Here is a 58764-nt window from a genome sequence, read left to right on the forward strand (position 1 = left end):
CTAGCCAATTTAGCTTCCACTTCCACCATTTGACTGCTCTCCGGGTTTTATAGGTAGAAAGGTAGAAGCCTGGGGATGCTAGTGTTAAAAAAAAATTAATTTAAGCAGTCATAGATCTCCAGAATATATATGAAGAAGAGTTGAAGAGCTATGAGGGTCCTTTAAAAGTAGTTCTTGTTTATTTGGATTTTATTGGACAGCAGATTTACAGGTGAGTCACAGGTGGACAAAAAGGTGAACACATATATTTTGCAACCACATTAGAGTCCCATGACCTCCACAAAGCAAGGGCATTAGAGAACAAATACATGATATGACACATTTAAAAAAGGCATGATATCCAGCTCAAATGCATAATAAATGACATTTTGCTGTCTCTCCCATAATCTCAATTCAAGATTGTTTGAGTGTTATATCGCCTCCTTGTGAAATGTCTCTTCCTACACTGCCAACCAAAAATAATGTAGCACCATCTAGTGGTTTAATTTTAGTTTGGACCGTTGTAATCAGTGGAAGTGATGACACCTGTGGAGACAGTAACATGTCTATATCAGAGAGACAACACCTGTTACAGCTTTTCTCTTTGCCAAAAGATGTCTTGCTGCATTATGTGGCTGCTGGCCGCCTTCTGCCTGTCAACAGGTACAGCCTAAAAACATATGTACTGCAAAGTATGGATTTTTAGCTTAATAGTGATAATGTTTTTGTGTGTATGTAGTTGGCAGTGTTCCCATCAGTCCCGCCGGTCCTTTCGCAGGTTGGTGCTCATTAAATTCATTTGCATGTTTGATTTGCATATGCTGCAACATATCAAATCTGAGGATTCTACATTTTTGTAGGTAATGTTTCTTTAAATGCCACTACCACGGGTGGGTATGAGAGCACCACTGCAGCGACTCCAAGAGGTAAGCTCCAGAGTTTGTTTGTTTTTTAATTCATAATCAATAACATTTCCAAATGTAGTTAAGATATTGAAAGTGTCACTTTCAGTTAGTGCCTATTTTTGTGTGGGTGTGGGGGTGTGTGTGGATTTCAGGGTGGATGCAGTGTGAGATGTGCAGCAGTTCCCCTTACTTGTGACATGATAGATTTTTGATGTGATGTTTTTTTTAATTACGCCCACAATGCCACCAGCTCTGCTCCAGACTTGTGATCAGTTTATGCACTTGCACTGTTTTTTAGATTTGCTAGAATACAATGATGACTTAAAGATTTTCTAACACTTGATACAATAGAAGTTTCTACAGACAGAATATTTTTTGCTTCATGGGTCCCCGGTATTTGTGTCATATGCTGAAAGTTCTTTACACCCTTAAAATAAGTGGAAACATCATTGATATTAGCTGTATTTTTATTTCAGATTATGCCTTTTCTCTAAATCCCACCATGAATACCACCAGCTCTGCTCCAGGTTGGTGCTCACTGAATCACTCAGAATATTTTTCATTTGCTAGATCATGAATCCAGTCCACTTAACTGTCTCCAGGGTGGTTGTTGTGCATCTGGTATTATTTAGTGTGGACCACTGCATACAATGGCTGTCCAGTAACCCAGAATATTTGATTCTGGTATCGTTACGGTCATTTATATGAAATATATGTACTGGATTTTCATTTCAGTGGGTGCAACTCCTTTAAATGATGCTCTGAATGCCAGCAGTCTTGCTGAAGGTTGGTTCGGAATTATTTTAGAGTTATGTCTTTGGAAAGCCATTATTGTCCAATATATTTTGTACATGCTTAAAAGTGGAAATTGTCAATACTGGTCTTTGCCTTTCAGATCATATTTTTTTAGAAAACACTCTGAACGCTACGAGCTCTGTTCCAGGTTGGCATCTGGTTAATTCACTAGCACCCTTATACATTTGTTACTTTCTCTAATTAAGGAAATTGTTTTGGGAATTGTACCATTTCTATGGTTATGTATAACCAAAGAACAGATTTAGTATTTTGTTTCGTGCGCTTTATAAACACTGCTTCCATTTCGGTTGGCACAGCTCCTTTAAATGATGCCCTGAATGCAAGCAGTCTTGCTGAACGTTTGTGCTAATGTGTTTCTGTGGGTTATGTCATTGGAAAGTCATCAGTGTTAATATAACTCTGCCTGTTCAAAAAGCGAAACTTGATGTTTGTTTCAGACAATGCCATCACCTTCAATACCATCAGCTCTGCTCCAGGTTGGTGGTCACTGAGTGACTCAGATTATTTTCCATTGGTAGAATATGAATTCCATCATTATTCTTAACTCCCTTGTAAATCCCAGGATGGTTGGTGTGTGAAATTCTTTGATTATTATTATTTTTTTTGTATTGTTACGGTCATTTATATGGAATCTGTACTGCACAATGTAAACCCTGGATGTGCTTTATATTTCAGGTGGTGCAACTCCTTTAAATTATGCTCTGAATATCACCAGTCTTGCTGAAGGTTGGTGCAAATAATTGCTTTGTCATTGGAAGGCCATTAGTGTTAGTTTACTGTGTACATGCTTAAAAATTGGAAAGATGGTCAATATTGGATGTTTGTTTCAGATTATCCCTTAAATTTGAATGACACCCACAATAATACAGACTCTGCTACAGTTTTGTGTTGGCTTGACTCACTTGCACTAGTCTACTGTTCTAAGATTAGACATTGACAGACAGCTCCTGCAGATTAATTGTATCCTTGATTTAAAAACATTGTGCGTACTTGTAGTTGGTTTAGTTGGTCCACGATTTTTAACTGATGCCCTGAATGCCACCAGTCCTGCTGCAGGTTGGTCATTATTTTTGTGGTTTACATCTTCACAATTAGTTTTTAGATTAGTATTTTGTACATGCTTAAAAGTGTAAACATGATGGACGTTGAATGCGTTTCTGTTTCAGACTACGCCACATCTTTCAATGACACCCACATTACTTCAAATACAACTGGCTCTGCTCCAGGTCTGTTTTCACAAGACTTCAGACTGTCAGGTTTTATGTTTGAGGTGTTCTAAATATGTGGCTGTCTGCAGGTGCTGCAGCTCCAGAACCTGAATCTTCAAAGAACAAGAGTGCAGAAACTTTGAAAGGTAAAACTTGAGCATAGCATGAGATTAGACTGGCCACAATCCTGGCAGATTAGCTAGTGTTAGCACTTATACACATCCTATTATAGACAGTATTTAAGATGCTTTAGCCAGCCCAGATGAGGTAGTCAGATCCCATCAAGCACTATTTCAGTTAATCGATGTCCAATCAGCTGGCTCTGTTGTGGGATCTTTCTTATCTCGCTGCCTCTTGCCTTGCACATATGGCCATGGAACAGCCAATCACAAAATTGAGCCTTACTCCAGATGGAAAAACCAGCCTCTTGATTAGTGGACCACACTAAACCACTTAATTTTCATGTCCAATGACTACTTTTTCTGATTTTTAAATCCTGCACTTTGTCAGAGTTTGATCAAGACATGCCAGTCCAGGAGGGGGACATTCTAATTCCGGTAAGATGGAGGGGTTTTATATTTATTTATGTTTTGTGTGGTACTGCTGATTGCTGTATGTTTAAACTTGCAGGAGAGCAGAAATGCTGTACACACTCTGTGGCCGGATGCCACCACCTCTTACATCATCACTGATGAACTGGGTAGGTTGTTGTCCCTCAAATAGGACCAGATATTTGATTACTGAATGATAACTGATTTGGTTTTGACTCCAACAGTTTCCCGAGAGGCAGAAATTAAAGCTGCCTTTAAGATGATATCGGATGTCACATGTATTCGTTTTAAGAAACGAGACACCGAGTCGAGCTATTTGAAGCTTGTGACTGGCAATGGGTAAGAAGTCAACTATCTCTGGGTAGGTTCGTTATTTTTGTTAAAGATGAAGCAGTACAGGAAATTGCCATAACAAATTGTTTCCAAGGAAACAATTTGTTATGGCAAAGCAACAGTAAGGAAAATCAGAAACTTCCAGCATTTGCAGGCCTGCCCTTTGCCACTCCTGTTTTTATTACAGGTCTGTCTCTAAAGGCTTCAATCATTCAATCCCATTTTATACTGTGGTGGTTTCACTAGAGACTTGAACACTGGATACTAGAAAGGGATGGGGAAGAAAAGCTTTAATGAAAGATTAATAGATGGGGAAACGACATGCTTGGCAGCAAAAGGGAAAGCCCATAAAGTAGGCACTCATTAAAGCCTACCCAACAATTATTTAATCTTATTACTAGTTTGTGACACAAATTGAGGCCTGTTCCATTCAATTTGGTACATTTTGGCTTCAGCCTCCATTATCCATATATTCAGACATTAAGGGAGAATCTCAGGTCAGAACTGAGTGGTTGAACTCTAACATTTATTTATTTTGCACCTAGCTGTGCCTCATTCGTTGGTTGTCAAGGAGGAGCCCAGCGGCTCTTCTTTGCTTCAGAGTGCACCGTGGGGAACCTTTGCCATGAACTGCTCCATGCTCTGGGACTGTATCATGAACACACTCGTGAAGACCGGGATAAATATGTCACAGTCAACTGGCAGAATATTGTGGCAGGTACACAAGCTTGTTTGCTTTTTGCATTAGTTGTAATGCAGTTAAAAACAAGTTGTATCCAGATTGTTCACTCAGCCCAGTTCCTTTGGATGCAATTGAAGTCTTTGGTCAGTAAAAGTGAGACCTCTTGGTTTGTATAATGGAAAATATGCCCCCAGTGGTGTCGATGGAATGTAAAGTATGACTTTGTGCACATGAATGTTAAGATCCTCTCCTGCCAGCTCAGTCCCTCCTTGTCAAAGCCTTCATCTTCTTGAAACAAGAACTATAACTGTCTCTTGTAATGCACATCAAAAAAGGAACATTAACTTGAGTATGAAAAAATTACTTTGGCTATTATTGTGATACAGTAGGTGCATCATGTTCAACTATGCCATTTTGGATTTCTTTTTCCTTAAAGGTAAAGAAAATAACTTCAAGGTGAAGCATGGAAACACTCAAAACCTACCATATGATCTCGCGTCCATAATGCACTACGGGCGGTAAGTTGACGACTTCCTCATTTTATTTTCTAATTTTAAAGTACTTGAAACAGACTCCAGATAAGTTTACCCTCCCCCTGGTCTTGCAGGGATTTCTTCAGTACAAATGGAAATCCAACTGTGTTGCCTAAGCAGAGTGGTGTGGAGATAGGTCAGAGGAAACATCTGAGCCAGCTGGACATAGAAAGACTGAATAAACTCTACAGCTGTGGTAAATTGTGAAACTAAACAATTGCGTGTTTCATTTTATAACAGTTACATGTTGAATTGACAGTAAATGTGGCACAGACAAAAGCAACCCTGAAATTTCTTTCAGGTCTTATCTTAGGTCTGATACTGCAGTACCTCCTGCCTGACAGGAGTAGTTTGTCTTAACACTGTTGTTATTGTTACCCAGGCAAATCTTTGCATCATGGGAGGAAGTGGAGAGACACCACACAAATATGAAATCCTTCAGCTAGTGTATTCAACCCAACACCTTGCTGTGAGCCAACAGTGTTAATCACTACATCACTACGCTGCACAGCAGTCATTTTAAAATACTTTTCCAGTAATCATTCAAATATTCATTTAAGCAGTCATATCTCCAGAATACATATGAAGAGTTCGAGGTAGTTGTTTATTTGGATTTTACTGGACAGATTCACAGGTGATGGGGGGGGAGAGAGAATACACATCTTTTGCAAGCACATTAGATTCCCATGACTTCCACATAGGAAGGGCATTAGAGAACAAATACATGACATAACATGTTTTCATTAAAAAAATAAAAAGACACTTTCACAAAAAATTCTATACCCAGCGTATTTTATAGATTGGTTCAGAAGGGTAAAGAAAACAAATCAATTATTAATCTCAGGAGTTTCCCCTTCAGCTCAAATGCATAATAAATGACATTTTGCTGTCTCTCCCATAATATCAGTTCAAGATTAAGTGTATGTCGCCTCCCTGTAAAATGTCTCTTCTATCACAGCCAAACAGGAATAATGTAGCGTCATCTTGTGGTTTAATTGTAATTTGCAACGCTGTAATCAGTGGAAGTGATGACACCTGTGGAGATGGTAACATGTATATATCCGAGAGACAAAAGCTTTTACAACTTTTCTTTCTCAAAAGATTCCTTGCTGCCTTCTGCGGCTGCTGGCTGCCTTCTGCATGTCAACAGGTACAGCATAAAAACATACGTTCTACAAAGTGTGGATTTTTAGCTGAATATTAATAATTAGTGATGGCCAAATGAAGCTTTCTGAAGCTTGTATTGAAAAAACGGTTCATTACTCGAAGCTTTTCAGCAGTCCTCTCTGGTGACATCTGCTGGCCAAAAATATGAAGAGCAGCTTGAATCCACAAAAGAGAACCAACTGCTTCATAATGATTGCTCACTCTGCAGAGTGGAATTCTGTCTGATATTGGGCTGCCGTTGTTGCTTTGAACGTGTATTTGTTGGTTTAAAAAAAAAAGTGGTTTATTTGTTTAATAAATAATTTTGACCAGTAAACTCTCCTTTTTTAAACATGCACCATTGTGTGGTCTTTCTTTGCTTATGTCTTCTTGATGTTGGTAAATACAATAATTGAAAAATACCACAGTACATATAATGTACAACACATTATGGAGTATGCTTCTGCTGTGAGGTCCTGCCTCCATGCAATTAACCGCTAGACGGGTGTATTTATAAATAATATATTAGGGACATTTTCCCAGACCTATTTCTGATCTGGGGGTAGAATTGATTGTGAAATGGAAAGGGAAAATGCTTATGAACTTGCAAATTAAAAACATGATGCATTTAAAGTAGCCCTTTCTCATTTTTATTTAAGAGTCTTTGTTCTAGTGTGCGATGGCCAAACCTGCTGATTTAAATTTAGCCATTTAAATCAGCTGTAATGGATCAAGAACACCTCTAAAACCTGCAGGACACCAGCCCTCGAGGCCTGGGTTTGGACACCACTGCTCTAGAGGTTATTTTTATTTATAATCAGTAACATTTAAAGTGTATTTATGTTTAAAGTTTAACTTTCAGTTGGTGTCCTTTTATTTATTTATTTTTTTCTAAAGATACTCATCAGGTTGGATGTTGGTGCAGACTACATGCATGTAGATTTCAGAGTGGATGCAGTGTGAAATGTGCAGCAATTCCCCTTATTGTAAGAGTTCTAATATGATATGATAGATTTTTGGACGTGTCTCTTTCAGATTATGCTTTTATTTTTCTTTTTAAAATTGCACCCACAATGCCACCAGCTCTGCTCCAGACTGGTGATCAGTTAATGCACTTGCACTATTTTTAGATTTGCTAGAACACAATGATGACTTAAAGAATTTCTAACACTTCTATTGTGATACAATAGAACCGTGAATACCACCAGCTCAGCTGCAGGTTGGTGTTCATTGAGTGACTTGGATTACTTTACATTAGTAGAATATGAATTCCTTTACTAATTTAATTTTCTTTACTCCTTTGTAAATCCCAGGATGGTTGGTATTGCAGCTCCTCTAAAACAAACTGCCGGAGCAGGCTAAATATCGGGATACTGACGCGCAGCAATAAACAAAAAAATGCACTTCTGAGCCATTTGTTCTGTTTATTCAACCATTACTGTCTTTTTCCTTAAAGGGAAAGAAAATAACCTCAAGGTGAAGCATGGAAACACTCAAAACCTAAAATATGATCCCAGCTCTATAATGCACTACCCGCTGTAAGTTGAAGTCATCCTTATTTCATGATTTCCAATTTTTTTTTAAGTACTTGAAACAGACTCTGGACCCCCACCCCATCTGTCTTGCAGGTCTCGCTTCAGTACAAATGGAAATCCAACTGTTGCCTAAGCAGAGTAGTCAAATTTATCTGTGTTGCAATAACTTTTGTTGCCACCATGGTCGTCTTCTTATGAACAACAGAAACACTACAGTAGCATCATGCCACATGCAAGAATCAAAAGATGAAATTTGTAAAAGCAGAAGGGGCAAACAAAAAAGTTTAGAGCGATTCAGGCTCAATATTGACATTTGAAAAGCTGTATATGATGATCAGTCATGACTCGACATCGAGTGATGGAGGTATTGTGGGGAAGTTTGTCCAGTCTGAAAAGGAGACTGTGTAATATGAACATAGACATCCAGTGCTGTATTCTAAATGTACTTCATATATCCACAACGATCAACAGTAGCAGGCTGAGAGTCTAGTTTGGTCTGTAGGAGGAGCTAAGAGAACAGGAAGCCTGTCGGTATTAAGCTGTGGGTAACGTGATCAGAGAAGAAAGACTTTTGCATCCTACCTTTCATTTATCTGTCAGGAAACAACGGCTTTTAAAGTCAACTCAGTTTAAAGGTAAGCTCAGTAAATTTGACATTTATATTCAATTTTCATCCATTAGTGCATTTTCTTTAAGCAGTGCAGATGAAGACTTTCTTGCATTTTGTCCTTTGCTGCAAACATTGTGAGGAAATATCCTTGCCACTGTTTTTGTTTTGTGTGAGAAGAAGCAATCATATGTTCAAATGTTTTTAAGAGGTTTTCAAAGTCTGGAATGCAGCATAGTCCCCCTTTTAAATAGGAGCCTATTGGTAAGCTGGCATACTGGAGCTTCAGTCTGATCCCTCTTTCTTGGCAGACGGTGGACAAAGTGTCGGTTTTGTTTGGGCGTCTCAGATTTAGCGTGTAAATGCTTTGGATTACACACAAGGTGCTGAGTGTCCAGCCAAGAGATAAACTGTTAAGTGGCAGCTCAACGTTGTTTGAAACCTTTGAACTGTAGTTGAATTTTGCCTAGAAGATACAAAAAGGATGTGGAAATTTTCCCACTCAAAATCTAGTAATTTTGCTCACAAACTCACTGGTGTGCCTGTGATCAACATGCCAAGCAAATGGATGCTTATATTTTGACGCAGATTTGAGTTGGCACATCTGGCAGCTCTGTGTAATCAAACCTGTTCGATATATATGCTCTTTTTTCCATGGTGCCATTTACTGTGATTAGGGTTCCTGGTCCATCAAAACACCCCCAAAGCATTAAGTTCCCACATGACAGTGGGGATGGTCTCCTTAAGGTGGAAGGCTTCTCATTTTTCACACTAAATGAAGGCAACATCATTGTGGACAAACAATTAAATTTTTGTTTCATCTGACCATAACACAGAAGACCAGAAGTCGTCTTCTTTGTCCAGATGACCCTTTACAAAGGCCAGGCGGGCTTTTGTGTGCCTTATCTGGAGAAGTGGCGTCCTCCTTGGTCTGCATTCATGGAACCAAGCAGTGTCAGAGTCCGTTGGAGTGCCTGCCTAGAGACATTGTCACCAGCAGAGCACAGATTCACCAGGATGGCCTTGGTGGTGATTCATTTTCACCTCTCTCACTATCCTCCTCGCCAACACAGGTGTTATTTTTGGCTTCCAACCACGTCCTCTGCAATTTTCCACAGCGTGGAACACCTTGTATTTTTTAATAATACTTTGCACTGTAGCCACTGGAACTTGAAAACATTTAGATATGGCCTTGTAGCCCCTTCCTGACTTGTGAACAGCCACAATGCAAAGCCGCAGGTCCTCCCTGAGCTTCTTTGTCCCAGCCATGACTGTCCACAAGCCAACTGCAGAGAACTGCTCTTTTTCACCTGTTGAGCTGATTAAAACAGCTATTCCCAATTAATCAGGGTATTTAGGATGCTTTAGAACATCTTGGATTTTTTGGAATAATATAGAACTTTGGATTTTCCCAGAGACTGTGAAAGTTTGTAAAGGGTATGAATAATTTTGGACATGACACCTTTTGATCAAATGTAAATAAAACTTTCTGGAAAGCTTAAACTGTTAGTGTTTTAGGAAAACAGCTCTATTTTTTTTTAGGTTCTCTTATGTTTTTGCGATGCATTTGGATGTTGGTTTTTTTTGGATGATATCCGTGCACGTTTTATGGTCTGCCAATATTTGATAAAGTGATGACTATTTCTCCTATATGGCACTTTATCATGCTAAATTTCCTTTTATATCACACCACATCCTCCAATTTTATAAATGCTAAAATGCTAATGTAAGGTTATTAAATTAAGTTACAATAAAATTCTGACGTTATTCTGTTGTATCTATAGTGGGTGATGCTGCATGGCTGCATCCTTGGTGTTCAGACTGCACGACAGAGGCCCCGAGCTGGTGAGGGAGGTGCTTCTGGAGCGAGGCTGGGAGGAGTATAATGAAGGAGAGCGTGAGGAGGAAGACTGGAACCTTTACTGGAGAGGCTCTTTATTTCAGACCTCACAATATCACAACCTGCTGCCGTGGCAACGCCTCAACCACCATCCTAAAACTGTTGGCATCACACGCAAGGTGCACGTCTACATAGATTTTTTTTTTTTTTAACTTCATGTCATGACAGACGTATTACCAGAAAAAGAAACTGTTCATTTGAATCTCATTCCTACGTCGAGAAATGTAAACGACTCTCGTACAACAAAACTCAGCTCTTGAGCTGTTTAAAATTTTTTGTGTCAGTGCTTGAAATGTTGGAAAAGCACAAAGCAGAACTTCTGGGATTCACACATCTGCAACCAGTTCAACTAACAAGCATGATTTTGGGCCAGGAAATTCAAACCTAGAACCTTCCTGCAGTGAGGGTCCGTGGTAATTACTCTACCACTGTGCCATCTGGGCAGGAATGCAAAATATTAAAGAAAAAAAATTGTAAATGGATGATTAGTAGACTCTGACTACTTGTACATACGCTCACTTCATCTGAAACTTCAACCAAGTGTAATAGTATGTACATGAGAACAACAAGGAAGAGCATAATAGGTCCGTTTGAAATGTACTTTTTGTCGTTACCCTCTGCTGATTAAACTTTTATCACCAGGGGTCAGCATTATACCAGTGTTTGAGTTTCAGACGTGCTGTTCTCTTTGATATTTCTTATTTTCCCTGCCCTTATATTTCCTGAACAGGCTTCGTCTTTTCTGGTGGAAAATGCAATTAACAACATTCTTAATGACTTTCTTTGTTAAATACAGGTTGTATTGATTCACTTTCTCATGATCCTGTGGTGCAAAGTGGTAATCTACTGCCCTTTGACTTCAACTTCTGAAATATCTTCAGCACACCACATAAATGTTTGTGATATAAAGTCAGTGGTTGTCTCTTCACATTCTGTTGATAGTTTTAGTTAATTTGGGAAGATTTTACATCATTTTCAACAAAGTAATTTTTAAAAAGAAAACCTGAATTTATACCAAATGAATTATTTGCATTTCTTTCGGATTTCTTTAGGATTGCTTGGCACGCAACCTGAGGAGAATGAAAGCAACATTTGGTTCAGCTCTCTATGACTTCAGTCCCACCACTTTCATCCTCCCCAATGACTACACCTGCTTCCTGGCTGAGTACAACAGACTGCGTCTGGCCAGAGGAACATCGGTCTACTGGATAGTTAAGCCTGTGGATCTCTCCAGAGGCCGAGGGATCTTCATCTTCGAGGATATTAAAGACTTGGTTTATGATTGCTCTGTTGTCATTCAGAGGTACATTAGCAGCTCTCTGCTGATCTCCGGCTACAAGTTTGACTTGAGGATTTATGTGTGTGTGAAGAGCTTTCATCCACTGACTGTGTACATTCATCAAGAAGGCCTGGTGCGTTTTGCCACTGAGAAGTTCAACCTGTCATCTCTGCATAACCTGTATGCTCACCTCACTAACACCAGCATCAACAAGTTCGGTCCCTTCTACAAAACTGAAAAAGGAAGAGTGGGCCGGGGATGTAAGTGGACCATGAGCAAATTCAGACATTTTCTCCACAGTCAACAGATCAACGAGCTGCTTCTGTGGCAGAGGATCAACAACATCGTCACTCTGACCCTCCTCGCCATTGCTACATCAGTGCCCTCCTGTCCTAACTGTGTGGAGTTGTTTGGATTTGACATCCTCATAGATGCCAAGTTTAAGCCCTGGCTGCTGGAGGTCAACTACAGCCCTGCACTCACACTGGACTGCCAAGCTGATATTTCAGTGAAGAAAAAGCTAGTCAGTGATGTCATTGATATGATGAACTACACATCAACCGACAGCTTAAGAGACAGAGCTTATCGGAAACATAGGTACAAGCAACCTTGTTTTAAGGCGAACCACCCGTCTGAACCTGTGCTCTCAACGTTAAACCATCAGAAGAAAAAGAGAGGTAACAAGGGCTCGCACACTCAAATTCTCCCTCTGCTAAAAACGTCTCATCAGCCTGAAAAGACAAAACGGGGTAAGCTTAAACAGCGTGACCTTGAAGCCAACTACCAAAGATGCCTTCCGCCTTTTGAATTATCGAAGATACGTGAAGCTAGATGCAGAATAATTAACACCAGTGCTATCAAACTCCACACCAACCAGACCCAAAACCCGATACTGGGCCAGGATTCAAGGACAAATGAGTCAGCGTTGAACAGACAGTCTCGTCAGCCTCTTGTATCGTACCTCATGAACAACGGGTCTCTTTACAGGTCTGATGTTACAAACCATGACAACTCTGAAACTGAAGCTGAGAGGCAGCGCTCAGGAGAGACAGACATTTCCTCTTTGACACCTGACACCCAGGAGAGTGAGGAAGCGTTCACACGGCCTGCTGCGTCCTGGAAGCTCCCAAACATTTACAGGTACTGTAAATTTGCAAAATGTCAAACGAAGGCCAAATCGTTGGTTTTAAAAGTGGAAAGTTTGACCTATTACTATTACTTAAATTACTTCTGACTTGGAATATTTTATAATTTTGGTGAAAATTGCATTTTTATGCCTTGAAATTCATAAAACTGAAGCCAGTTTGAGAACCTTTAAAATTTTTTAAAAAGGGATGACAATTGACTCTTTTCAAACGTTCACAGCACAAAGCCAGTTCGGATCACTGCGGAGAAAACCACAGGGAATGGACAAAATATTCCACCAGTGAAGGTTGGAGACTTCATAAGGACGTTTCCATTTAACAGGGCTACTCTGAAAGCCTCGCAGCACGAACTGGACATAAGGACAGTCCTACAGGAGATTCAGAGCCTAACTGGACAGTTGGTTTCAGGCAAAGGACACAAGATGAAGAGCAGGAGAGAAGAGAAGGTGACAGCAGATAAGGATGCTGATACTGACTTTGATTCGCTGTTGTGGGGACCAAAAGATCCTCCATTGATCAGCCAATTCTTCAAATCAACTTAACCTGTGGCATACTCTAGCTGGTGTAAATGAATACTCACTTATACTGCATGGTGCTTTTCTACTGTTTTCTTTAGGGTTGGAGGCTCTGATAGGCTGTTTTTTTCTGGGTTGGTTTGTTTATTTGACCTAACACATCATTAGTGAGGATCCTACAGCCCTTTGTGTAGCTTGCATCAGAACATATTTCATTTATATGTTAAATATGATCAAATTTGCTGGTAAATTGAGTTTCTTTATATGCTGTAGTCACGGGAACAAGATTAGCTTTTATGTTAGAACACACGACCCACACGAAAACCTGTGGTTGTTAAAGAAACTTTTAGACAAACGTATCTGTGATTGATTGTTTTTATGATTATAAAAAAGCGTTATTGGTTAGTAGTGGACTTTGACAGACTCACACGTGAACACATATTTTAATGGGCTGTGAGACAGTGACTCTTTTCTAATTAAAGTAGTTAATGTACACATTTTTGTCGTGTGGCTCTGAAATGTACTGTGGCTCTTTAAGTTGTTTGAAACTTTGAAAACATCTATTAGAAAGAGGGGATTTGCCATGAACTCTGCTGCTCTCACGCATCTGATCTGGTTCTGCACAAAACTGGTGAAAATGTGGACTTCAAAGTTGCCTGAAGGACAGGTATATAGCATTAAAGCTGAGTGGAACAGTGGTTAGCACTATTGCCTCACAGCAAGAAGGACCTGAGTTTGACTCTACCATAGGGCTGGGCCATGTCATACTGTTCACGATAATACCGGTATAATTTCATGCAACGATAAGAAAATGAAATATCACGATAGAATATGGGTAAAACGTGCATGCGCAGTGCCTTTGTTTTCATATGCACATGGCGAAAAAGGCACGGCGGCGTATTGTGTGTGTATAACCTCTTTTTAAGTTTTGTGGATATTATACATGGTTATGCTGAGGATATGTCGGCCAATTTCCACCGGAAATGCCTTTTGGTTAACTGTCAGCAAGGAATTTGCATTTGCACTGTTAAATTTTTATATAACTTTAATGCAAAAAACAGCTGCTTGTTTAAGTGAAAATACATTGATGGGTTCTTTTTTTTTTTTTTGCACTAATAAAATTGTGGAGTTGTGAAGTATTTTGTGTCAATTATATCGTCAGTTATATCGTTATCGCAAACTTTCAAATGTATATCGTGATAAATATTTTTGGTCATATCGCCCTGCTCTACTCAACCATCTGGCTGGGAACTTTCTGTGTAGAGTTTGCTTGTTGTCATAATAATGAGTTACAACTCAGTGCAAAGCTTCAAATATCAGAAGGAAACTGTATGTGTAGGTGATATTTCTCTGGTTTACGCTATAAAGCAGAAAACAATAAATGTTAAGGCCCAGATATGACCCACATCTGCCTTGACTCGCCACGTGACTAACAGTGTGTCTGGTTGCCACAGCTCCACCTTACATATGCTAGCTGTTACATGTGTGTCATGATCAGCTCTACACACAGACTGTATATAAAAGACAGATGCAGCCATCGTGAGGTCAATCACTGGGTTAGTTAAACCCCATTTATGAAGCCTTCGGCTGGGTTTTTCACAATCAACTAGGTTTGATTTTTGAATGCAAACATAATGGACACGGGAGGGGAGGATCTGATGTATTAGTTTGAAACGTTAGCTTAAATGTTAGTCAACTGACTTATTTACACTATGCTGCTGCAATTTAAAAAAATTTTTAAATCATGTTTTTATGCTCCATGTGAGGAACTAATGCACTTTGGGAAGTAAAAATCAAGTTTGTGCAGCGACTGAACTGACACAGGGAACATATCAGTTTGCACCACATGAACTTATAATGAGGTCAGTCAGTGCTTTGACATCATCTTTTGTCCTTTCACATAAATTATTGCTGGGGTGCTTAATAACCACTTAACAGTCCTTTATATACCTGGATAATTTGATACTGACAAGATTTGCACTGCAGACACAAAGGTGGACTCTAGAATTTCTGTACAATAGAAACAAGTTGTAAAGGGGGGGAAAAAACATTAAAACAAGCATATTCAGCAACGTGATACACACTTGGAATCTATTATTGCGTATCTCAGTCCATTTCCTGTCTTCCATGGCATGTTAGGCATACTTACTCAAATAATAAATGCTTAATATATTTCTGAGATGTAAAATTGTCTTTCCAGTAAATCTCTCTTTATCAGAGAAAGTGGCATCAGCAGAGGGCAGCGTGGAGAATAGTCATAACAACACAAGTGAGTCCTTCTCTGTCTCTGTAGAGTACATGAATGTCTGAAAGGCACCAGGAAAACAGTACCACAGAAGCCACAATGTCATTTGTTCAGTTAATAGCTGGTTAAGAAAAAAGTGACCTCAAAGCACAGCTTGTCTGAGTGGCTATCTACTGTTTTGGTGTTGAGTTTTAGGGTTTGCAATGCCAGGAATAAAAACCACTTGTATGAACTTTCATTTCTTATCTGACATTTAAATATGATTAATACTATGAATTCTTAAATTGTTCCATTTGTTGTTGGGAACACATGTAAAATGCCTCAGTATGCATGAATTTTACACAAGACACAGACATCAACAAAGATATCTGAACTACAGTCATTTCTCTCTGAAAAAGCACTTGGCGAAGGTGAGAACAGGCACAAAAGCACAATATATAAGCAGAGAGATGTTACAGCACTGATAATCCCATCATCCTTTTGCTTGCTGAGATCAGAAACTATTTAAAGCCCTGTAGTGTGAGATTCTTTTTAATCTCCTTTTTTGTGAGATGAACGCCTCACAAACGGAGCAGAAAGGTCGGCCTTATATGAGTTTGTTGCGGTGCTGATTGTGCAAATGAGTGAATGTGCATGAGCTTTTGATCAGGTGGCTCTAATCAGGTTCAACAATCTGAAGAGGTGAATCTAAAGGTGATTATTGCGTGTGGCCGCTTGTCCATGAAATTCTTTCAGCTCTATGGATAATTCTGACATGCTGCAGATTGTTGCAAATGGTGCTGTTGCACTCGTGCACGTGCACAGTAGATTCAGACCAGTTTAAACTGTGTGGTAACATAAATATCTGTGGTCCAGCAGCCTGCTACGTACTACTCTGCTAATTACTTGTGGTTGTCTGTATATAGTTTCTCTTTCCTGCTTGCTCGACATTCACAATGTGCTGTAATGGGCTCAACCAGATATGTTGATCATGCTGCTGAAGCCTTAATGTGGAATTTTGCCATCCAAAGGAAATCTTTTGAGGCTAATTTATCAAACTTTGAGTGGTTTTTAAAAATTATTTTTTCAAACTGATGCTCTCCGGTCAGCAAGGCATGCTTTTAGAAGGACTTTTGGTTAAATTCATAGTGAGCAGTGAGGATGAGACACAGTTGACAGGTGAAAAATTAAAGAAAGAAACTGAACTTTTGGCCTGTATACTGAGCTTTGTATTGCTATAGTTTATGACACTATTTTGTCAGAAAATATTTTATTTCAGATAAGCAACAATAGTTCACAGTTCTGGATACTCAAAAACGGTTTCGAATGTGATACATTTACATCAGACAAAGTCACAGACTGTATTTTACTTCACAGTCTGCTGTATGCCAGTCTGCATTCAGTAGTTGATGGGGCAGTACATAATCTGACCACTAGTCAGCAGTGTGGCATAACAGAGTTTTCTAATTAGGGCAGTTTTCACTCAGCAGCTGCCATTTGATTACAAACTGTCTCTCTGTTTAAACTGCTGCTGAAGAGCCTCCACCTGCTGCCTGTGGACCTGCGCACCCACACACGCACACACACACACACACACACACACACACACACACACACACAGAAATACATGCACAGTCACAAGACAAACATACAGTGTAAACTTGTTAAAACATGTACAGGAGCACTGTGTGTGACTCATATGTGGACTTCAAGAAGTACAAGCGTATTTGTAAATGTTTGTGCAGATTTACGCCATGCTGTGTCTAACTGCCGCTTTACGTCACACCGTGAGTACCAGTTTGAATTGCTACAAGGCTGCTGCATCATTTCTTCACTCAGATTTTTGGTGGGTTTTTGAGGTCAGGCCTCTGCAGGCTGCTAATTTTTATTTTCAATCAATAAATGAAATGAAAATTTTATCAAACAATTTTTATCAAACAATCAAATTGTTTTCTTCTTTTTGTTTCTAAAACCTTACCCATTTCATATCAGTATGGACACCCAACATGATTTTATTTTTCTCATTTAGATCTCATGTGTTTTCAGAGTGTTCCTTTAATTTCTTTGGGGAAGTATGTATTGAGCCAAGATTTAAACCTGTGCCTCCAGCTGTTTAGGGTGGATACCAAACCATATCCAAGCCAAACGTCGATCTGTCCAACGTGTTCAGTATCCTGCCTGATGTCTCCTCTCAGTAGGAGGAACACTTGTCAGAAAACTGAATCAGACTGGCTGGCTCTTTTTAACAAAAAGGGTAGTGGTTTTATGCTGAGCCCCTCCTCAATATTACCATTTGGCCAGTGAGTGGTGTCACTTGATGAGTCATGAGAGCGACTCCTTTACAAAAATCAAGACCGTCATTTTTTTAAACTCTCCAACAAGGGAAATGACTGCACAAGAACCAAAACTGTGGTTGTCTTCATGCATGCTCAGTCATCCAACTAAATAAATCCTAAAAGGTTGATTCTGTTCATCTGGACGTAGCGTTTTCAATGGGAGAAAATTTTCATCAGTCTTTTCATCAGGACTTCTTCAGCCTCAGCTGACTGCAGGTTTCCTCAACCTCATAAACAGTAAATTGCACAATAACTGAAACTAGCTCAGTGAATGAACAGTGGGCTGGGAGGTCAGTTCCTTGATCATTAATATGCAAATTGTTATGACCATTGATCAACAGTCACTGATAAAAGCCCATCAATCAATGGCCATTGATCAAGGACCACTGATCAAGGGCCATGAGTACCATTCACAGAGAGTTGGGGAATAGCTGCTATCACAGCATTGTAAGATGGCAAAAGATGTACCCTTAGGCCCCCCTTGATTCAGAGATGGTCTTTCCCTTTTCACGTAAATGGCCTTCTTGACTTAAATCAGTGTTCCTCCCTGTCCAGGATGTCTACAATTCAATTGGCCTGTAAGTGTAAATAGACTGCAGAGTCCTGGCCTGACGAGGTAGCTCTTCTGTGTTGTGCCATAGGCTTCACCAGAGGTTGTTTGGTTTCCCCGATGTATAAATCCTGGCAATCCTCCTGGCACTTAACAGCGTACACTATGTTACTCTGTTTGTGTCGGGGGACCCGATCCTTGGGGTGGACAAATTTTTGACGCAGCGTGTTTTGGGGTTTAAAAGCCACAGAGACCTGGTGTTTAGAAAAAATGTGTCACGACTGTTCCGATACTCCTGACACATACAAGATCACTACAGGTTTTCGCTTAGGCAGCGGTTGTCCTTCTCTCCTGGATCGGCTAGAGCTTTCTTTAGGTGCCTATTTGAAGTTTACACGGTTACTTTCTCGTCTGAAAATATATTTAAAATTTTATTTTGTGACCCAGAAAGATTAATAATAGTAATATTAAAATTAGTAGCGGCCGCCATTGTTAGAAAATGGAATTGGCTGGGCCATGCTATGAATTCTGGGATATGGTGGGCCATCCTTCAAATCTGGGGAAAAGGAGGACGCATGTGTCTACCGGATTCGGAGGAGTCGACGGATTGGGACAGCCTTCGTCGCGTCGCTGTGACGTAATCGGCCTTCAAATGCGGCCACAGGAGGATGCAGCCTACGTTTTGGGACATAGCTAGTCTATCACCCTCTTCCTGTAACCACTTCCTGGGTCTTGTTTCAGGGGCTCATAAGTATTTTTGTCACTGAGCAGTGAAACTTTTTTCTCAATATAGTCTTTTTGGTTTAGCAAAAACCATGTGCCTACCCTTGTCTACCGGAAGGATGATAATGTTATTGTCATTACTAAGTGATGTGAGTGCCTTCCTCTCCTCCATACTTATGTTGGATACTGGGGGCTTTGCATTGGTGAGACAGGCAGAAAACTTTGTCTGTAGTTGCTCTGCTTCCATGTCTGCAATGTTGGTGTTTCAAATTGTTGTTTCTGTAGCTGTGATCAGTTCCAGTTGCATCACAGCAAAGTTCAACCCTTTTGCAAGAATGTTTTCTCTGCTTGGGTGAGCTGTCTGTCAGACATATTTTTCACCCACTGGTCCACATCCTCATTGTGGCATCCTTCTTCTCCTCTGGCCACTGAGGACACTGTGTTTGTATCTTCCTGTGGTTTCTGACGCACAACAAGTAAGTCAAACTTCCTTCGTTGCCTGGTCTTAGACTTCTCATTAGGGATGGGTATCGAAAACCGGTTCTTGTTGAGAACCGGTTCCCACTGTTTCAATTCCTTGGAATCGTTTGCCACTTTTAAAAACGATTCCCTTATCGATTCCAGTCGCCCCGAATGACGTCATCATGTTGAGTAGCGTCTTTTACCCAGTAGGAAACACGGCGCCTGAGCGGCACAAACGCTCAAAAGTTTGGTTACACTTTATGAGAAAGGATGACAACAGGGCAACGTGCAATACTTGCAAAGTAGAGATTTCATCAAAGGGAGGAAACACTACGAATATGCAAAAACATTTGCTCAAAAAACACGCGATTGCTTTCAACGAATGTCGTGTTTTTGATCCGCTCCGGACTAGCGAAGCTCAACCCAGCAGCAGCGGTAGCGTTTCCACGTCCTCTCCCGTTAATACTGCAGGTAACTAATCAATTAGCATTGCATATTATGTTAGCGCGATTTACCTTATTACAAAACCTGCTATTACTGTGCGTTGCATTTAGATAACCATGATGAGAGAGACAGAGTCTGGCTGGCTCAGATGCTGGCAGTTCTCGCTGCAGTCTACCGGTAGCGTCTCCTTTCAGGCCAGGATAGACAAATGTCACCGAGCAGTGACTAAGTTTGTGGTCAAAGGCTTGCACCCATTGGCCACAGCAGATGCCCCCGATTTCACTTTGGTAAGTGAATGTGTTTAATTGTAGGCAGGGACATTACTGGATATTCTTGTGTAATTGCTACAGAATAATTTATGTTATACTTTGTTATTGCTACAGGAGAATATTTATTTTATTATTTTACATATACATTTTTTTTCCTGGGGACCCTGTGACACCCCATTGAAGAGCCGTAGGCTGTGGATCTCTTAAGATCTCACTGTTGGGTTTGTAAGGCCATGTTACTCCTAAATTTCTATCTTGTTCAAAGAGAAGATATAAAACACAGTTCTAAGCTAATCGACTTTAGTGTTCTCCTTTAAAAAAAAAAAGAATCGATAAGGAATCGAATCGTTAAACAGAATCGAAAATGGAATCGGAATCGTTAAAATCTTATCAATACCCATCCCTACTTCTCATGCTGTGCTAGACGAGTCTTCTCAATGAATCCAAACACCTTTTTGAGAATATTCTCATCTAGAAGCATTGCAAGTCTCTGTCGAATCCACTCCACTTTAAATTTTAGCAAGTCAATGGTAAAATCTGAGCAGCTGGTGCTGTGCCTTATGTAGGCTTTTGGTTGCTCGGTGGCCCTTAACTGAAGAGCTCATTTGCAAACTTTTAGGAGTAACCTTGTTTATGTCTGCATCTGAAGGCTGAATCTCAGGTTTTTCCTGTAGTCCGCCATCTTACGTGTTGTTTGCTCATTCTGACGTACAAGCTTTAGCCAGTCCTTGCCAAAGTGGGTTGAAGTGGCTTGATGCATGCTAAGTCATCCAGGTAAGGAAATCCCAAAAGGTTGATTCTGTTTATCTGGACATAGCGTTTTCAGTGGGAGACACGTTTCGTCAGTCATCCAAGTGACTTCATCAGTCACTTTGATCAGTGGTTGTTGATCAATGGTCATGACAATTTGCATATTTATGATCAAGGAACTGACTTCATATCCCATTGTTCATTCAGTGGGCTAGTTTCAGTTATTATGCAAATGTACTCTTTATAAGATTGGGGAAACCTGGAGTCAAGCCATAGCGGCAGATGCACCATTGCCTCGACATCTTTCTTTGTTGACTTTCAGCTGCATTGTTATATCAACACCCCCCCATTGTGCTGGTGATCCACCGACAGGTAGCTGGTGATACGCTGTGCTGGGAGAGTTTGAAGGAGAGAAGTTCAGGCACAGTGGTATTAAATGCCAAACTAAAGTCCACAAACAGGACCCTGGCACAAGTTCCCTGGGCGGTCAAAATGTTGCAGGATGTAATGCAGTCCCATGTTCACCGCATCGTCCACTGACCTGTTTGCCTGGTAGGCAAACTCTTTCAGCTTCTGGGAGTAGATCCTTTTAGCCGCTTTGATTTCCCTGGTCAGTGTGCTCCTGGCTTGCTCTTACAGGGCCCTGTAACTGCTTCTGTAGGCGTCCTCCTTGGCCTTGGTTCCTGCTTTGCTGCGTTAGTCCACTTCTTCACAGTTTTGACTATAGACTTGGCACGTTTTAGTTATTGCCTATAAACTGGAATAAGATGGACCAGGCAGTGATCAGAATGTCCCAAAGCTGCCTGGGGGACAGAGCAATAGGCATCTTTTACAGTTTTTTGCAGTCGCTAACAAGCGTTTGTCCAAACAGTTGTCACATTTGCAAAACTCTAAACACAATTAGCACAACATCGGTCTGTTGTGGCCATACCATTCACACATTTCATGTCGTGTTCACCCAATATGCAGTCAGTGAACACATTTCCACAATGCTTACATTTTCTTAACAGTCAAGCTATACCTCCCAACAAAATTATGGACTGTTTTTGTAGTATCTACAAATGTTAACAAACAACATCCCACAATAGCAAAAACAATATTCTAAACCTTAGATACAGTATAAAAACCTCTGCTTCTGCAATGATATCAGTACAAAAACAATATCAATATCAAAAATATATCTCAGCTGATAATAAACAAACAATTGAATAATTGACACAGCTGATTTATGTTGGGTAAATTGGGCCAACCACAGCTTCTTCCATTCTGGCTTAGACTCAGTGGGGTTTATAAGGCAAGACCTTGAGGAGTGATGTTTTTGGAAACAAAAAAAAGACAAACACTGTAATGTCTGGTCGAGGAAGCGTAAGAGCAAGGGGCCCAGGGAGAAGAGCAGGCCCAAGGAGAGGGCAAGGTAGAGGTGTAAGAATGCGTGGTGGTGGCATTCCAAGGGCTGCAAGAACAGTAGTCAGTGATGAAATTCGTGCCACTATCATTGACCATGTAATCAACCATGGTCTTTCACTAAGAGAGGCTGGTGAAAGAGTGCAGCCCAATTTGAGGCGGTCAACGGTTGCCTCCATTATACGCATCTTTCAACAAACCAACAGGTAAGTATTGCATTTTACATGGATTGTTTCTATTCTCACTTGACATGTCAATATGGTCATACAGTAATGCATATGTTGAATTGTCTGTCTTTCTAAAGAATGCAACGTCTTCCACCCTCTGGGGGAAGAGGAAAGCTCCACAGTAATGATCAGGAGCTTGCCATTGTAGAAATGGTTACTGCAAATAATGCAATAAAACTGCGTGAAATTCAAACTAGAATTGTGGCGGACCATGAGATATTTGACAATATCGATAGAATCAGCCTCACAACCATTACGCGGACATTGTCCAAACACAGAGTGCGGATGAAGCAGCTCTACACTGTTCCCTTTGAGAGGAACAGTGAGAGGGTCAAGGAGCTACGACGACAATATGTCCAGGTACAGTGTATATTCAATCCAATGTCCAGTTCTATAAGCTTTGCACTTTGCAAGTAGGTAACCTACACAATACTAGGTTACAGTACAGTATGGTATACAGTAATAACATGACTTACATAAACTTTGTTTCAGAGAGTTATGGAATTGGAGGCCAACCAGGCCCCTCATGAATTCATATACATCGATGAGGCAGGATTCAATCTGGCCAAAAGGCGTCGACGTGGACGGAATGTAATTGGAAAAAGGGCCACAGTTGATGTGCCAGGACAGAGAGGGGCAAACATTACCATGTGTGCAGCAATTGCAAATGCAGGATTACTCCTTCACAAATGTCAGGTTGGACCCTATAATACAGAGCGCTTGCTTGCCTTTCTCAATGATCTCCACCAGCGCCTGGTTCCAGAGCAGGGTCAGGAGGGTGAAAACATGAGGACCTTTGTAATTACCTGGGACAATGTGGCTTTCCATCACTCGCAAGCAATAACAACATGGTTTGAAGTCCACCCAAGACTGGTGAGTCTCTTCCTTCCACCCTATTCACCTTTCCTCAACCCCATAGAGGAGTTTTTTTCTGCATGGAGGTGGAAGGTTTATGACCATCAGCCACATGACCAGATGTCCCTCCTTGAAGCCATGGATGCTGGCTCCAGGGACATCACAATTGACGATTGCCAAGGGTGGATCCGACATACCAGGCGGTTTTATCCCAGGTGCATCGACTTGGATAACATCAGATGTGATGTTGATGAAAACATGTGGCCTAACCCTGAAGATCGCAGAGATTAGATGCAAATTTTTTGCCTTTTTTTTAGCCCCCCTCCCCCCTTTTTATCTTGGCTTTTTGCTGTTGTTTTTTTGTTCAGAATGCTCTTGTGTGTTTCATGGATATTTTGTTCACTGTAAGCAATACTGTAAAACTTTCTCTGTCCTATCATACTGTGTTTCTACTGTACCTCCTGTAGTAAACAGTAAAGAAACAAAAACTTGTTTGCTTTTTACTGGAATGCTTTTGAATGTGAACATTACTGTACATGTGGACATACAGTTACCAACCAAGACATTTCTGGTGTCAAAATGGTGGATTGCATGTTTCGCATGCAAATACCTGTAAAACTGAAACATAAAAGTCTATGCAGTTTTTGTAATGTCAATAATAGCCAGTATTTTGAAACAAGGTGTACTTTGATTGACTGCATGTACCTTGTGAGGTGAAAACAAGTGTTATTCTTTGACAGACTAATTTCATTTTGAGTCAGATTTATAGTGTTTTTGTACAGTTAGTGTGTGCAGAGAAAGATGTGTTCTATTTTGAAATGAAGAGTTAATATATATTTAACAAAATGTATTTTTGAGAAGAAAATTATCCATTTGGCCAATTGTGTTTTGTAGGTGTGAGTCTGTGTTAAGAGTTTAGAAAAAGTATCTGAAGTATGGGTAGGCGCTTGTTAGCGATTGAAAAAAACTGTAATGTAGTGTAACAGTGGTCCAGTGTCATGTTGTCCCTGGTGGGGCAGTCTATATGCTGTCTATATTTAGGAAGTTCGTGGTTTAGATTTGCTCTGTTAAAATCCCCAAGGACAATTGTAAAGGAATTGGGGGATTTTCTTTCCAGGGTGGTAATCTGGTCAGCCAGCTCGCACAGTGCGTTGTTCGGGTTGGCCTGAGGAGGGATGTAAACTCCAACAAGCATGAAGGAAGAAAACTCCTACGGTGAATAAAGTGGTTTGCAGTTGATGAAAAAAGTTTTCAGGTTTGGGCCGGAGTATTTCTGTAACACTGTGACAGCAGTACACCAACCTTCGTTAATCTAGAAGCAGACTTCACCACCCCTTGTTTTCCCTGAGAGCTCAGTTTTGCGGTCTGCCCGGTGAAGTTGGAAGCCTGGCACATTTGAGACAGCGTCTGGGATTCGTTCATTGAGCCAGGTTTCAGTAAAGCACAGGGCAGCAGAGCGTGCAAAGTCCTTGTTAGCCCGGTTTAAAAGCAGTAATTCCTCCACTTTGTTTGGAAGAGAGCAGAGATTCGCAAGATGAATGGAGGGGAGTGCCGTGCGGAATGCCAACGTGATTTCACCAGTGCACCAGCGCGGGTCCTCCGTCTGCGTCTCCTTCGAGCGCCACAGAGAGCTGCTGTGCCTTGACTAAAATCTCCAAAAAACTTTCCAGGTTTATGAAAAAAGGATAAAAACTATTTTGAGATGACTGTCTGATGTTTAGCAGTTGATCTCTGGAAAAAAAAGTGATGTGGTCTGAGTGACCAAATGTACGGAATATAAACAAAACGAAGGAAAGTGCAAGAGAGCGCACTTTCCAAGGCTGCCATCTGTGGTGCCACTTTGATTCAGACCATGTTGTTTTTAGCAATGTGAGATATGAACTTATTAACAGTCTTGAATTTTTTATTATATTTGGAAAATGTTGTGGTTTGAGGAAAGATAAATAATATTTCAGATTTTAAAACCTCTCTCTGACGACTTCCTGATGAGTCAAGAGTTAAAGCTCACTTTGTGTTCTCCCAGGATCCTGTGATAGAAAATACATGAACAGTCAATTACCAGCAGCTGTTGCTTTGTAATACTTTAAGGCTGACAAAGCTTTGAGGCTTTAGAAGCGACAGCACCTCCAGACATAATATTTTGAGTGTTTAGGGATAAGTTCACCTGCAATCTGCAATCTTTCAAATCTCTATTAAAATCACTGACAGCTACAATTTTATTATACCAAGAGGCTGTTTGCTTGGACTAAATCTTTGCCTGTCACATAAGGATTGCTGTTACCACGCCTACTTACACTAAATTTCAAAGCTGCTATGTTAATTATCTCCAGTCTGACAGGCAGCAACTTGTCCAGCTAAGTACCAACAGCTGAAAACGCACAAAGTAATCATCAGTAGATGAGACTGCAGACTAATGCCAGAATGTAATTTAATCTCAATACTCAATTATTTCAAATAAATACAGAAAACCAATTACAAACAGATGGTCTTTGACAGGTAAAATGAGGATTAGTCATCAGTGGTAATTTCCCAAATGAAAGGAAGTGAACTATCAGCTTCCACATTATTGTCATATTTTTAACTCTTGCACTGAAAAACTAAATTTAATGTGAAAGAACTGTTGAGGTACAGAGATCCTTAATGCAATCGACCATGTAACATCAGTGGTACCAATTCTCCAACCCACACACTGAAGGAGTGAGCAGGGTTCACTGCTCAAAGAATACTAAAATTAGCTTTTCATCAATGCAGGATAGTAAATAATTATTGAAGTATGCCTCAGATATACTGCAGTTTCACAAGGTTCCCCTCTGTTATGCATCAAAAGGCCATACAAGGTGTTTCAAAAGCCAAGCGGGAGAGTTGGTGTTGTGAAACATGTTTCTTTAACCAATGTGAAGCAGTTTGTTAAGCAATGCTGCAGAATAGCTGTCAAATCAATAGTTTGTGGCGTAAAGAATGTACAGGTGTGGTTTCATTCATTTAACCAAGAATTTTACATGCCAATAAAAACTAATAATTGCAGCATTGTTAAAAGCTACTTAAGTGTATAACAATGTTTTTTATGTTTATATATATATATATATATATATATAACACCCAGCACGCCCCTGTTTATCCTTCAAGCTCGGGTCCTCTACCAGAGGCCTGGGAGCTTGAGGGTCCTGCGCAGTATCTTAGCTGTTCCCAGGACTGCGCTCTTCTGGACAGAGATCTCCGATGTTATTCCCGGGATCTGCTGGAGCCACTCGCCCAGCTTGGGAGTCACCGCACCTAGTGCTCCGATTACCACGGGGACCACCGTTACCTTCACCCTCCACATCCTCTCGAGCTCTTCTCTGAGCCCTTGGTATTTCTCCAGCTTCTCGTGTTCCTTCTTCCTGATATTGCTGTCATTCGGAACCGCTACATCGATCACTACGGCCGTCTACTGCAACCGTAGTGCTGCATTAACATCATCTAGCAGACCTTCTGAGGGTACTTCACGTAATCTTGGTAACCGGCTACGGGGGATCCAGGTTTCAAGCTTGGCCATGATCCTATTTTTCAGGTCAGTTCCCCTCGCACTCAACGATCCTTCTCCTATCGCACTTGGGGCTATGTACCCAATCTACACAATATTTTCACGGACCGGCCTTTAAGGTGTCGCGGATAAATACAACAAAATAAAATGATACGACCAAGACAAAAAGTGTGGTATTTTGTAAATATAATAATAAATGCAAATTTACTGTGTTATTGTGTAACTTTATTAGCAGCGTCCTCCTGAAATGCACCAACAACATTGACAGTAACATCCTCCTCTCTGCCCCTTAATGCTCTCTGGACGCTATGGTAATGCATAAATATTTCTTTCAAAATAAGATACACAACTACAACACGGGAAAAGACCCAGGGAAACCAAGTTAACGATAAAAACCTTGGAAACCAGTACCCCGGTACCGCTGCTCTATTGAACTTGACTGCATGCTGAGGTGGCAATTCAGCCATTTGATTCATGTTACAGCAGCTCATGAGTAAATGAAAATGGTGCAATAAAAGTACTTTTAGAAGTAAATTTTTCCAAGCATTAACATTTACTTAAATTTACTGGAGTAGAGTTAGGGGTTGCCACTTCAGCATGCAGGGTTAACTCTGGTTTTACTGTTCTGAAAAAGGCCTTTTTCAGGGAACACAAAATGGTTAACAAATTAAAGCTGTTCTGCAGCAATTGTGGTTGACCAAGCCTTAAAAGCTGGTGCTACTAATTCCTACAGGTGTTTCAAATTGCCTGGATTACTCTGCCTGGATAAAAGTAGTGTTGGAACACACCTTGGTACCATATGTTCGTGAGCACCAGTAGAACAGTATTGTACTGCAGAAAGTAGTGTGATGCTACAAAAATGGTGAGAAAAAGGCAATTAACAATGGAAGAAAGAAAGACCCTCATAACATTAAAAAATTTAGGTATTTCTTCCACAGAAATTGCAAAGAAAGTCAAGGTGTCACTGAGTAGAGTTTCCTTCACAATCAAAAGCACTCAGAAACTGGGGCAAACTGTGACAGGAACAGGTTTGGCAGACCCAAAGCCACAGTTGAATCAGAGGACAGGTTTCTGAGAGTTAACGGCTTACGTGATAGGCGACGCACAGGACAACCATTTCAAGCACAGCCTTGATAGTGGTCGTGGTAAGCAAGTCTCAGTTTCAACTGTGAGGAGAAGACTTTGAGCTGCAGGTTTGACAGGACGAGTTGCAGCAAGAAAGCCATTGCTAAGATGTCAGAATAAGACAAAGAGGCTTGCCTGGGCCATGAAACACTGTCATTGGACTACTGAAGACTAGAAGAAGGTATTCTGGACCGATGAATCATAATTTGAAATCTTCGGTTCACCACACAGGATCTTTGAATGCCATCGAGTATCAAAGGGATGGTTCCACAGTGTTGGCATCAACTGTCAAACATGGAGGAAGAAGTTTTATGGTCTGGGGCTGTTTTGCTAAATCCAAGGTCGGTGACTTGTACAGTGTGAGAGGCACCCTGAATCCTACCTTAGTTATGTTGTAATAGGTGTAGGCTGCTGGGGGATTCCCATCATGCACTGAGTATTTCTTCTTTAGTCACCTTTCTCACTATCTATGTGTTAATAGACCTTTCTGCATTGAATCATACTTGCTATTAATCTCTGACTCTCTTCCACAGCTCATCTTTTGTCCTCTCTTCCTTCTCTCACACCAACTGGTTGCAGCAGATGGCCCCGCCCCTCCCTGAGCCTGGTTTTGCCGGAGGTTTCTTCCTGTTAAAAGGAAGTTTTTCCTTCCCACTGTCGCCAAAGTGCTTACTCATAGGGGGTCATATGATTGTTGGGGTTTTCTCAATATATATTATTGTAGGGTTTACCTTACAATATAAAGTACCCTGAGGCGACTGTTGTTGTAATTTGGCGCTGTATAAATAAAATTCAATTGAATTGAATATAATCAAACTAATCAACGTTAGTTAGTTTAAGTACAACGTTACAACTGAATGCTAGTGGACTCAAAAGTGGGCTTGAAAATCTGGAAACAGCAGGTTAACGTCTGACAGGCTACAAATATTGATTAAAAAACATTGATCACGTGGTTTTACAGTATTGCTCTTAATATTTTATAAAAGCAGAAGCATCTACATCTAAGTTCTCTATTGACAGTGTTCTCTCTTTCAAGATACTTTTATCATAAGAACATTATGCCTTAATTTTTTATATGTTTTTAAACAAAAAGAAAAATTAAAGATAGCAAAAGAAAGTTAAAAGACTATTTAAAACTGTCTTTCAGCCAGTCTTGTTAAAATCATGAATAGTATTGTTTTCACAATGACCCTGGAGGGAGAATCTAACTCTTTAGAGATGCTTGGACTTGCTGAAGCAGTGAAGGCATGCAGAGCAAAGTGAGGCCTAAGGCCAATACACCCCCCACCCACCCCCACCCCGTGTTTTTCCCCAAACATCCCCAAGCAGCATTTTTAGCATCTGCATAAGAGGCCTGCACTTTTAAAAGTGATACAAACGCAAAAATCTCTGAGCTGAGATGCTTGACAGCTGTCATTCTAGATAAACTAAGTGACACAGTAGCTTAGCAAAGGCAAGATGGTTAATTCTTTCTCAAAAACCTGAAATGTTCCCACAATGTTTCCCCATACCGCTGTCACGCTGTCAAAAGTCAAGCTGGTGCTATCAGTGCTTGTTTTAACTTGGTTACACAGACCTTGTCAGGGCTTAACGAGGCTACACAGAAAGTTTGTTTACATGCCATGATTAAAAAACAAAGGTGCTTTTGCTTCGTAGTTAGATGTTTGAATTGTTTGTATTCTATATTCTATATCTATTTTACAAGTGAGTTTTGGTCTATGTAAGTCCCGTTGGTCTAACAGTGCAATAACAGCTGGTGACTCACCCCCTCATGCAATAAGGAGGAGCTACAAACTGGGGGCAGAGCAGCAGTACAAAAGAGATGCCTACTGTACCTGCACACTGACTTACTTCCAGATTTAACTGGAACTGGTACTGACTTTCGCCTGAAAGGACATAAAGTAGCAATGACTCAAGGACTGAAAGAAGAAACCTAAAGTTTTAAAAAGGACCAAAACTAAAGACACCGAGGAAACCTGTTTGACAGGATTTCTTCTGTTTTGATTGCAGGATGGAACTCGATCTTTGAAGTGATTTCCTCTTCACTTTAGAGACAATGCTTTGCTCTATGCTTCCAGGGTAGAATCTGTTTCTGTTTTCAAGCTTGGAATTAATATTTGCTGACCCCCAGGCAATTTGTTTTTTGACTGCTAAAATGGAAAGCACCAATGGAACTGAACAACCTCTTGAAGACGATGAAGCTGCCGAGATACAAGTGTACAAGTTCTATGCAGCCGCAATAATTGTGATTTTTATCTTGGCTTTGCCTCTGAATGCATCTGTCATCCACCTCTTTATTTTCAAGCTAAGGTTTTGGAAATCCAGCACAAATAATATCTTCCTCTTCAACCTGGTTTTGGCTGACATCCTCCTGCTGATCTGCTTGCCCATAAAGGCCTATACCTTCATCCAGGGAGTTAGAAATAGTAACAATGACGCTGTCTGCAAAGCCATGCTTTTCATGTTGTTTTTAAACCGTGGAGCTAGCATCGCCTTCCTAACAGCGACTTCCATCCATCGGTATTTTCATGTGGTGCACCCTGGTCGAAAAAGTCCCCTAAAAGCGCTTAAGAAGTCTCCACAGATCTCTGTCCTCATCTGGGTGCTGCTTCTGCCTCTCACCATCCCCACCATGCTCAAAAACTTTGACTGCTCTTACAGCCTCATTAAAGAAAATGCTACCGTGATCAAGGTAATGCTTACTTGTTTCATGCCTTATTCTCTCTTACTGTAGACAACACGTGCATAAATTAAGGTCATTGTGTCTTAATACTTATAACAGTTTAATAAGAGTTTAATTTTGTTTTAAATCTAGGAATCCTCCACAGCAGTCATGCAAAGTGATTTTTAAACAGAGGTTAGACTGCTGACATTCCCTTTTATTTTTATCCCCCTATCTAAGGATGTGGTGGATGGCATCAGAGAGACTGTAATCTTTACTCAGATCCTGATCCCGTTTGTCATCCTGCTCTACTGCACTGTGCGCATCGTCAACCGACTCAGGAAAAAAACAGTCGGGGATAGGACCAAGCTGAAGAGAGCGGTATTTCTGGTCACTGCTGTCATGGTGCTCTTTTCATTCTGTTTCCTCCCCTGCACCATAGCCAGGATGGTTCTGCTTACCATTCGGGTCAAAGATATGCCTGATTACATCGAGCACAAAGCTGTAGTGGCCTTTGATGGCCTCGTGGTCCTCTCCTACATAGACTGTCTGCTCGACCCACTTGTCTACTGCTTCTCTAGCACCAAGTTCAAAGCACTTTATCTATCCAATTACTTCCCATTTTTAGTAAAAGAAACTCCACAGGTCAGCTCAACAGGAAAGTCAAACAGAACTACAAATGCTACTGTCATTTCATGTTTATGAAAACAAAGAAGGGAGAGTTCCCATACAGAGTGTGGTTTCACTCTATAGTAGCCGCAGGTTGAAAAAAAATGGTTCAATGGTTAAAATGTGTTATGAGGACAAGGCATATATATATTTGAATTCCTACTTTCTTAAGATTTTCAAATATACAGAAGTAAAAAATGAAAAAATATATTAGTTTATCAGCCCTATGGATATAGCACAGGGGTCAAAGTTTGAAATTTCTCTAAGAGAATGCCTCCCAGCCAAAGTATGCACATCTGTTCTTCTGTCAAATTATACCAACACAGCTTTTATCTAAGCCACAACAGTGAAACAAGTTTTTGTTTTTCACACCATCTGTTAGATAACATTTAGGGGATCCTCAGTCTGCAGGTGATTAATACGTCATTTTAAAAGTACATACAGGGAAATTATCATGACATGATCATTTCCAGCTCATAACAGTTCAATATAATAATTATTTTTTATATTCATATTTATTTTGTCTTATAAGGGGCCATTTAGCACACATTCAGGTTATCCACAGTCAGAAGTAAGTCTCGCTCTCAGTCATGTGTCTTCTGATTGGCTTCACATCATCAAATGGTGGAATGGGAAGGATCTACACAATTTTAGGCAGGTGGCTTTAACATTGTGGCTGGTCGGTACTGAACTGTTTGTGATGTGTGAATAGAGATATGTATATATATTCATCCTGAGATTATTTCTAGTAAATGGATTACGGTATGTTGGGAACACCTTGATGATACCACCTTGAAAGCTCTGCTCACAAAGTGCCACGCCCACAAACGACTCTTACAATGTAACACGTGAGTCATACACTCAACCTGAACTAATCTTCACCCTGACTTAGTCCCAGAAATCCCAGCATTTCTATATAAGTCACATGGGTGAAAATACTCACCTTAATGACACCATCAGTAGATGTAGCGCGCCGAGTGAGGGTATGTCTGGTGTAACTGTCTGTCAGTAAATAGACACCTCCCTGATTTAAGTAGTCAATAAGCTGGAATCTGGTGAGTCTATGCTCCCTGCTTTCATCTACAATTTAAATCGTCTGTGGGTTAACAATGAGTCACTGCAAGGTACAAACACTTATGCACTTATTTGGAATAGCAGTATTTGTTATAGTTCTTTGTCGTAAGAAAATAATGAATAACTACAAGTGTAATAACTGAGTTAAATAATTCTTTTGAGTTATGGGTAAAAAACAAACTGAGGACATTGATACATAAGCTAAGGCAAAAATGTAAATAATAAGGAGACAGAGTTAGAAGCAATAAATATTAGCACCCTGCAGTGATTACTTTGTTTACTTGTCTGAAAGTTGTGTAAATGTGACATTTTGAAAATATTATTTGTTTATCTGTGACCCTAATGAATTCAGCTGCAAAGTCAATATGCTTCATTCTTGTGTTACCATATCATTCAATCTGCATTTTACATTTAAAAAGTACATTTAGAAATCCACACTAAAAAAATGGCCTTTTGATGGATGACTACACACTCTGGACATAAAGAAAAGAGAGTAAAAGAGTAGGAGGGAGTCCTTACCTTCCTTGAAAGGAATCTTTGCAGAGTCCTTATTATTTATTTCTGGCCTTTTGAACCAGATGGTTAAAAAACATTATTACCACCCTGCTAGCTTTCCTTTTGGGGCTGCCAATATTTGGGTTTTTTGGTATGCAGGAAAAAACAACAACATAATTCTCCCCATCAGCACAAATATGAATACAACCGTGCCTTTTTTGTGGATAAGAATTACATTATATTATTCAGACTTAAATCACTTCACAAAAAGTGACACTTATTGTTTTCTTAGAAATTCCGAATGTTTTCATACCCTAGATATATTGTAGCAGTAAATTAAGTTGTGAAAAAGACTAACACAAGTTGGCATTTTATATTTTTGTTTGCATGAGGCATTTTGTAAATATTTTGTGTATTTTTACTTCTGCACCAACATGTTAATCTTCATTTTCTGCTGATGGCACATCAGAAATTTTGGTGTACATGTATATGTGGATATATGTTAATATATTTGCATACAACAGCTAATTAAATTAACAAAAAGAAAACATTTCCATGATGTTCAGATGTGGGTGAAAACACATTCAGGCCAAAATACAGCTCCTCTATGGGGTTATGAGTGAATGTCACTGTTGTGACAAGTGGCTCTATTAATTAATTAATGAGGTAAAAAGTGTCAAAAAATTGCTGGTTCCACTCTTAACGGAGAGCTAAAAGCCTTTCAGTGTATATTTGTGACTGAAAATGATGGCACGGATGGAAAACTTCTGGAAGGCTTTAGGAACCACAAAAGACGACTGTAATGTATCTAATGGTGAACTTTAAACTCAATCTGCCAAAATGATTCATAATTATTACCATTAAAACTTTTTCTTGGCCGTTTTGTCTCTTCTTGCACAAATACGTTTGAATTTAGACTCAAGAAAAGAAGAGAGACAGATCAAGGGTTGCTGGGATACAAGCAGTCAAACATGTGGTTATGGCGTGTTGACACATGTAAAAAGACCAGTTCTGACAAGTTTTGGCAGACATCAAATTAGAACACATTACGTAGCTTTTACTGACAGAGATGACACTGGGATTTCTAAAGAATGTGAGACCATGTAAAGAAATAAGATAAGAAGAGACTGTATCTGAGGGAAAAACATGACATTGAGATTTTAGACAGAAAAGGGAGAAATATGCCATTTACTGTTTACTGTATATAACTACATACATTAATATTTTTTCAAATATAAATTTTGTTTTAAAAAAATAGTTCATTTTTTCCTTTCATGTGACATGAAAACACTTTTTTTTATTTTTGCGGCCAACATGTTGTCAAACTAATGACTGAGAGGGAAAAGAAGTTGTCTCATTTTAACTGTTAGCAGTAGTTTGCACACCACGGCAGGTACTCCTAAATGTAAGTAGCCTCTCAGTAGGTCAGTGCACTCAGCTTAGCCACAAAAAATGCTCGTTATTGATTCATGGAACATGATTAAAATCTAACCCAACAAGGTTTCTTCCCAGTCCCAAAATCTACTGAAAGAAGCTCGACCCACAGTGACATCGTTCAACATCCCACACAAGCCACAGAATTGCTGCCAACGCCTTGGTGCCAAAGAACAGAGAAAACCCTCTGGGATCCCACATGCATGTCCATACCCAGATCTGTTACAGTTGTTTTGGCAGTAGGATAGGGACCTAAAAAGTGTCAGGCTGCTGGTATTAACATTGTGTTTGATTTATAATTTAGATGTTGCCTGGTTAAGTAATACTGTTTGTTGCATTATCTGTACTCTATGAGATTTATAAAACTAAATCTTTTTTTTTTTTTTAATTAGCTTAAAATACAGACAGACTGAGATGTAGGAATCATTGCACAGCATAGATAATTCACAAGCAGACAGTCAACCGGTGGCTATGTTAGCAGCAGGCCTCTGGGTCCGGGCTTGTCCAAATATTTCTCTGTGCTCCTTTAACCGCAGTTTATTACAGCTGTTTTGGATTCTTGTACACATGCTCTTCGAAGTTATTTAGTTTATGTCTTGATGTAAGATGTTTACTTTGTTACGCCTCATTTTATTTTGGCAGTCTTTTGTTCCCTGTGTTTTGCATTTAGTTTTACTTCATTTATCTTGTTATCCTGTGATTGTTTGGACCTGTTTGTTTTCCCTGTTCCACATTCTCTTGGGGTCCAGGGTATAGTTGGCCGTTTTTGACTGCTTTTGATTTTACCTTTATATTTCCCCTTAAAAATTTGTTTTCTTTGCATTGTTTGTGGTATCGTTGCTTTCAGTACAACCTCACGTCTAAATTTACAGTTATTTTTTCATGTTAACATAGTGTATTTATACAATTGGCCTAAAATAACACAAAAAACCTAAAATTCAAGCAAGTAAGTATTTTTTATTGTGAGAACCACAAACATGTTAAATGAATCATTTTCATAACTTCATCAGGTAGTGGCCTCCAGCTCACACTGGAGCATCTCGCAGCCGAGGGTGACATGACAGGAAAGAGAATCAGCACCTCCAAGTCTGAGGTCATGGTCCTCACCCGGTCAAGTGCCCACTCCAGCTTGGGGATGAATTACTGCCCCAAGTGTGGAGTTTAAGAATCTTTTGTCTTGTTCACTTTTGAGGAGAGAAGGGAGCTCGGATGAGAGATGAGATTTGCTCATTCAAATCAAATTTTACCGTAGTTTAGTTTTATTTCACGATAATAAATCAATACAAGATATGAACTCTTATTTATTCTCCTTTCTTTTAGCAGCTGCTCTGGAGAGTATAGTGATGGTGGTTTTGATATGAGTCATGTCTGTACGGAAGAAGCATGTTTTTTATTAAAATATTACAAAATATTACTGATTGTCTATTTAACTTGAGTAATGCTGTTGCAAAATACTCACAACTTGCTGTAACACTAAAACATATTTATTTTTAAACTGCTCTCACATTATCTTGGTAAGAACTTATAAATAACATAGCAAAGAACAGGGAAACAGTCAGAACCCATCTCCGATCTGAAGGTGCAGGGAAGCAATCCAGAGCAAAATTAACCTGGTCATTTACATGGTAATTTCTACGATGCAAATGAATTACACTGTAAGACAATATGAATTAATTTCCCCATACCAAACAATAGTTTTCCCATAGGTATGGGAGTCGAGAACCAGTACTTGCAGAAAATCGGTTCCCAGTAGTCCAATTCCTGCTTCCTGCTCCAATTGTCTGCTTGATCTCAGTCCCGCTTATCGGTTCTTGCACTCACACTCACAGTGGGATGTAAAAGTTTGGCCAACCTTGTTAACACTTATTTTCCTGTATAAATCGTTGGTTGTTACAATAAAAAACGTCAGTTAAATATATCATATAGGACAGCAGTCCCCAACCTTTTTTGCACCACGGACCGATTTATGCCCGACAATATTTTCACGGACCGGCCTTTAAGGTGTCGCGGATAAATACAACAAAATAAAACTATTACCGGTACCGAAAAAAGAAGATTTATTCATAACACATGTGAAAAGACCCAGGAAAACAGAGTTAACGATAACAAAATAACGCTGAAAACCGATAAAAACCCTGAAAACCATACATTTCACACCTGAGCCTCAACTCTCGCGGCCCGGTACCAAACGACTCACGGACCGGTACCTGTCCGAGGCCCGGGGGTTGGAGACCGCTGATATAGGAGACACACACAGTGATATTTGAGAAGTGAAATGAAGTTTTTTGAATTTACAGAAAGTTTGCAATAATTGGTTAACCCTTGTATGGTGTTCGGGTCTGTGATACCCGTGTTCAGTTTTTTTCAAAAGAAAAATTAAACAATTAATTATTTTTTCACGTGTAAATGTGTTGTGTCTTTCCACTCACTCCATTTGATTATAACTGATTTATTTATAACATTTTATATAAAAGAAAAACGAGAAGCACATTAATTCATAAATGTGATCTAACAAAGGTAAAGGGAAAAAATTAACCATGTTTGCTGTTCATATGTCTTGTAATTGGGATGAAGTAAACATCTGTTGAGTAATTTAACATAAAATTGTTTGATAGTGTTAATTTGGAAAGCCAAAACTCTAGCGGGTCCACCAGACCCATGAACACTGGCTGAGTAACAAAAATACGAACACCACACAAGGGTTAAACAAATTCAGGCAGGTTCATAAATTTGGGCACTGCTGTCATTTTATTGATACCAAAACCGTTAGAACTAATTATTGGAACTCAAATTGACTTGGTAAGCTCAGTGACCCCTGACCTACATACACAGGTGAATCCAGTAATGAGAAAGAGTATTTAAGGGGGTCAATTGTAAGTTTCCCTCCTCTTTTAATTTTCTCTGAAGAGTAGCAACATGGGGTCTCAAAACAACTCTCAAATGACCTGATTGTCACCATCATGGTTTAGGGGCAGGATACAGAAAGCTGTCTCAGAGATTTAAGCTGTCTGTTTCCACAGTTAGGAACATGCTGAGAAAATGGAAAACCACAGGCTCAGTTCAAGTTAAGGCTCAAAGTGACAGACCAAGAAAAATCTCGGATAAGCAGAAGCAATGAATGGTGAGAACAGTCAGAGTCAACCCACAGACCAGCACCGAAGACTTACAACATCATCTTGCAGCAGATGGAGTCGCTGTGCATCGTTCAACCATTCGGCGCACTTTACACAAGGAGATGCTGTATGCGAGAGTGATGCAGAGGAAGCCTTTTCTCCGCCCACAGCACAAACAGAGCCGCCAAAGCACATTTGGACAAGCCAGCTTCATTCTGGAAACACTGCTCAAAATCCACTAAGGCATTCATGCAGAGGAACAAGTACAACGTTCTGGAACCGCCATCTCAGCCCAGACCTGAATATTATTGAAAATCTGTGGTGTGAGTTAAAGAGAGCTGTCCATGCTCGGAAGCCATCAAACCTGAATGAACTAGAGATGTTTTGTAAAGAGGAATGGTCCAAAATACCTTCAACCACAATCCAGACTCTCATTGGAACCTACAGGAAGCGGTTGCCCAAACTTTTGCATCCCACTGTAAATCACCTGATTTGTGTTCATGTCTAAGAAGCGAAAAATAATGGCGCAGTCTAGAGTGGAAGTGTAAAACTGCACCCAGGACAGAAACAGCTGCATTATGCTGCTAAGATAACTTCAGTTTCTTTACAAGCATCTGCCAAGATGCATGCTAACGCTAAGCTAGCCAAGAACCCAGAGTGAAAATTGAGTGAATGCCGACCCCAGGGGCCAGACCCTCAACTTCAACAGGTAACAAAGCAGATGAGCAGTCAGGTTGCAGCCTCCCTCTCTTCCTGTTCACGTTTCCAAAGCAGAATCCCTGGCGATCGCTTTTTTGTTCTGGTTTTCATCTTTGCTTTGTCCAGTCAGCTTTGTATTCCACTACGAAAACGATTTTAAAGATGTGTCACCTCATTAAGCAATTGTTTTAGTCTGTGGGGTTGTAGCCTCAGGTTTATGTTTTTAAATAGTGATTATGGCAAACTGTGCTTGAGCTATTTTACAGAGTAACATAAAAGTAACGTAACAAATAGTATAACAAATTACTTTTCCCTGGTAGTAATTATGCAATTAAATAAAGTACTATATTAAATAAAAGTACTGTATTACTATATTCAGTAATACGTCACACTTAATCCTCTATAGCCACACACCGTGATCTGCCAGACACACCAACCCATCCCTGTTTTACGGGTAAAACAGGGATGGGTCCAGGAGGTCTATTTGGAAAGAGAGCACAGGTTGGATCGTTGGCAAAATGCCGGGGCAACACTAACGCAAGTCGCACAACTATCCAGTGACGAGTAGCACAGCTTCATTGTCTTAAGTAGTGACTGGAACACAGAGGTAATTGGGCGCAGGTAGGTACTGTAGATGTCCTGCAGGTGCGTGAGCCAAAGGTGGGAACCCATAATGAGTCCCGCCCTGGGAGGAGCGAAAGAGAGAGAGTAACAACAACAAAAACACTGTCACAGCTGACCATCCTCAGGCAGGCCTGCTGGGCCATGACATACACTCATATTATTGGTATAGAAAAGTCACGTTGCAATGGCTGTAATGGGTTAAAATTCGCACTGTTACAGTCAGACGTGCAACAAGCCATAAAGCACAAAACGTACTCAACTGTGTTCATGTGTCTGTTGCAGAAACCATGTGGCATAGCTCATTTGTGCAACATTGTGTCAGACAATGACACAGCAGTACAGTTAAGTAAAGTGAAGTAAAGATGTCAGTGCATGGCTTAATAGGATTCAAATTTATATTGAAGTTTGAAATGATTAGTTTTCTTGTATTTTACAGCAGAGGGCAGCTTTAGAGAGGAGGAGGAATAGTTACTTTAACGGTTAACATGAACAGAGCAAAGTATGTTGACTTTGACAAGATTGCATGGTTGACTTAGTTACCAAAAACGCTGTTATGCATTTTCAGGTTGATTTTTGCAAGGAGTATTTTGTAAGAATGACCAAAGTGTTTGTCTATGATTTCCTCTGAGTTTTCATAGTTGTAGAAGACTCTTTATGCTCATCCTAAAGCATAGACATGACTTTTCCACTGCTTGCAATTCTCTAGTATGTTCAAACAAAGGTGTACTTGAAGATGAACTCCTGTCTGTATTAGAAAGCTGTAATATTTCCTTAAAGAATCCTCTTATATACTGTAACAAAATGTATGCAGTGTAAACTCATCAGATCTTCAGACAAACTTGTATTCTGGCTCAACCTCACCCCATGAATCATACAACTATTTCTTTGAAAAGTATTCACAACCCTTCACTTTTTTGTTGTATCTTTCATGTTGTACAGTTTTCCTATATGTATGCTCAACAACACTTAACCAAACATGCATGAATTCATGATGATACCATTCCTGTAGAGTGTCATTTGGGTCTGGAGAATATCCCAGCTGGAACTGAGGAAGAATACAGCCTGGAAAAATCCCTCCTCTATGACAAAGCTAATCCAAAAACACAATATTCATGCCTGTGGATACCATTTAACCCGCTGTGTGCCAGCACACCAGCACAGACAACATTTAGAATATTAGCAGGTCAGAATGCAGAACCTTTCAAAACCTTTCAGTATCACAGAAGCACAATGGTCTTAATCATTTTGAAACGGAAAAAAAAGCTTGAAATCATAAACAAATGTGGAATTCCAACATTAGATTGCACAAAGTAAGAGGTGATTTCATTTGAAGATAATTATCACGTGCACACTTTCCAAGCTATGAAGCTGATCCTTCACTCATTATTTCTGTGGCACCGGTGACATATTGATAAAATAGAGGTATAGGTTGGCACTGCCCGTAATCCTTCAACCAAATAACAAAAACACCTGATTCTGACCCTGGCAAACTCTCACTTTGACATAACCAAAGTAGGTTTAATCAAGAAAACTGATAAGTATTAATCCAACTTAGATTAGCTGGCATGGAGCTGAAATACAGACTCTGCCAGCGACTATAAAGTAGCAGCTCAGTCAGACTGGCTTTCCATGCAATGCAAGAAAAGATGTGTCAGGAAGAGTGGAACAAACAGCCTGAATCCAGATGTGCAAAGATTGAAAACCCTTGAACATAGAAGGCTGTAGCTGCTGCCAAATGAGGCTTTGACAAACAAATGTATCTGTCAATAAGACACAGGTTTATGATTTTTTTTTAACATTTAAAAAAGATTCATAAACAATGTTATTACTTTGTCATAACAGGTTATTGAACGTAGGAAAAATCTCAAATCTAAAACTGTGTACCTAAAGACACTGATCTGTCACTTTATAGCAATGTAAAACTTATATGTGTTTGCATGTTTTTTCCATGAATGTCTCCAAACATAATATTGCAAATGTGCAAGCATGATTTTGTCATATTGACAGTCCCCTGAATGTCACAAGGAGTTTAGCCAGTCTGCTGATAAAACCACCTTGAACTACCAGTTTCCAAATAGCTCTCTCTCTCTGTAACATCGAAATTACTGTCAGATTCCTTTTTTGCAGTAATAATTTAGAGTTTGCAGATTGAAAGATTCATAAATGTAACTCTCATGCTTAGTTTCTCAGTCAGTTGAGTAGAGCTCCCTAAACCACACCTCCAGCACCTCCTGAATGTAAATACTTCTTCGCAAGTAACCAGCGTGGTAGCATCACATAAACAGAGGCTAAGAGAGGGCATTTTCTCCTTTCTCCTTCACTGCATTGAGAGTGTGCTTCCTCCGTATCTTTTGCCATGGAAAAACCAGCCTTGACAGAGGTCCACAATCACTGTAAGGCTCTCTTAAGGGGACTGTTCAATTTAAGGAACTAGAAGGAGAGTGAGAAGGAGCATCTGTCCCTGAGGGGTGAAGATTCGAGATCATAGGAACCTACAACAACCTCCAGGATAAAGGATTTAACTGCAATGCTTGCTTTCTCAATATACGACATATTAATTTGACCGTAGCTTTATCTGCTATAGAAGGTGGACATTTTTTGCCATTTATATGATGATTCAACAAAACATGTCTGTAAATCGATCAGTTGACCACTGCAAAACACCCAGTGACATTACATACCAAGTCCTCTCCTGGGTAATGGTGGGAGAATTTACACTGGGTCTGCCTCTCAACCTGTCCGTTCTCTACATCTTCATCTTCAGGTACGGGAAATCTTTTTACTCGTTTACATTTATTCTCGTTTTAGTAAAAACCAAGAGGAAAGCTGTGCTGGATTCTGGTTACTGGGGGCAAAGTTTGCTAAATGAAGTGTAAACCAACTGCGCTACTGATGTGGCGAAGAAAGCGGTTTTAAGTTTATCTTTAAAAGACTGTGACCACTCTGATGCAACCAATTCAGATGCCATGAAAATAACAAGACCTACCAAAACTCTATTAAACCTTTGAAATGGACAGATGAATCCAATTTTGTTCTTGAAAAGTTAAAATAGAAAGTGTAGAACAAAAAAGCTAAGCTGTAAGTGTTACACTGAAGTGCAAACAAAATAAAAAAGCAGACCTTGCAAGTCGCTACAAAGTAAAATCTACATATGTTCCCACGCTGGTCTATGAGTTTTGAAGAGTTTATCTGACATGAGTCTGAGTGCGACTGTCCAACATTTTACTCAGCTCTCCGAGGAGAGGACGAGGTCGTGTAGATGGCAGAAACAGCATCATAAGCTTAGGTTTATTTTTTTCCTGTTCCTCTTCATTCGCTCTTGATACAAAGCAAACTCGCTGGCTGTGAAACAATTAACTGTTATATGACCTTTTTAGATACAAGTTCTGGAAGAACAAAGCGATCTTCTTGTTCAATATTGTGGTTGCTGATTTCTTGCTGGTGGGCTGCCTTCCTTTCAAGATCCATCATTACCAGCACAACTTGAGGCGCAGTGAGGACACTGTGCTTTGTAAGATAATGCTCTTCATGCTGTTTCTCAATCGAGGAGCCAGCATCGCCTTCCTCATCACAATGTCCCTCGATCGCTACTTCAATGTGGTCCATCTTGGAAGGAGAAATTTTGTCAACGTGTTTAAGAAATCTCCTCAGATTTCTGTCGTCATCTGGATCCTCTTGCTTCCCCTCACCACTCCTACTATGGTCACAACCTTTGAGTGCTGCAACAGCCACGGACGGGAAAAGGAGACATTCTTACATGATGTGACGGACACCTTTAGAGAGGTACGGTTTCAGTGTATTTGTTTGGATTTAGTGTTGTTTTATGTTACCTAACAATATATACTGATGACAACTGACTAAAAACAGGTTGTTCGCTGCCTCGCTCTGACAGATCAGATGGCCTCCAGCCTCCAGAAAGAAAACGGGTGGATTTGGATTCAAAAAAACTTTAATATTTATATTTGAACATTTAAGAAGAACAGCAGAGATTAACACAACTGCTTCAACTTCCTATAAAGCTGGCATTACAGTCAATATCCAGTTCAGTTCCCTAACTGGCAGTTCCTTTCCACAAGACATAGATACACTCACCCAGGCGTGGCAGAACCGAATTAGAGTTTTTCTGAAGTAAAAATTGGAGACAGCGTATAAACAAAAGTTTTCATGAATCATTTACATTTATTATTAAGCACGTTTTTTTTCTCTTTGTCCTAATTATTAATATTCCTTTGTTTATGTAACTTTTGAAATAAACACAGGATTTTCAGGGTCTGGACCAGTGATGGGATGAGATGTGGAACGTGTGCAGATAAAGATAAACGCTTCTATAGACACTTTTCACAATATTTGGAAATCTTAGAGACCAGACAACTGTTAACTAATGTTAGAAAAACAAAAATCAACAGATAATCACCAGTTATTCTTGAAAGAAAGAATTAATTTGAATCGTTTACATTTCTAACTTAACATCATAACTTAAGTAAAAGGCAGGGGGTTAGCTGGAGAAGCTAAGGAGGGGTTTAAAGGGGTCAAAATATTAGTCCATGATTGAAGACAGAGTGTTTAAGTTAGGAGTGTACATGATAAACTTTCCCATGTCTGTATAGAAATCCAAGTTGACTGTGTGACACATAGGGCTATTGTAACGAGTCATACCTAATAGTGGGGTTTTTGTTTATTTTGTTTTTGTAAGATTGTTTTCTTCTCCCAAATCATCATCCCCTACATCATCCTCGTCTACTGCACGGTCCGCATTGTCAGCCGGCTGAGGAAGAAGACGGTTGGGGAGAAGACTAAGCTGAGGAGGGCTGTGTGCTTAGTCACATCTGTTGTCGTTGTCTTCTCCTTCTGCTTCCTTCCCTGCACTATAACTAGAGCAGCACTGCTGTTTGTGCGGCTGAAGAACTGGCAGGATGCAGAAAACATAGCTGTCCAGGTGTACGACGCCCTCATGGTTTTGTCTTACAGCGACTGCCTGCTGGACCCGTTGATTTACTGTTTCTGTAACTCAGGGTTTAAAGATGTTTACATATCTACCTTTTGCCCTGTATTTATCCAGAAGAGACTGACAAATTCTGACTCTGGCACCCCAAACACAACAACATGTACTAGTACTACTACTACTGCTGGCGCTAGAATGATTTTTTTGCCTATAATGGAGAAATAATCTGTCTCTGTGATACTTGACTCACTCACCCACTCATCCACCCACATAGGTGTTTTTAGCTGGGGAAGAAGTGCTGACAATTTGAAGTCATCAGATGACATTTACTAGGTAGTAAACACACAGCACTCAGTAAACACCACAGTTACTAAACAGAGTTAGTGAGTAGCTGACATGCAGTTCAAAGATTTTTACATTTTCTTCCTTGTTAAAAGATGATTAGTTTACAGATTGGGGCACTAATGTAGGCGGGAGGTTGCTTATTAAATGTAAATATTTTTCTTGTGTGCATGTATAGTTATTTCTTGGGTTATTTTCCACAGGACGCCAGGTGATACTGCTAAATGAGTGTTTATTAAGGTTTTCAGGTGCCTCTTGTTTGATACTATTACTGAAGGATGGTTTTTATCTTTCCAGTTATAGAGGGCTGTTTTTGTAGCCACTGTTAAAGGTTGGTGTGTATTTGTTCATACTCATGCCAGACCTCTTTTATGTAATTGATCCTGTTATATGAGCTCTGTGTATGATTTTATATTAGATTAGAGAAGAGGCACAGAGAACATGTCCAGTGATTGTTTTTACCTTACAGTTATGGGCATTTATTGTTGGTTTTTATTCGAAGATTAAGACACTTAAATTGTAACGACCTTTTTGTTCCTGCAATGTTTCAGTGAAGGTGCTTTTCCTTTTTTATTTTTTTTATACTACAAGGTCAGCTCAGAGTTTTTAAACAACCTTCTATTGAAAATAGAGACTTCCTTTTAAGGATGTCTTGCACTGCATATGAGTATATCCTCAGTAATCTGTTGTGAGGAACTGCCTTCACATGTACATACAGTCCTATGAAGACAATAGCTTGGTTAAAGTAATACTAACCAGCGTGACCATATAGGGCATTTCAGTGGATTAATAGGGAAGTGTATAAAATTAAAGATCCTGTCTGAGTAGTCCACTCATAAAAGTTAATATACAGTTTTTAAAATTATTTGTGCTAGGTGGAAATTTACACTTCAACTGCATGTTTTAAATAGTAAAATGTATATGCATGTTGTATGTCAATATTTACTTAAATATAAATATTAAAGCATTTTTAGTTATTAGGGTTATTATTAAACCAGACATGATGACATGATATGTTAGTACTTCCTGTAATAAACCAAAGCACTTAGCATTAGTGATATCTATTTTAACTCTCTTTTATTCATCCTACTAGGAGTAGGCCTTCTTAAGGCTGACCTAAATATGCACAGGTGTCATTTATCACTCAGGAATCTCTATAATGCTGAATGCTGAGCATCATCTCTGTCATTAATGCCTCAAACCTGCAGGTTCACCTGCAGTGCAAAATGTTGTGAAATCTACCAAGTGTTCTGATGCTGCTCAAAAAACTGCATTTGACCTCTGAACTTTGAGCACTTGTTTCAGTTACTTGTGGAATTTTATTACTGTGGCTATTTTTACATTTCCCATCACAAAGTGTTTTTTCTTATTGTATGAATAAACTAGTGAGTGCTGGTGTTATTGATTAACTGCCACTACAAAAATGTCAATCCTTACCGGACAACATGTTACACTGTACACATTTTTTTGTAGCACTGAAAACTTAAATTATCTGCCTGTATGATGATGATGATGTGTGCATACTGCTGCTGTAACTACACATCTGACAGAGTTTTTGCAAGTGAAGAGTGTTACCTTTTCTGAGTAAAATGTTACCACAAGAAATACACAATCGTGCAATGTTTACTGTTCAGCTTTTTCTGACACGGTAAGCCTTTACCAAACATATACAAAAAGCAGAAGTAGCTGCCTTGCGACGTCCAAATATTGACACTGTTATAGAAAGATGCTCGAGTATGTTCATGAGCACAACATGAAGTAATTTTTATGTTGAAATAGCATTTCCTCACATGCGGTCAGTTATTCGTGGATGAGGCCCACACTCTGACAGATTCTCCACATTTTATGGTCTCCAGCCTTTGCGCTGTGTGGGTATTATAACAGCAGGGAGAGCAGCTGCATAGCCTTGAAGCCGAGACTAGTAACCCCTAAGCCAGGATATCATAGCAATCATAACAGCAGAGAACAGAAGTATGAAAGCAAATGCAAAGAAAGGCCTAAATGTAAAACAAACACGGAACGTTATTGAATTACTGTTCTTGCCATCGCTGCAAATTGACTTTCTGCTTCCTAAAAGCCTGTAACGACTTAATGACACACCCTCAGCCTGAAACGTTTTATGGGATTTGGGTCATTAAGGTAAGTGACAAGTGCAGCGTTGGAAGCTTGACTAATTCAAGGGGAATAAAATCCCTCCTGTCATTATGTGCACCACTTGTATTGATCCACTTGAAAAAGCTCAGAATGAGTTGTTGAAAATGTTTAATTCTTTCTCTGAAAAAGCAGATTTTTGAAACCCAGTGGACTGACAGGTTTGTGTACTGGGACTAATTTGTTCCTAAAAAAACAGGAGTCTACTATATTCAGGCCTTGTGGACCTGCTCTGCTTGCATGAAAACAAGCTCGTACGGTTCCTTTACGAATACATTTTTGGAAACAATCAACGCATAAATTTGTAAATTAGACACAACAGGAACACTAAACTCTTCCATCTGGGAAGCTTGAGAAACATTCCTGCTTTACTACACCTGCACCACAAATGTGCTGTGTGAAGAGGAGTATCTCATGGTACAAAATATGTCATTTTTGTCCTTGGCATATAATTAAAGATAAAAAAAAAACCTGATATCATCATTTGGGAAAATACTGTGGTTCTTAACAAATAATAAGTGGACTCTCCCTGAAAACAAAAATGTGGCGACAGCTCTGATGATATTGGATTAATCCTGAGCATGCTGCCTTTAGTTTCACGGCTGAAACTTTGATTATTTATGCTATAAATCCTGCTGCTGTGTGATGTTACAGCTCTTTGGTAAAGAGCAATTATTCAGGGCTGTATGCAGCTGGCATTGCTGTAAAGGGGATAGAGCAGATTGTACTACAGCTGCAGGGTGCTCCATCCCAAATTAACCTAGTGCCATTACTGATGACATATGTGCTTGGGCTGCTGTTTTTCACTAAGACCACAGAATATAAAGTAGTTTTGAGATCTAAAAGGTTAATCCAGTGCAGCAGTTTTGTGAGCTTGCATTCTTTCTAATGGCCAGCAGGGGGCAACTCGTGTAGTTGGTTAAAAGAAAAGCAGGTTATACAGAATTTATTATTTTGACATTAATGAAAGCAACTTTTGCAAATTGCAAGACGGTCACCCAATAGCATATGCTCCAAAGACACTTACCCGGACAGAGGTTAATTATGCACAGATTGAGAAACAACTCTTTGCAGTGTTGTTCAGATGCAGACGTTTCCACACCTACATATACTGCAAAAGAGTCGTTGTCGAGTCAGACCACAAGCCATGGAGCACATACTGAAGAAGCCAATCTCTGTAGCTCCGGCTCATCTGCAGTGCATGCTTTTACAGCTGCAGAGATATGGCATAGAGATTGTGCCAGATTTCTGGAATTTCAGAGACGAAATTTTGCACTACCATAGCATCATCTTCAAAGGTGACAAAAACATAGTGCCAACAGCCCTGAGAAACAATATGCTGGAGAGAATCCACATTGGGCACATCGGGATCGAGTGTAGTGAGCAGGGAGCTAGGGATGCCCTCTTTTGGCCAGGCATGGGCAAAGACATTGCTACCACAGTGTAGAACTGTTCTATACAGTGGGGCAAAAAAGTATTTAGTCAGCCACCGATTGTGCAAGTTCCCCCACCTAAAATGATGACAGAGGTCAGTAATTTGCACCAGAGGTACACTTCAACTGTGAGAGACAGAATGTGAAAAAAAAAAATCCATGAATCCACATGGTAGGATTTGTAAAGAATTTATTCGTAAATCAGGGTGGAAAATAAGTATTTGGTCAATAACAAAAATACAACTCAATACTTTGTAACATAACCTTTGTTGGCAATAACAGAGGTCAAACGTTTACTATAGGTCTTTACCAGGTTTGCACACACAGTAGCTGGTATTTTGGCCCATTCCTCCATGCAGATCTTCTCGAGAGCAGTGATGTTTTGGGGCTGTCGCCGAGCAACACGGACTTTCAACTCCCGCCACAGATTTTCTATGGGGTTGAGGTCTGGAGACTGGCTAGGCCACTCCAGGACTTTCAAATGCTTCTTACGGAGCCACTCCTTTGTTGCCCGGGCGGTGTGTTTTGGATCATTGTCATGTTGGAAGACCCAGCCTCGTTTCATCTTCAAAGTTCTCACTGATGGAAGGAGGTTTTGGCTCAAAATCTCACGATACATGGCCCCATTCATTCTGTCCTTAACACGGATCAGTCGTCCTGTCCCCTTGGCAGAAAAACGGCCCCATAGCATGATGTTTCCACCCCCATGCTTCACAGTAGGTATGGTGTTCTTGGGATGCAACTCAGTATTCTTCTTCCTCCAAACACGACGAGTTGAGTTTATACCAAAAAGTTCTACTTTGGTTTCATCTGACCACATGACATTCTCCCAATCCTCTGCTGTATCATCCATGTGCTCTCTGGCAAACTTCAGACGGGCCTGGACATGCACTGGCTTCAGCAAGGAACACGTCTGGCACTGCGGGATTTGATTCCCTGCCGTTGTAGTGTGTTACTGATGGTGACCTTTGTTACTTTGGTCCCAGCTCTCTGCAGGTCATTCACCAGGTCCCCCCGTGTGGTTCTGGGATCTTTGCTCACCGTTCTCATGATCATTTTGACCCCACGGGATGAGATCTTGCGTGAAGCCCCAGATCGAGGGAGATTATCAGTGGTCTTGTATGTCTTCCATTTTCTGATGATTGCTCCCACAGTTGATTTTTTCACACCAAGCTGCTTGCCTATTGTAGATTCACTCTTCCCAGTCTGGTGCAGGTCTACAATACTTTTCCTGGTGTCCTTCGAAAGCTCTTTGGTCTTGGCCATGGCGGAGTTTGAAGTCTGACTGTTTGAGGCTGTGGACAGGTGTCTTTTATACAGATGATGAGTTCAAACAGGTGCCATTCATACAGGTAACGAGTGGGGGACAGAAAAGCTTCTTACAGAAGACGTTACAGGTCTGTGAGAGCCAGAGATTTTCCTTGTTTGAGGTGACCAAATACTTATTTTCCACCCTGATTTACGAATAAATTCTTTACAAATCCTACCATGTGAATTCATGGATTTTTTTTTCACATTCTGTCTCTCACAGTTGAAGTGTACCTCTGGTGCAAATTACTGACCTCTGTCATCATTTCAAGTGGGGGAACTTGCACAATCGGTGGCTGACTAAATACTTTTTTGCCCCACTGTATGTCAGTAAAGGTGTGCAGCGAACCCTAAAGAACCTCTCATTCCACCTCTCATGCCTGAGAGACCATGGCAGGCCGTGGCCTCAGACCTCTTCACCTGGCGCGGACGAGACTACATAGTAGCTGTAGACTATTACAGCCGCTACTTTGAGCTCGAAAGGCTATTCTCCACTACTGCAGGGTCAGTCATCAAAAAGCTCAAGGCTATATTTGCCAGACATGGTATACCAGAGAGGCTTATTTCAAATAATGGCCCACAGTACAGTTCTCGAGAGTTCAAGGACTTCGCAGTCACATGGGACTTTGTCCACATAACCTCAAGCCCTTTGCATCCACAAAGCAACGGCCTCGCCGAAAGAACAGTCAGATGAACCAAATCAGTTCTGGATAAAGCTCATGCTCAGTGAAAACTACATAATAATTTCACAATCTTTAATTAGGGGTCTAACGTGGCATAAGATAATATAATAATCTCACAATTCCCCCTTTGACCTCTTTTTAAAGAGATCACTTACACCTCGCAATCCAGTGTTGCAGGGTTCATTTCTTCTTCAGGTGATTCTCTGCTCCTCTTCTTTCTTCGACCTCAGGGGTTAGACCACCCTTCAGTCGTTGCACAGATCAGGGGATTATTCTGCCCCGATTTTCAAACAACGATCTGTGTATTCTTGGGTCACAGCTGTGTCCCCTTTTTTACCAAGAGCCTTTCTATCCTCGTTGGTCTGGTGTTCCTAGATTTCCGGCAATCCTTTCGTGTTTATTGCTGTGCTTATATAATCCATCCTCTTGAAGTGCCTAGCCGAAGCCCAAACGCTATGACACTTCACCCCAGTTGCTGTCTTGGCAGTCTCCATGTCTATCTCTGCTGCGAAGGATCTCCGTGACCTCGTCTGGTGTCTGTTCCTTTCTCTTTAAGGCAGAAAACCAAAACACCTTTCTTCCTAGCCCTAATAATCTAATGTTGTTATCCATTGTTCCTCTAGTGATTCAAAATTGGTTTAGCATATCATGTTTGGGACTCTCTGTCCCAGAGAATTATTCTACACATAATCTATGTGTGTGTAAGCGTGTTTGCATCCTCTGCACTCAAAGTCAATACCTACAATATATCAGTCCAGACCGTCACGCCGAACGAAGCTTATGACCTTCAAAAGACTGAGTGCCAACTCTTATGAGCACATTTGCAATGTGTGTATGAAATTAATTATAGCCACTTCGTTTAGTAAAAGAAATCAAAAACAAATTAACCATTTTTAATTCTAACATTTGCCCCCCTTTTCACAAAAATCGTGTGTTTCTTTCAGCCTGCCTTCCCACAGTTTCCTCTCCAGTGCGATACTCAGCTCCTCATGGACACAGGCATTTTGTCTTCTAAACACTATTCAGTTTATTTCAATCATTAACGCTTAAACATGAAAATAATGCTTCTCACTGGCTCTCTAGAAAAAGTCTGGCAACTTTTGGGTCATTGTAAGCTTAAGTTTTACCATACCTAAATTATTAAACACACAAATAAAGTCATAAAATGTTCATACAACCATTGTTTGATGTTAAAACTCAACTTCCCCCTTTTTGACACACTCCCATGTGTCAATTCATCGGAGCTAGAAAATTAAAAGAAAAGGTTAGTGACATCATATCTCAGAAAACATCATAAACACTCCTCTCCAGTATCGTTGCTCCAGCCCTGCCATCCTGTGTTGGGGAATGAAATCAGTTTAGTTATTATGTTAAATCTGTTAAACTCCTGGCTCCGCCCAGAGCCTGCGTCCGCAGAACTGCCTAGAAACAACACCTGTATTAAGATGAACTTCACATTTGTCACTCAGTTTTTCCCCCACTGTCTTTCCCTCACTATTTTCACTCTGTTAATTAGAGTGCTTAAACATGAAGTAGACTACGTCCACAACAAGTCAATACAGCTGTGAAGGTGACCTATTACCAATCTATTACCAATCAATAACAAAAAATAGCTTTTATTTTATGCATGCTTCAGTCAACCACTCACCCAGAGGTTCATCCATCCCAGAAATTTCCTTCTCCTCATTTAATAATGTCTGTCATCCTTCCATGTCCTGGTAACTGGTCCATCCAGAGCTGTATCATTTTGAAATATACATACAACAAGCCAAACCATTCCTTGGTCACACCAACCCTTTCTCCACCCTGAGGATGTCCAACGCCATCCCAGTCTGGACTGTCAAAGGTGACTTTAACGCTAACTTTTCCGACAGTCCTGTTTATTGCATTACGTGGTCAGATTAGCTAATGTCTGCACATTAGAATAAACATAATTAACATAACTGGGTGTTATTTCACACACAGTTATAGATTCCAAACCTCCATCCTTATATGGTTTGCCAAATTATGGTTATCCAGAGCTCCCTTCTGTCTTTAAGTTTTGGAGAATTTTTATGCTTGGTGTCAAATTTTAAGAATTTGACCATAAGTAAAATTGATGGTGTTATCACCCCCATCGGGGCTTACCTTTCCCACTTCTGGTGATATTCCTCCCTCGAACATTTGTAATTACCCTCCTTTATGCGTGAAAACTGGTGGTGTGGTCAAGCAGGTGCTATAGAAAACAAAAGCTCAGGACAGAACAGTTATCAGTCATATGCTTCATACAGAATTGGCCTATATTTGATTTCATATTGATCCTCTGAGTGTAATCATACATTTTGATTTGAATTTATCAAAACTAAACACAACAGGTTTTTCTTTCTTTACTTTGCTCTTGTTCTTTTGCAGTAGCACATCCTAGCACATGTGCCTGTCGGTTCTATTCTACTTTTTAAATTATTGACTATTTCAATGGAGAACCTAAATCACGTGGACCAGTATTTGTTATTACATATCTCTATTTTGAATGTGACAAGTCTACCATTCCCCTGTTATTCATAGATGTTGTTAAAGTTTTGACTATTTTCCTCTATAAAATTTAATTGACTTTTTACAGTGGCCTGCTGGTTAATAGTAACATATTCCAGTCATGAGTGAAATCAAACCTTTTCTCCACTGTAGCATTTGGCATTCCCAACAATATAATGTGATACCTTAATCAAAACACAGCTAATAAAACACAGTTTTCTTAATGCAAACATCAGTAACTCAAAATTAGCAACCAAAGGGTTCAGTCTGCATCTCCACACTCTCATGTGAAGCTACAGTCTCCCCCTCCGGTCTCCATCTGTTGCAGGCTGGGTGAATTGTTGCTCAACATTTACTAATCCTCAGTGCAGTTTTTGTCTCAGTATCAAGTCAGTCAAAACTTTTAGTCTACATCGTCAGTCCACCACAGTCCAGTCACACACATTCATCCACACACATTCACACCAGATGTTGCTGATAACGGAGTCTCTCACTCAACCTATTCGAGCATCCATCACCAGCAAAGTGACGTCATAATTTTAAAGGAAAACAATTCCTTGTTTTTTGCACTGGATTGACTCGTGCAATCCTTTCAGACTCAGGACTATCTCATGTGATCAGTGTCCCATATAAGTGAATTTCTCCAAAGCCCATTACAATCATGGAGAAGCGCACTTTGCAACTGTTTTCAGTAAGAATATTTCATAGCACTTTAAATTTCACTCTTGCAGGCCTGGTTAAAAGAGCTGATTGCTAAATCATGAACTCACAAAATATCACCACCGGTGGATCACTCCTCTCAAATGTTCTTATCTCAGTGCACTGTAACAAAAGCAAACACAGGCGTAACCAATAAAATACTAATAAAATAACACATAGTCGGGACAGTTCTAGACATGTCCAAACATAAAATCATCTCTCTCTCTCTTAGAGAAAGAACACAGTCCAAACCTCACTGATAAAATCAACCTAGTGCTAAGCAAAACCCCAAAATCAACCACAGGAAAGTTTTGCTTCCTCCCGGGACAATATTGTGTGGGAATGAGAACCTCAGGTACCGTAGCACCTTTTGTTCCTCCTTGAATTAAGTCTCAATCACAGAAAATGCAGCGCTCCGATATAAAACGTACACTATTAGTTCATCATTTTCACTCTGTACCACTGCTCCTCATCAGGCTGTGTGAAGCACAGTAAACAATTCAGTCAAGGCCTTGAGCCATAAACAGACATCACACTGTGATGTCTGTTTATGGCTATGAAAACATAGACATTGTTTTCATAACCAAACTGTTTTAGACCTTGTTGGTTAAATCTACATAAATGCCCTCTGGGTGACATAAAACGCGTTTAACCAATAAGTAATCGATGGCTTCTTGTAACAGATTCTGTATTTGGATGTTTGTGTGCAGCCTTTTGCATGTCAGCATAAGCATTTTTTAGCAAAGCATTCTTCCTTGCATCAGCATGTGTGTGTGTGTGTGTGTGTGTGTGTGTGTGTGTGTGTGTGTGTGTGTGTGTGTGTGTGTGTGTGTGTGTGTGTGTGTGACTATTGGCGTCTTTCCCGTTCGTGTGTGGACCCCCGGAGCCCGAGCATGAGGGTGGGAATGGATGTTTGTATATGTGTGTGCCTGTATTTCTGTGTCTATATGTCAGGTTGGGTGTCAGGCGCCACCTCTCTGGGGACATCTTAGGCCCTCCAAGGTTTGGAGGCCTATCTCCACCCACCACCACTTCCCCTGCCAGTGGCGGACTCCCTCAGACATCGGTGCGTTGGTGGTTCTTTGTGTCCGGGGATGGGCGTCCAGGTACACACCGGCTCACTCCTTGGCGGCCGCTTATCGGGGCCTGGAGCCTGGGGCTCGCTCGGGCCACTTCGGAGGTGGGGTGCCCCCGGCCTGTCGGCCTGGGGCTCGGTCACTCAGGCACGGCTGGCTGCCGGCGGAGCTCACGGGCGCGTCACTGCAACTCCCCCTGGCTTCTGCTCCGCGGCTGCTGAGTGAGCCCTCATCTGGGACTCTCCTCAGCTCTTTCTGGGTCAGTGGCGCGGCTGGAGTGTTCACGCACATCTTCAACCTTTCCCTCTCTCTGTCTGTAGTCCCAGCCTGCTTCAAAATGGCCACCATCGTCCCTGTACCCAAATCCTCCACCATCTCCTCATTGAACGACTGGCGACCTGTAGCCCTGACCCCCATCGTAAGCAAATGCTTCGAGAAGCTGGTCAGGGACTTCATCTGCTCTGCACTACCCGACTCACTGGACCCTCTACAGTTTGCATACCGCCACAACAGGTCCACTGATGATGCCATAGCCCTGACACTACACACTGCCCTGTCACACCTGGAGAAGAGAGACACGTATGTGAGGATGCTGTTTGTAGATTACAGCTCAGCATTCAATACCATCGTTCCCTCGAAGCTGGACAGGAAACTGCAGGATCTAGGACTGAGCAGCTCCCTCTGCAGCTGGATCCTTAGCTTCCTGTCTGACAGACGCCAGGTGGTCAGACTGGGCAGCATCACCTCATCCCCCATCACACTGAACACTGGTGCTCCACAGGGGTGTGTACTGAGCCCTCTCCTGTACTCACTCTACACCTACGACTGCACAGCCACTAACAGCTCCAACATCATTGTGAAGTTTGCGGACGACACTACAGTGGTGGGTCTTATCACCAACGGTGATGAGACGGCTTACAGGGAGGAGGTCAGCGCCCTGACCCACTGGTGTCAAGACAACCATCTCACCCTCAACGTCGCAAAGACAAAGGAGTTGATAGTGGACTTCCAGAGGTGCAGAGAAGTACACACCCCCATCACCATCAACGGCGCTGCTGTGGAGAGAGTGAGCAGCTTCCGGTTCCTTGGCGTACACCTGGCTGAGGATCTTACGTGGTCAGTACACACAAACAAAACAGTGAAGAAGGCGCAGCAGCGCCTCTTCTTTCTCAGGAGACTGAAAAGATTCGGCATGAGCCCCCGCATCCTCAGGACCTTCTATCGCTGTGCCATTGAGAGCATCCTCACTGGATGCATCACCACCTGGTATGGCAACAGCACCGCCTACAACTGCAAAGCTCTCCAGCGAGTAGTGCGGTGCTCTGAACGGATAATTGGAGGTGAGCTTCCCTCCCTCCAAGACATCTACAGGAAGCGGTGCCTGAGGAAAGCGGGGAGGATCATCAAGGACTCCAGTCACCCCAGCCATAAACTGTTCAGACTGCTTCCATCAGGAAGGAGGTTCTGCAGCATCCGGTCCCGTACCAGCAGACTGAGAGACAGCTTTTTCCATCAGGCCATCAGACTGCTGAACACGTCATAGACACCTCAGCTTCACTACTGGAACTTCAACATTATGCACTCCACACTGTATATAAATGCCACTTGTTTTGCACATATTCAACTCTGTATATTTTATATATTTTATTATTATTATTATTATTATTATTATTTTATTTTATTTTTTTACTATTTAATTTGTAAAAATGTGTACACACACACACACACACACACACACACACACACACACACACACACACACGTAGGAAAATATTTAGTATACACATCCAGAAATGCATACACTATTATATATTGTACATATATTTATTAGTTTCAGATTAGCCATTCTTGTATTTTGCTCGTTTGTGTTGTTGTGTTTGCACATCTCTGTTGCTTGTGGGGCTCGCACACAAGAATTTCACTCGCATGTGCTGTGCCAGTGTGCCTGCACATGTGATGTGACAATAAAAAGTGATTTGATTTGATTTGATTTGATTTGTTGGTCTTCCTTGGTCTCTTGTGTTCTGGGGGCCTCTGGATGTCTGGAGTTTTGATCTCCTCCATACCTGCTTCATGCCCTGGAGGACGGGGCTGTGGCCCCCCCACACCCTCTAGCAGATCATTACATGAAGGAACCTTTTAAAAAACAAAAAGCAAGCGCGTCCATGCTCACAGGTGTACACACGGGTGATCACACCCACAAACTACACCCTTTTTGGCTCCTACCTCAAAGCACACTGTGTTCTGTTGATCTTATGTGCTGCACAATAATGTTTAATATTTAGTATTTACTGTAATATTCCCATATATCATTGTGATGTTGTTTATTCTATTACTCTTGTTCTCTTCTGCTTTTCTTTTTTCTTTCTCAGCAGGTGATCCAGGTGATTGATATATGCATTTTTTTCTTCTTCTTTTTTCCTCTGCTCATTCTGTTGGTTTTTGTCTTTTGCCCTTCTCCCCCGTCCCTCTTCTCAGCTGTTTCTCTTTCCCTCTTTCTTTCTCCCCTTCTTTCCCCCAGTCAAGTCTGTCCCGTATTCAGTAAGTGAAAATAAAATAAACAATAAAAGGTGAATCAAATGGACCATTACAGCAAGGCTGGGATGGTCAATTTGGTAAAGTAAATCCGTTGGGCATCTTTCTTTGCCTTTAGACAACAATTCTGATGGCAAAAGAGCCAAACGGGACAGGCAAAAAAAAAAAAAGAAAAAAAAAAGAAAAACCTGTTAATGAATCTATTATTTCTAGACTGGATTATTGTACAAACAGGATGTCCTTCGTGCATGTGCAATGCTGATAGACAGAAGGCAGAAGTTAACCACAATTACAGCACAGGTGTCACAGGCTGTGTCCCAATTAAGAGACCGCACACTTGAAGTACGCATTTTGAGTGCGATTATGTCACAGCCACGCGACGACGGCTGTCCCAATTCGAAGTGTACTTCAAATGCATACTCCAAATACAGCGTCGATTTCCCCAAATATCAAGCGTGGTCCGGTGCACGCTTCGTGGTCCCATATATCCCACAATCCATAGCGCAGCAGTGGGTGTGGATAATTTTGCTGCAAAATACGGCAGAAGGGAGCGGCCGAAGAGTGAAAGTAAGTACTGAATATGATGTCACTTATTTATGTGTGAATGTTTAATAATGAAGAACATTAAAACATTACTGTTGGCCACATGTCGGCAAAGTTATGTGACATTAGTGATGTTTGTACTTTCAGCGTTAACTTGGTTTTTAAAGCCTCTACTTCAAAATATATATATAGTTGGCCCTAAACTTACAGAGAATGTGATGGTTTTATGGATAATTAAAGTCAGTCATATATCCACAAACACAACAAGCTGAAAGTGGGTGATGCTGCTCGGTTTGCAGTCCTGAATATCACGGCACAAGCAGGATCCACTGCACTGTTAATGTTAGCTATGTTATATTGCTGCCTCTGTTCGGTGGTGTCGAGCCAAACGGACTTTAACGTGTGTTTGAATGAGCTGAAAGAAAGATGCTTTAATCACAGGAGTCACACATGTGTCCACTGTACCATCTGGGAACTCTTCTTGTTTAGCACTCGTAATAACACAAACACTAAATCTTCCTTCTCTTGTGCTGTTTTGTAGCAGTGTCTACACCTGAGACTGTCACCTGTCTGTCTGTCCTGCACTCTCTCTCTCTCTGTTTCTTTCTCTCTGATTGTGTAATAAAAGTATGAACATGTGTTTATAAGTTACACTTGTGTCCAGCTTTGTCCAGCCACTGGTAGGATTTCTGGATATCAGCCACCCCCTCTATCTGCCGGTGGTACATACCGTGCAGGGGCCTGTCCTTCCATGATGGTTCCTTGTCTCCCTCCTCTTTCTTGGGTTTCTGCTGCCTGAGGTATTCACTGAGCACTCGGTCAGTTGGGGCCATCTTCCCAATGTATTCTTGGATGTTCGTTGTCTCATCCTGGACTGTGGTGCTGACACTCACCAGCCCCCTTTCTTCCGCTTAGCGTACAGCCTCAGGGTGCTGGACTTGGGGTGAAACCCTCCATGCATGGTAAGGAGCTTTCTTGTCTTTATGTCAGTGGCTTCTATCTCCTCCTTTGGCCAGCCTATTACCCCAGCAGGGTACCTGATCACGAGCAGGGCGTACGTGTTGATGGCCTGGATCTTGTTCTTACCATTCAGCTGACTCCTCAGGACTTGCCTGACCCTCTGCAGGTACTTGGTGGTTGCAGCTTTTCTAGCGGCCTCTTCATGGTTCCCATTCGCCTGCGGGATCCCCAGGTACTTGTAACTGTCCTCTATGTCTGCAATGTTGCCTTCTGGTAGTTCAATCCCCTCAGTTCTGACTACCTTCCCTCTCTTTGTTACCATCCGACTACACTTCTCCAGTCCGAACGACATTCCAATGTCATTGCTGTATAGCCTGGTAGTGTGGATCAGTGAATCGATGTCTCGTTCACTCTTGGCATACAGCTTGATGTCATCCATGTACAGGAGGTGGCTGACAACTGCTCCGTTCCGTAGTCGGTATCCGTAGCCAGTCTTGTTAATGATCTCACTGAGGGGGTTCAGGCCTATGCAGAACAGCAGTGGGGACAGAGCATCTCCTTGGTAGATCCCGCACTTGATGGTGACTTGTGCTATGGGCTTGGAGTTGGCCTCTAGTGTTGTGCGCCACATCCCCATTGAGTTCCTGATGAAGGCTCTTAGGGTCCCATTGATCTTGTACAATTCTAGGCATTCCAGTATCCAGCTGTGGGGCATTGAGTCATAGGCCTTCTTGTAATCAATCCAGGCAGTGCACAGGTTGGTCAGTCTGGTCTTGCAGTCTCGG

General features: G+C 40.7%; 5 protein-coding genes across 10 annotated transcripts; all 5 read left to right on the top strand.

The window, feature by feature from the left end:
* The first annotated feature begins 551 nt into the window (after positions 1–551).
* On the top strand, positions 552–5743 carry LOC113007156 (high choriolytic enzyme 1-like). 6 transcript variants are annotated; one of them, XM_026143618.1, is made up of 18 exons: positions 557–642; positions 719–757; positions 840–905; positions 1361–1411; positions 1620–1670; positions 1780–1827; positions 2138–2176; positions 2376–2426; positions 2697–2756; positions 2867–2926; positions 2998–3054; positions 3419–3465; positions 3539–3608; positions 3684–3798; positions 4338–4510; positions 4911–4992; positions 5082–5203; positions 5390–5723. In XM_026143618.1, the coding sequence occupies exons 1-18, from the start codon at positions 594–596 to the stop codon at positions 5437–5439; spliced, it is 1230 nt and encodes a 409-aa protein (XP_025999403.1). In that variant the 5' UTR covers positions 557–593; the 3' UTR covers positions 5440–5723. The 6 variants fall into 6 exon arrangements, with proteins under 6 accessions (XP_025999409.1, XP_025999403.1, XP_025999406.1 ...); XM_026143621.1 differs by lacking the exon at positions 2697–2756 and having other exon boundaries at positions 5390–5732; XM_026143620.1 differs by lacking the exon at positions 1780–1827 and having other exon boundaries at positions 5390–5728.
* A 2502-nt stretch (positions 5744–8245) lies between these two features.
* ttll2 (tubulin tyrosine ligase-like family, member 2) lies at positions 8246–13790 on the top strand. The gene is made up of 4 exons (XM_026142944.1): positions 8246–8323; positions 10080–10314; positions 11248–12614; positions 12840–13790. Exons 2-4 carry the CDS (start codon positions 10093–10095, stop codon positions 13159–13161), a joined length of 1911 nt encoding a protein of 636 aa, XP_025998729.1. The 5' UTR covers positions 8246–8323; positions 10080–10092; the 3' UTR covers positions 13162–13790.
* An 8183-nt stretch (positions 13791–21973) lies between these two features.
* LOC113006632 (uncharacterized) lies at positions 21974–23701 on the top strand. Its single transcript, XM_026142705.1, has 2 exons — positions 21974–22883; positions 23016–23701. The coding sequence occupies exons 1-2, from the start codon at positions 22602–22604 to the stop codon at positions 23667–23669; spliced, it is 936 nt and encodes a 311-aa protein (XP_025998490.1). The 5' UTR covers positions 21974–22601; the 3' UTR covers positions 23670–23701.
* Positions 23702–29148: 5447 nt separating this feature from the next.
* gpr31 (G protein-coupled receptor 31) lies at positions 29149–33804 on the top strand. The gene is made up of 2 exons (XM_026143651.1): positions 29149–30718; positions 30929–33804. Exons 1-2 carry the CDS (start codon positions 30182–30184, stop codon positions 31391–31393), a joined length of 1002 nt encoding a protein of 333 aa, XP_025999436.1. The 5' UTR covers positions 29149–30181; the 3' UTR covers positions 31394–33804.
* A 7601-nt stretch (positions 33805–41405) lies between these two features.
* On the top strand, positions 41406–43963 carry LOC113037145 (12-(S)-hydroxy-5,8,10,14-eicosatetraenoic acid receptor-like). Its single transcript, XM_026193887.1, has 3 exons — positions 41406–41560; positions 42174–42579; positions 43490–43963. The coding sequence occupies exons 1-3, from the start codon at positions 41406–41408 to the stop codon at positions 43961–43963; spliced, it is 1035 nt and encodes a 344-aa protein (XP_026049672.1).
* The last annotated feature ends 14801 nt before the right edge of the window (positions 43964–58764 follow it).

Source organism: Astatotilapia calliptera, chromosome 15, assembly GCF_900246225.1.
Source record: "Astatotilapia calliptera chromosome 15, fAstCal1.2, whole genome shotgun sequence".
Classification (NCBI taxonomy): domain Eukaryota; kingdom Metazoa; phylum Chordata; class Actinopteri; order Cichliformes; family Cichlidae; genus Astatotilapia; species Astatotilapia calliptera.

Excerpts from the sequence above, each read along its gene's own strand:
- gpr31 (XM_026143651.1), top strand. The coding sequence starts at position 30,182 with ATGGAAAGCACCAATGGAACTGAACAACCTCTTGAAGACGATGAAGCT. Across the intron at positions 30,719-30,928 it reads AAAATGCTACCGTGATCAAG|GATGTGGTGGATGGCATCAG; the intron begins GTAATGCTTACT and ends CCCCTATCTAAG.
- LOC113006632 (XM_026142705.1), top strand. The coding sequence starts at position 22,602 with ATGCAACGTCTTCCACCCTCTGGGGGAAGAGGAAAGCTCCACAGTAAT. Across the intron at positions 22,884-23,015 it reads TACGACGACAATATGTCCAG|AGAGTTATGGAATTGGAGGC; the intron begins GTACAGTGTATA and ends ACTTTGTTTCAG.
- ttll2 (XM_026142944.1), top strand. The coding sequence starts at position 10,093 with ATGGCTGCATCCTTGGTGTTCAGACTGCACGACAGAGGCCCCGAGCTG. Across the intron at positions 10,315-11,247 it reads CTGTTGGCATCACACGCAAG|GATTGCTTGGCACGCAACCT; the intron begins GTGCACGTCTAC and ends GGATTTCTTTAG. Across the intron at positions 12,615-12,839 it reads AAGCTCCCAAACATTTACAG|CACAAAGCCAGTTCGGATCA; the intron begins GTACTGTAAATT and ends AAACGTTCACAG.
- LOC113007156 (XM_026143618.1), top strand. The coding sequence starts at position 594 with ATGTCTTGCTGCATTATGTGGCTGCTGGCCGCCTTCTGCCTGTCAACA. Across the intron at positions 1,828-2,137 it reads CGCTACGAGCTCTGTTCCAG|ACAATGCCATCACCTTCAAT; the intron begins GTTGGCATCTGG and ends TGTTTGTTTCAG. Across the intron at positions 3,609-3,683 it reads CATCATCACTGATGAACTGG|TTTCCCGAGAGGCAGAAATT; the intron begins GTAGGTTGTTGT and ends TGACTCCAACAG.
- LOC113037145 (XM_026193887.1), top strand. The coding sequence starts at position 41,406 with ATGATGATTCAACAAAACATGTCTGTAAATCGATCAGTTGACCACTGC. Across the intron at positions 41,561-42,173 it reads CTCTACATCTTCATCTTCAG|ATACAAGTTCTGGAAGAACA; the intron begins GTACGGGAAATC and ends TGACCTTTTTAG. Across the intron at positions 42,580-43,489 it reads TGACGGACACCTTTAGAGAG|ATTGTTTTCTTCTCCCAAAT; the intron begins GTACGGTTTCAG and ends TGTTTTTGTAAG.